The following is a 72,089-nucleotide window of genomic DNA, read 5'->3' on the forward strand; positions in this document are numbered from 1 at the left end:
AGGTGGATTTACCTGTTGCTGATTCTTTCGTGGCCCCTCTTTCTGCACCTGTGGATTTAAACCATTTATGGGGGCATTACCAGCCTGCAAATGTGGACACTCGTCTCTCCAGTGCCCTATCTGCCCGCACCCGTGACAGGGGAACCTTTTCTTGGCCTCTTCTTTACTCAATTTTACTCGAGGTTTCCCTCCCCCCCCAGAGTTAGTGTTTGGAGCATTACTATTTAATTTGCTTAACTGTTTCTCTTGTTGCTCGGCCAATTTTACTTGTGCCCACATCACCTTTTCCTTCAGGGCCTTCTTTTTGTTCTCCATTTCATCCTCACAGTACTTAGCGTACTTGAGGACATCATCTATGGGCTTTCCCTGCCAACAGATTTTATTGTCTCTAATCCACTGGGATATTTCCGGTCTCAAACCCAACACGAATCGATAAATGAAATGAGTCATATCCTTCATTTCAATATTATCGATGCCACTGTAGGTCTTGAATACCTGCAATAGTCTTTCATAATAGGAATGCACCATTTCATTATGATCCCGAGTAGTTCTATCTATTCTGGTCCAATCTGTTTCTTTTGCTGGTACCTTTCCTTTTAAGTATTGTATGACTTGGTCATATTTTCTCATTACCTCTGGGGAAGGAGCTCCAGTTCGTGAGTCCCTTGCATATTCGTCACTGGGCCAATTAATCGCTATCTTGCAATCAGTCCATAAATCTACAGGAACTACAATGTCAAAGAACCCATCCAGGTCCTTTAGGAGACATTTTTGGACTTTCACAAATCGCTCCACCTGCCTATACCACTCCACTGGCTTCTCTCTCAATTTTGGGAAGTCATTGGTAAAAGACACAATGTCTTGCCGGGACCACGGGACATGTACATATTTCCCACCTGGTACTTCTCTCATGGGATACAGCTTTTCTGCTTGGCCTACTTATTTTAGCACGTATTCAGAAGCCTTTGGTTTGACCTTACTATCTTCCTTTTTCTTTGCCCACCTGGCTTTCCATTTATCTAGATCTCCCCATTTCTGCAGTATGTTCAGCAATTTCTTTATCTGTATTTTCTTCCCTGACACATTCATGTTCTCCAGATCTTTATCGGAGAATTCTGCTCTATAGGGTTTCTGCAAGACCTTGGATCGACTTACATCAATTCCCATGTCCCCAGCAGTGTCCATTAATTTTTCATGGAGCACTCTAGTGTTCTGTGTAAGGCTCTTGCTGATAAACAGCAACTCTTCTTCGTTAAGGGTATTCAATCTGTCTAATCCCACATTTCCGGCCATTAGTTCCTCTATTTCTATTCTTAGACTGTAAATATCCAGAGGTTTGGGCGGGGAAGTTTCTCGGTCTATTTCCTTAGTCCATCTGTCTAGTTCCTCTGGAGTCACCACTGTGGCACTCCGGATTCCTGATGTTGTTTCGATTAGGACTTCCCTTGCCTTAGCCTGACTCCCTGCCTGCGATTCACTGTTCCAAGGCTCTCTTATAGGTAAATCCATTAGGGAGATTACAGACTCACATTCACTTGCCTGATCATCAACTATAAGCGGCTCTTTTCTGGGGGGTGCTGGAATGGGAGTAATGACTGGAGTTTTAAGACTAGCCTGCCTATCCCCGTAGAGGGGTACAGCAGGTCCAATAGTTACAGTGATTGTCAGGGCGTCAGGACTGGGATGTATCTGAGCTATAGTCTGGATTAGGTCATTTCGCTACTTAATCAAGGTATCCCTTTCCCGTTCTTGTAATACTCTTTTTGACGAATTATCATGCATTATTTGGGGCACCAAAGGAGGGTATATATTCGGGGCAGTGGGGATGGCTGACCCTGGTCTATCTTCACCAAAAGTTCGGTAATTTGGGACTGCTGTACTAGGTCTGCAAAAGTCATCACTATTACTGGGCCTGCTACCAGTACCAGTTACATCTGTCTCGCTGGCCCTCCTACTTCTGGGATGGTGGAGAAAAGGATTTTTCGAACTTAGAGTTCCTGAAGCTTCAGCATAAGGAGGTGGATTTTTCATCAACAAATCCTCCAGATATTCATCCTCTGAATCCCCCATGGCCATTAGATGTCGAGTTTTCTCTGTCTTTTTCCCTTCTGCTTGTTCGGTTACCCCAAACATCGGAAACAGTCCCTCAACCATCATATTCTGTCTCCACCGCTTCATCTTCTGCTCTTTTGTTTCTCACTGTAATTTTGGATACCATTTGCTCACTCCCTTATCCATTCGGGGTCTGTCTCGCTCTAGAGCCTCAATCTCCCATTCCTCTAAAGCTTCGTACTGCGTTAGTCTGGGTCGGGGGTGTAATTCATTCATTCGGGTTCTCAAGTTAAACAGGATTCTACCATTAAAAGTACCATCAAGGGGAAATACTAGGACTCCGTCGTCTTCAGTGTACTTTACACAATTTTCTAACCACACACAAGTATGATACCCCTTGTCAAACATCATAAAGGATGCGGGAGTATTAGGAGGGGGAATGATCACACCCTCCCTGGTTCTAACGGGTTTGTCTTTCTTGAAATAATTCTTGATCTTTTCTGCAAGAGTCAATTTTCTCTTTCCTCCGTACATATTGTAAGGTCTACCTCTTAGCATCTGCTCCTTATGAAAACCTAGGTATTGCGGATAAGGTAAGAATTCAGGATACCACATACACCTCTCCAAACTATCCTCCAGCTCGGATTGATTAATTTTGTTTACTTCTGGGCTTCCAATGCTAGCGCGTCTCTAAACTCCCTGCAGCCAATCAGCACTGACGCTGCAAAATCTGTCAACCAATGAGTGCGCGGCCCCTTCGTGAGACGCGGTCTCACTCTTCGGTGCTCACCCCTCCCTTAGTCAAGTCAAGTCAAGTCAGATAATTTATATAGCGCACTACATACCCAGAGGGTCTCAAGGCGCTAAGGAGGGGAGGAGGATTACTTGTCAAATATCCACGTTTTGAGTTGCTTTCTGAATGCTAGGTGGTTCTGGGTAAGGCGGAGGTAAGTGGGGAGTGAGTTCCATGTTTTAGCGGCCAGGTATGAGAATGATCTGCCACCCATGGTGGTCTTGTTGATGCGAGGAACAGTGGCGAGGGCTTGGCTGGAAGAACGTAGTTGGCGGGAGGGGGTGTAGAAGGACAGTTGTGAGTTGAGGCATTCTGGTCCGATGTCGTAGAGTGATTTGTGAGCGTGGGTTAGCAGTCGGAAAGTGATTCTCTTATTGACGGGTAGCCAGTGGAGGTCTTTCAGGTGACCAGAGATGTGTTCGTTGCGTGGGATGTCTAATATGATTCTGGCTGAGGCGTTTTGGATTCGTTGGAGTTTCTTCTGGAGTTTAGCGGTAGTACCTGCGTAGAGGCTGTTTCCGTAGTCCAGTAGGCTCGTGACCAGAGCATGGGTGACTGTTTTCCTGGTTTCGGTGGGGATCCAGCGAAATGTTTTTTTGAGCATGCGAAGAATGTTGAAGCAGGATGAGGATACGGCGCTGACTTGTCTGTTCATTGAAAGTGAAGAATCCAGGATAACGCCTAGGTTCCGTGCGTGGTCTGTCGGGATGGGTGCTTTTCCAAGGGCTTCCGGCCACCAAGAGTCGTCCCATGCGGAGGGGGATGTGCCTAGGATGAGGACTTCTGTTTTATCTGAGTTCAGTTTCAGACGACTGTGTTTCATCCATTCAGCAACTTCTTTCATTCCTTACAATTCTAGCTTCGCTACACCCCCGCTGGCTCAACCAATACCAGCGCGGCACGGAGTGACGTCAGTGCAGCCTTGCGACCGACTCCCTCCTTCACACGGTAACGGAAACTTTGAACTTTCCTTAAAGTGCAAATGCGGATTTTAGTTAACAACGTATAACGTTTGCCACTGTGCTTGAGGGTTTTAAAAAGAAAGAGGGTTTTTCTTTTACTGCAAGTAAACCACTTTTGTCTACTTTTCATTCACTACGGTTAGATCTCTCCTGCCTATCCTTTTTCACACAAGCAATAGAGAACCTGCTACTCTTTTGACTAATCCACTTCTTTCCGGGATATATACTAAGTCAATTTTCACCAATGTCCTCCCTTGCTGTCATTCAAGCTCCAAAGAACCTATTACTCCTGCAGCCTGTGACCCTTACTAGGTGATATCACAACGGGAGTTTCACTACGGTATTGGTAGCTAACATTTACACATCAATGAATTTACGAAAGTCCTAATTAGCGCTTCCAGTCCTGCTTAACCATGCACTAATCTCCCTCCTAGCCAGTGACCTCACAGCCAAGTGGATTCTACTCACCACCTGCTATTTCATTTCCCTGGGGATCCCCACAACACGAAAACAATCACTCACAATTGGTTAGTAATTTACTCAATATTTCATGAAATATAATAAACTTTTTCTATGACATTTAAATGAAATAACAATCCTTTTTATAGCAGCAAAAATATTCAGCAGAACATTTTATTTTTCACGGTTCAACAGCAACTATCTTGTTTACCTATCTTAACTAGTCCTAACCATAGCTCTGCTACCAGAAAAATACTGATAGAGCGCGCAGGTCACCCGGGTTCACCAGATTTTCACGCACTCGGGCCCATGACGTGATTAAAATAAAATTTTGTGAGTCGAGTGAGTTTACGCACCACTATCAGTACTTTACATGTGTTTTCTGTAACACTATTACCATGGCACCTGACTTACCACAGGTACTTACTCTTCCTGATGGATCAGGAGCTTATTAGAGGATAGGTGACAAAGATAATTCTAAACATTTATTCTTTCATTAAATAACACTTTGTAAGTCTTCAAAAGACCACAGACACCTGAAGGGTTTTTAAGAGTTTTTATATAAGATGTAAAATTCAAAGTGACAAGAGTATAAGGCAGATGCAAATCAAAACATCTATAATCAGGATTACCAGAATGATATAACTATGGATAAGGGCAAACACCATTGGGTGCGAATAGGACTCTATTGGGTAAGGGTAACAGGGAACATGCTATTCGGTTTCAGGCTTATACTAGGGAGGGTAGATTTAAACACATTAGTCAGTGAATTTTCTAAAACCTATAAGTGATTCAAACCCTAATCTTAGTCTATCTAACTTAGATCCTAAACATCGACAATGGTCATCACACTTTATTTAAGCAAAAACAGTTTCAACGTGCCCTACAGGAAGGGGGAAAAGTGGAACATACTAATAAACAATTTGCATATGCATCATTTGAGAGAACAGAGAGAATATCATGGACATAGAGGCTTTATTAAAGAGCAGGAAGGAAAGGATAGTAGACGGACACCCACGGGTATATTTACCTAGGACAGAAATGAGGACTAACCCTGGCCACGGGTCAGCTTCAGGAATGGACGAGGGCAAGGACCCTCAAGGATTTTGGATGCCAGTAGGTGAGCAGGTACAGCTCACGGAAAACCAGGACAGGATACCTCTCAGGATTTGGGTCAGGACTGGGCTCACCAAAGGGCACGACCAACACCTGCAGCTTCGGATGCAACGCCTGCGCTACCCCCTCACTGCACGAAAATCCGCCAGTAACCCAATTGGGTTCTCGAATCCCCAGCAAAGTGCTCCGCCAGCACTTAAGAATATTTCCACCCCTTGGAGTTTGTGGAAAATTCTGACAGAGGGTTCCGCAGCTCTCTGTATCAATCACCTATAGAGTCGTGGGGTCGGTGACAGGTCAGCTATTCGGACAAGTCGGACAACTTTCCCTAACTAAACTAGGCTAGATATACTCTTTTTGGGTCCCCAGACGACCCACAAATGTTGCAAGTGACAGGGTCCCAACTTTCGATTGGTCAGGAGAGGTGGTTAGGTCATAGTCACCACCTAAAATTCTGTGTTCCCACAATTAATATTTATTTCTCAATACCGACCCCTTACATGCCTGTTCCCAGGCATACGTGTAGAAGAGGACAATAGAGTACACAGTGGAAAGAAACAAATGTATCATATTTAGATGAAATTCAGCATCTTCTCCCGGGGCAGAGGTGATCTTCCCAGGAGCATCTCAGCTTCGGTAGCCAGCTGGCTGAGTTCCACTGATGCAAGGCCCGGTCCTCATATCACGTGATCGGGTCCACATAGACTTCCAAAATGGAGAAGCTCCCCAACTCCCAGGCCCCCAGATACGCGGTACATGAAAAGTAAGCGAAAACAAATTAGAAACACAGGAAAAAATGAATACACTGTATACCATGACAATCTACACTGCACCACTTACTTCATAATAACTATAGCGGTTAAAGGTTAAGCGAAAATAGATAGAAATGCAAAGCAGCATGGGCAAGCAGAAAGCGTGTTTAGAGACAAGCGGCCATTTTAGCTACAATGCGCATGAGCGAACTCTCTCTCCAAAACTGCGAGTGCGTCACATCACATGGGTATGACCGACGCATGCGCAGACTGAATTTCTGCGAAGCGGCCATTCTGTAGTATGCAAGCGGAGTTAGGATTAATAGACACATAGGCAAGCGTATCTGGGACACCCGCGTGTACTGTAAAGGTGTAATATTAATGACAAACAGGATTGGTTAATACTATTACAAGTTAACGAGGTTTATGAGAGAGAGCAAGTCGCTTTATGTGCGAATCCTTACTCCATCAAAGCCACAACAACTGTTCCTCCTAGCAATTTGAAAATCTTGTACCAAAGACTCGAAAAGTTGATGGAGAGAGAAGTCAGAAAATGGTGGGAAGCCACCTCCCTACAATGTTACGTGGACTGCGACCGAATTCCTAGAGGCCTGCGCATCTTTACAGTACCCTCATATGAAAGACCAAACCCAGCTTTATTGAAGGAATGGGCAGAGTATACGGCGGAAAGCACAAAAGGAATGGTAAAGATGCTGAATAAATATGCCTTGATAGACAGAGACGATTGTCTAAAGGAAATAGCAGACTTGGAAAAAACGATCGCAAATGAAAAAGATACGAAAACCAGTGACGATTTAAGATCTACAATGTTAAAAAGAGTAAAAGAATACGAACTAGGAATCAGGAAAAGAAAACAAAATACATTTCAAAGAGATGAACAAGACTATATGTCAGGAAGGATCCTGATGTCTGCTCGCAAATTCGATGCCACGAGAAAACGTTTGGCACAGGGGATTTCCGGACCAAGTAATGGAGAAACCTCAGAATCTGAAGGTGAAATTTCAGATGAAGAATGAGTGGGGGCACAGGTGAATAAAGACAAAACCAAGGATACACAGAAAGAAAATGCTTTTTTCAACGAGTTTCAGGTAATAAAAGACACGAGACAGAGGCCGCAACAACGCAATCACCCCCCAGCACAAAATCAAAGAGGAAAACAAGGAGGGGCAAGAGGGGGAAACGCTGCTACCGCCTCGCCAAGAGTAACGAGGAGCGTCTCCAGATGCACGAAATGGTAAAAGATCAAACCATCATTAACCTCTCCATAAGAATACTAACTAAAGAAGAGGAAAATGTACTCAAGAAAGGCTTAAGCTTCTGTCCCTCTAATGATTTCAATCTAGTCAACACTAAAATCGACCTTTTTAGATAAATTAGAAAGCTGAAATTCCAGAAGATTTTTGCTATGTATCCTAACGCACCCACAACTATGGACAGACGAACTGCAGATGATGATGTAGAAAGTGAAACCTTCACTCAATTATTGGATACAATAAACAAAACAGCATTGACAACTTCAAGTACCCAAAGTGGCAATGCACAAGTTCCACACAGTGCGAGCAAACAGATCAGAGACCCAAGCAATATGAAAAACAAATCAAAGAAACTCCCCAAAACACAATATGATGCGATTGATGTTTTCAGTGATGCAGTCCTCATGGACCTTGAAAAACTGGCAAAAGAAAAAATGAACATTAAAAATTCAAATATAACCCGTAAAGAATGGGAAGCGATAAAATCTTTGCGCAACGATGAGTCCATTGAGATCAAACCCTCTGATAAGGGTGGAAATATTGTGATTTTCACCAAAGAACATTATCAGCAGGAGGCCCTCAGGCAATTGAGAGATACTGATTGTTATATCATAATCAATAGGGCGGAATACACCAAGAGCATTACGGACTTCCATAAATTACTGGCAGTTCGGAAAGATCAAGGAATGCTCAATATGGACGAATTATTACATCTGCAATGTGAATCACCCATTCTCCCTATGTTCTATCACCTGCCAAAGGTCCAAAGGAACCCAAAGAGACCTCCAGGACGACCAATCGTCTCAGCAATTGGCAGCTTATTGGAAAATGCATCCAGATTCATCGACAGATATATTGCACCAATTGTAAAAGAGCTTCCCTCTTATGTGAGGGATACACAGGACTTTCTGCGATTAATTGACAGTATTGCTTGGGAACCTGGTTTCCTACTAATAACTCTTGACGTTGTAAACCTCTATACCTGCATTGCCCATGAGAACGGTCTTGCTGCAGCGAAGTGGTTCCTTGATAAAAAACATGACCAATTTCGGAATCACAATGAAATGTTAATACAAATGATGAGATTCTGTTTGTATAACAATATATTTCTGTTTGCAGGACAGCTGTATAGGCAGGTTAGAGGAACATCTATGGGCTTGTGCTTCTCTTCCAGCTATGCAAACTTGTTCGTTGGCTGGTGGGAGAAGCACGAGGCCGGGGGGGAGGCAAACGACCATTGGACAGATAATATTCTTCTATGGACAAGATACATAGATGATCTGTTTGTGGTTTGGCGCGGTAGTAGAACCTCGGCTGAGGAATATATTGCCGCACTTATTAACAATATGTGGAACCTCAAATTCACGAGTACAATCAGGGACACCAGTGTCTACTACCTAGATCTGGAGGTTTATGTCAATAAGGGGAAGATACAAACCCGACTATATAGAAAACCCACAGCGGGGAATGCTGTTTTACATGCAGCAAGCCAGCACCCCAAATGCCTGATCGGTAGCATCCCGCATGGCGAATTCCTACGCCTGAAAAGAAACTGCTCGGATGAGGTGGAGTACGTTCAAGCAAAGGAAGAAGCTAAAAGAAGATTCCAGGTCAGAGGATATTCTCACAATGCATTGAACATTGCTGAAGAAAAATCCAATAAAATCCTGGGAGAACAACTTCTGGTAGCGAAACAGGTGTCAAAGCAAGAGGAAATTCCCAGAATGATCACAACCTTTAATGTGAAGTCAGGAAGGATCATGCACATATTTAAAAAGAAACTGGCATATCCTTAACACTGACCACATAATCAAAAAAGTCCTCCCAGAGAGACCTGTAATCACATACAAGCGCAGTCAATCTCTGGCGGACCATCTTGTCCATAGTCACTTTACGCCCAAGATAAAATCTGTTCAACTCTCAAAATCAAAAGGATTTTTTCCTTGTCGAGCCTGTAAGGCCTGCAAAACTAGCAAAATAACAAAAACATACCCAGGAAGAACCGATGAGAATGAGCCTGAAAAAAATATCAAAAAATTACTCAACAGTAATTCTGAGTACACTATCTACTGCCTCCTCTGTCCGTGTGGGAAACGCTATATAGGCAGCACAATCAAGCCTACTAAGATGCGAATCCTTGAACACATGCGGGCGATTGCGAACAAAGATAAGTCGTACCCCGTGGCACGACACTTCGCAGAATTCCACAAAAGCGACAGGGACCTGCTCAGCTTTTATTGTATTGATCAAGTGGAACGTACCGAAAGGGGAGGAGATAGAGAAAGATTACTTCGTACTCTTGAGTCAAAATATATCATCGGTCTAAAGATAATGGTCCCCTGGGGACTAAATAATAATGAAGAAATGTGGCTACATCTGTAGACACAATTGGGTCTTAATTCAACAACCATAGCATAAACAACACCTTGGAGTACCCCAATCCCACATGCAGGCACCTGCCTCCAAAGTATATATTTGAGCAATGCCCGACTGTTCTCTATGACTTTGATTGCCCATCCAGGGCTCAATTAAGCTGTCCAAATTAATAGCTTGGCTAGGCCCATTCAGGGCAGTATTCCTATCAGAAACTCGAGGTTACGGTGTAGAAATGGACATATGTTTATAAAATATACTGCTGTGAATACCGTAGCGTTTAAATGAGAAAAATGCTCGAAAAATATCTCTCAGTATGCTCACATTTTGTTATAAAAGAGTAACTTGTTGCTTAATTGTTTTTAATATGCACTATAGCACTTTATTATACACAACGCCTTGTTGAGAAAATGAATTGGTCTGCGTATTTGCACACTAAAAGATGGCCGCTGTAATAGTTTTCTTATTACAATAAGAACCGTCATTTATGTTGTTGATGTGAATAAGGAATGTGGCTTTCAATGGCGCCGTGTAACTTTGCACAGGTGAACACTGACGAAGCCTTCTGGCGAAACGCGTCTATTGTGGGGGTAGGGGCTTGAATTAAAGAAAATCACAATCTATGGTATCGTGTGCTGGTCATCTTTCTAGCCGAATTGGAGTGGATCGTTTTGGAATATATATATATATATATATATATATATATATATATATATATATATATATATATATATATATATATATATATATATATATATATATATATACATATATATATATATATTAGGTAATATATATATATATATATTACCTACTAGCGGTCACCAGTAGGTAGTTATAGTTACAACCTAGTTTCCATAGGAACTAGGCATGGGTGGATTTTGCGGATTCGCAATCCGCAAATTTGCGGATTTGCGAATTTGCGGATTGCGAAAATCCGCAAAATCCGCAAATTCGAGCGGATTGTTTTTTGGTGTTCGCACGCGTTTCTGCAAGTTCGCTAGGGTTTCGTACAATTTCGCAAATTGCGAACTTACTTGTCGGGTCGCCAGTTTTGCGAACTTGTTGTTTCTACGTGCCCAGCCTGTTTGCAAGCCTTTCTTCATCACTGCCACCCTCTGTCACCACTAGCACTCTCTTTGTTCACCCATGCCACCCTCTGGCTCACCCATGTCACCCTCTGTGTCATCACAGCATCCTCTGTCAACACTGGCACTCTGGTTCACCCATGCCACCCTCTGGCTGGCACACCCATGCCACCCTTAGTGTCATCACAGCACCCTCTGGTTGACCAGTGAGTGTACATTATTGTGGCAAAGCAAAGCACACCTGCTAAGTGCTTTAAGTTTTGCAAAATTAAATTACAACATCACCTGCCCTGCCCCAACTGACATTAATGAAGGCTGGCACCTCCTTGTCTGCTCCCTTTACTTTGTGTTGCAATGTAAATTTTTTTTAACAGGATGTTTGTTGGCAATGGCATACTTGTAGCTATTCTGTGACTTAAGTTTTGCAAAATTAAATTACAACAACACCTGCCCTGCCCCAACTGACATTAATGAAGGCTGGTACCTGTTTGTCTGCTCCCTTTACTTTGTGTTGCAATGTAAAAAATTTTTAACAGGATCTTTGTTGGCGATGGCATACTTGTAACTATTCTGTGACTGTCAGAGATGGGTCACACAATAGTTGCAAGTAGGCAACCGAATTCTGGAGGGCCCCTTCAGGAAGCACTACAGGGAATGGTTACAAATGATGAGGTTGAACTTTTGCACCTGCTCATTGCTTTTGCTTTAGCAAAAATCGTTTTTCGGTAATTTCGCGCTATTCGCGAGGCGCGGCGTCGTGCGAAATCGACCGTGGAAGCAGCGAACTCGTGCGAACTACCCCAAGGTCGAGTATGGGCGCCGCCATTTTGTTTGCGTGACGTATTTCCGTTTCCACCCGCTATGTGTAATCTCGCGGAATGAGCGCCTTGCGAATACAAGTTCGCACGAGTTCGCGAGAGAAATCGCGTGTGAACTTACTTACGCGCACGTGATCGGGCCGCCATCTTGTTTTTCATTCATTCCTATGTGTCTGGGCATGGTGTTTCTATCCTCTCTATATCTCTGCCATCCTTTGCTTGTTTTAATATTTTTTGAATCTATTTAAATTATTATCTATCCCTCTAGTTTTCTAGCTATATATTTTTGTGTTTTAGGCTACTTTTGTTCACTTTTCAACTACTTTTTTAAACTTTTATTTTCTTCTTCCCTAGTCTTATTCTTTTTCATTTTTTCTCCTTGTTGCTACCACCTGCCCAGACCATGGTGAAGCCAGCTGTCAAGCTGCCCAAGACGGGCCCCGCAGCCCGTGCCAGGCTCCCGTGTGGCCGTTTGAGGGCAGAAATGGTGGTGCCCAGGGACATCTTCAGCCCTGAGGAGGTGGGCGCACTGGTCTACTATGTACAGCGCCGCCTCCCCAGGACCATCGCGGCAGGCGGCAGGATCGCTGCTGGCTACAACAACCGCCAGGAGCGACGGCAGCGGTGGGAGCAGGTGTGCCGGGCCCTGTTTGACATCTCGGGGGTCCAGTGCACCTACAACCAGGTGACCCACCGCTGGACGGATATCCTGGACAGGGAGCGCGACCTGCTCGACCTGCTGGGAGTGTAGGTCCCCGGGCTTGGTGAGTAGTAGTAGCAATTTTTTCATCACTCACTACTCTGTTTTTTCTCCTGCTCTGTGTGTTATATTGCAAATGTTTGTTTTAACTTTTTGACAAAGAGCAATAATGCTGCCGATTACATTGATAGTAGAGGTAAATTAATATATCAAAATCTTCTGTGCATTTCAGGTGCACTGCTCTCCTTCTCTGTAGCGGTGCCACTGCTTATTTGTTTTCTATTTTGTGTTCATTTAATTGGGCTGAGTAATGTATGAGTGTACTTTACAGAACTGCGTAATGCTAGACACAAAGGGGCAGATTTACAAGCCCCTTGCGCCACGTTTACGCTGCCTTACCTGACGCAACAGCGACGTAAACGTGGCGCATCCCTGCGAGCCATGTACAATGTGATGCATCTAGGGAGATGCGCCACGTTAAGGCCTGGGCCTGTGCCATAATGGGTGCGTTCCCACGCAGGGGGGGGGGGGCGGTCAGGCAGCTGTGCGCCTCACAAAAGTGCCTGCATGAAATCTACAAGATTTAACGCAGGCACTTCCGCGACGCTGCTACGTCAATTCTTTATGCCTGCTTGCTTGAAGCAGGCGTAAGGACTGATGCGGTATGTTGAGTATTGGGCATCCCTGCGCATTGCTAGAGTTGCATCGCGCCTGCGACACGACTCTAGAGATGCGCCCCTCTTTCGTCACAAGATGCGTCACGCATCTGCCTACCCTTGCGCCAGGGTGTGCCGCATTGTAATTGCGGCGCATCTGCCGTGACGCAAGGTTAGTTTTGCGTTACGCATTTGTTCTGGCGCACCTCTGCAGGTGTGCAGGCCAGAACTCGTAAGTATGCCCCTAAGTGTCAGATTTGCAATTACCTGCGCATCCCTGCAAAGTGTACGGCACGCCAGCACCACCCATGGTGCGCCGTATTTACAATGCGGCACACCATGGTCCCAAAACGTCACCGAAGCGTTACGCATCGGTGCCGTAAAGGCGGCTCATTGATGGAGTTACTCCATTATACTACCTCCCATCCAAACGCTTATCTTACCTGTAATTTGTGTTTGAGGGCTGGCTCCACCTGGAATTCACAGTGTCCTAAAGCGTACTGCAGCAGGGCCCCGACTGGAGTTTCCCGGCGTGGATTTGCTGCAAAACAAAAGCAATCAACATTAGAAATGTGGCAGCGGTGCTCGCAGACCCCAAAACCCACACCCAAAAACCTAGAAGCCCCACAGACAGCAACCCTATGACAGGCAAGCAAGCAATAACGCCTAAACGACGTTCACCTCCCATTTCCACCTAACCAATTTCATCCCTTAATAGACCTTGCCAGAAATGGCCCAGCCAAGACCCGTAAACCCAGGCGCAAACAAGTTTGACACCCCCAAACAGCCAAAAAGCAAATCCGGGAAAAAAGCCACACTTAGCAAAATGTATTTAAATGAGGACTCACTACTTCCAGTCCCTCTTTAAGTGACTTGTCAACGTAAGTTTCTTCATTGTGCAGAATCCAGGCATCAGCATTACGGGAAATGGATAGGGTGAGTCTGGAGGAGGAGGATAGACGACCAGGACTGAGTTCTTGTCAACTTGTGAACCTGAGGAATGCTGCGGCATCAAAATCAAGACAGTTCTGCTGATGGGCTTTTTGTTGTGATTGGGTGATTACAGTTTTGTTGTGAATGTGATCAAGCACTTGCTAAACAAAGAAAGACAGACACACAGAAATAAAAGTGAATAAGGACGAAAAATAAAGTTACTGATTCATTGACTCATTTTCAGAACTCGCTGTCAGGGAAGCAGAACTCGTCCTCAAACTCTGCAAATTGAGTCGGTAGTACTTCTGGTAACTGAGGAAAACTTCCCTCAGGTAGGTCGTGTCCTCTTCTTCCTGCGTGCATTCTTGTACTTTGAAATCTGGTGGTATGAAGTGCTGGTTCATCTTTATCATGGTGAGCCGCTCCACATTTGCGGGCAAGAGGCGGGACCTTTTGGAAGTCACAATGCCACCAGCAGAACTAAAAACACGTTCTGAAGACACGCTTGCGAGTGGGCAAGACAAGTAATTGATAGGCAGGTTGGTGAGCTCTCGCCATATGGTTCTTTTCCCATGCCAATACGCCAATGGGTCCTCAGTAATATTGACCGCTGTTGAGTCATCCAGATAGGCCTGCACCATTGAAACAATGTTCTCCCGGATTCCTGTACTTTGCACTTCTGTGTCCTTTCTGGGACAAGGAAACCCTAGCTGACTTAGCCAATCCTCTTCAGACATATCGCCTGGGCCTGGTGCAGATGATACGGTTGCTGGTGTGGTTAACGGCTCAGAGGAAAAGTCACTCACTTCTGCCACAGGCACAGATGCAGGAGTGCTTTTTTGGGACGCCTGATGGCCTGCTGATTCACTAGTAGTACTGTCTTCTCCTACAGTTTCCTTCCGCTCTCTCTCAAAACGAATGGCTGACTGAGCTAGCCAACCTTTGTACTCTGTAACATCTGATGTTTCAAAAGGAATTAATACTTTGCCAAACAATGGCTTTTTGTAACGTGGATCCAGAATAGTAGCACAAATGTAGTGCGGTTGTTTCTTGATATTTACAAGCCGGTCATTGCTAACTAGGCGTTGTAATAATCTCTGCGCCAACTCATATGCTTCATTCGTTCCAGCATCCTTTAATTTTGAAGACACCGCCTTGACTTGGTGCTCGAGCTTTAGCAACAATGGGATAGCTTTTCCCAAATTACAGTCCTCCCTGCTGACTTCACGCGTGAAGACCTCAAAAGGACGAAGGATGTCTGTCAGGCTTTTAACTAGCTGCCATTGCTCCACCGCTAGCATCATTTCTGTCGTAGCACCACCCAGGTTGTAGACATACTCATTGACTACTGGAAACAGCTCATGCAGACGCTCAAGCATGTAGAAGGTTGAGTTCCAACGTGTTGCCACCTCCTGGATAAGTGCTTTCACTGGCATTCTATGTTCATGTTGCTTGCGCCTCAGCTCCATCCGGGCCTTAAAAGAATGGTTGAAATGTGTGCATATTCTTCTGCAGGTGGTCAGTATTTTGTCGACTGCAAGTTCATTTTTCAAGAACTTTTGCACGACCAGGTTTATACAGTGCGCCAAACACGCCACTCTGAAATAGTCACCGTCCTCCATGGCCTTAACTACATTGCTGCCATTATAAGTGGCAACATAACCAACCTTGCATTTTCTTGGGGGCAGCCATTGCGAGACCTTTTTGTTAAAGTCATCCAAAATGTTGTCTGCAGTATGACTTTTCTCCAAGCCAAACATGGCTAATGTTGCATGTTTACGAGCACCCTTAAAAATCTCGACCAAGTCACCACCTGCATTTATCTGTTTTGCAACCCCTGAAAAAGAGACCCAGTGTGCAGTGATGCACATGTAATCATTGGCTGCGCAACTGGTCCAAATGTCTGTTGTCAGGTGTATAGTGTGAACAGCACTCTTCTGCAAAGCTTCCCCACTCAACTCAAGCACCTCTTTATGTAGTGCTGGAACAGCAACCCTGGCAAAATAGAACCGGCTAGGAACCTTCCATTTAAGGGCCAGTGTTGCCACGAGTTCAAGAAAACCCACACCTTCGACAAACGAAAAAGGGAGAAGGTCCACCGCTAGCATTTTAGCCAGCTTAGTGTTATACAGGCGCACAATTGGGTGGTTGCGTTGAAATGGCGCATCTGAGGAGTACATGGCTGTAATGGTGCGCTGGACAAATTTACTGGATGATGCTGATGACTTCTTCGACCCAGTTCTGCTCAGTGTTGACATTTTCCGCATTGGTGTGTCTCACAGACTCTCAGTGTGCCTCCATTGTGTTGCGGAGGGTGTGGTGCTGCCAGGGGTACTGGGTGCGATTTAGAAAAGGGGGTGGTGATGAACAGAGTGTCTGAGTTAAACAGACCACTCTTACCCAGTCCAAAGATCAGGGCTTGATCCATCACCGTTATTTATCTCACTGCCCCATCCCAGCTCAGAACCTGGCTATATGCAAATCAGTCTGTCCCTGGCCCAGTGCATCATGGGAACAGGGCAGACTAAACTACCAAGCCAATTCTTCACCAGAAAGGAGACAAGCTACCGGGGACCGGTTTCTGGCATTTCAGCCTTCTTCGGCCCGGCTTGCTTGAATCCTGATGGAGCAGTGAGAAAGGGACTCATGTCTGAGTATACCCTGCCACACCTATAGTGGCCAAAAACGATTTAGAAAAGGGGGTGGTGATGAACAGAGTGTCTGAGTTAAACAGACCACTCTTACCCAGTCCAAAGATCAGGGCTTGATCCATCACCGTTATTTATCTCACTGCCCCATCCCAGCTCAGAACCTGGCTATATGCAAATCAGTCTGTCCCTGGCCCAGTGCATCATGGGAACAGGGCAGGGGTACTGGGTGCAACCGGACAATTGTCTGACGCTTCTACCTTCCCGTCATCTTCAGATGAAACATCTAGAACGGGTTTATTTTGGCCACTTGCCCTTTGGGATTGCTTTCCCTCGATGTTTGCTAGGTGCGCAAACCATTCGACAGCGTGCCTTCTTTTAAGATGACCTATCTGGCTTCCGGTACCATAGTTGGTACCAGTCTTACCACGGGTAACTCTAGTCTTACAAATGGAACACATGGCTAAGTAATCATGCTTTGCATGGACACTAAAAAAGTTTCAAACTGGGGACTGGAAACTTCTGGTTTTGCCGCACGAGGTGATACTGCCAATGCCAGATGAAGCAGTGGTGGATAAGCCTTGCAGACATCTACTGGGTTGTGCAATTATTGCAGCAACCCTACTTGAGGGAGTCGAGCTGGATGGAGGTCCCCTCTGGGGAGAAAATATGGGAGCTGTAGGTTTTGTTGAACTTGTTGTACTACTTGACTGCGTAGGTGGTGCTACCAGTGCCACGTCGCCAGGGTCACGCTCAGCATGACGTCGGGATAGGGTATAAATGTCTGTCTGCTGCATGGCCGGTGTGGCTGGAATGACGTGTGTGATGACTAGGTCATTGCTGTCATCCTGTTCATCAACATCAGAATGCACCACTTCATCAAGTCCGAAGTTCGGATCCATAAGTATGAGCTTTCCGGGGCCCTTCCTTTTAACATTTGATACCTTTCTCAGCTCATGGTGTGCCTCCCTCTCAGACGTCGGAGATAGTTGCCAATCTGGATCCAGTTCATCTGATGGAGCGGGGCTTGAAGAGGAACTTCTACACACCCTCCTTGATATTTTCCTTGCTGGGGAGCTGGGAGAAAATGAATCATCAGGAGGAGTGGCTTCGTCTTCCTGACATGATACCCCGGCTCCAAAGTCAATTTCCTCCTGTGCCCCTACTTCTGGAAGAACAACCATTGTGGGCACTTGCACCGCTCCATGCGCTGCTACATGGGCCTCTTCACTGACCTCTACTTGCAACTCTCAATGGACCTCTCCTTCTCGGCCCTCTCCTTCTCGGCCTTCTCCTTCTCCTTCTCGGTCTTCTCCTTCTCGGCCTTCTCCTTCTCGGCCTTCTCCTTCTCGGCCTTCTCCTTCTCGGCCAGCTCCTTCTCGGACAGCTCCTTCTCGGACAGCTCCTTCTCGGACAGCTCCTTCTCGGACAGCTCCTTGCGCATGTACTTGTGCTTGTACTAGTAGCCCATGCAGTTGTTGTTGCGTCTTTGGTTGTTGAATAGTACTCGTGAGATGAGTTACAACCTGTGTTGATTGTGTGCTGCTACTTTCTTGCCATGAGCCAACATCACTGGTCGTTGGTGATTGAACCACTAAACAGGCTACCTGTGCAGCACTCATGGTGGACTTTTGTTTTTTCCACAAAAATTTAGTGGTCGAGGCACCAGTCTCCTTGGTAAGTGGTGCCACTTGCTTCTTCTTCTTCTTAGTAGAGACATCTTTCTTGCAAGAGGAGCTACGGGCACCTCTTTTCGGAGCCATCTTCTTCAGATGTCGGAACAGCAGGCCGCAGCAGGACTTCTTCCTGGCACTGATGCTCAACGATGATGCGGAGTTCTTGACTTTGTGCACCTAAAAGCAGACGAAGACAGAGGAACATCAGTTAAATATATGTTGCATATGTAGCGCTTCAATTAATAGTTTGCAAGTAGGCATTTATGAATACACACGTGCACACCACAATATGGAAATATCAAAAATAAGAATTGCTAAATTTTTGGGAAACAGGAATTTAACATTGATCCAAGAGAGCCCACAGAGAGGGTTGTAGTTTCATGTACCACTGACTCCCCCTGGGCACAATGGGTGAAAGCAAGGCAAAATGGGTGCAGGCCTATGTCGCAAAGCTCACTGCCTGGCTTCAAAATGGCCGCTTGACCCCCATCCACATGACCAGGACCATGCCTCAAAATGGCCCCCACCAACATAGCCAGCCCCCAACCCCTACTCCAAAAAGTCAAAAAACACAACACAAATCACCACAATCCAATGCCATCTATCAAGTTTCAGAAGGTTTATGCTGCCTGCTAGTGGTTTTCTGGTGCAGAATTGCAATTTTTGCAATTTCGCGAGTGCGAGATTGTTGCTTCACGACGCGAACGTGGCGAAAGACCCGCAAAATCCGCGAACAGACCGATTCTGGGCCCCCTGGGCACAATGGGTGAAAGCAAGGCAAAATGGGTGCAGGCCTATGTCACAAAGCTCACTGCCTGGCTTCAAGATGGCCGCTTGACCCCCATCCACATGGCCAGGACCATGCCTCAAAATGGCCCCCACCAACATAGCCAGCCCCCAACCCCTACTCCAAAAAGTCAAAAAACACAACACAAATCACCACAATCCAATGCCATCCATCAAGTTTCAGAAGGTTTATGCTGCCTGCTGGTGGTTTTCTGGTGCAGAATTGCAATTTTTGCAATTTTGCGAGTGCGAGATTGTTGCTTCACGACGCGAACGTGGCGAAAGACCCGCAAAATCCGCGAACAGACCGATATTGGGCCCCCTGGGCATAATGAATGAAATCAGAGCACACTGGGTGCAGGCCTATGTCACAAAGCTCACTGCCTGGCTTCAAAATGGCCGATTGACCCCCATCCACATGGCCAGGACCATGCCTCAAAATGGCCCCCACCAACATAGCCAGCCCCCAACCCCTATTCCAAAAAGTCAAAAAACAACACAAATCACCACAATCCAATGCATCCATCAAGTTTCAGAAGGTTTATGCTGCCTGCTGGTGGTTTTCTGGTGCAGAATTGCAATTTTTGCAATTTTGCGAGTGCAAGATTGTTTCTTCACGATGCGAACGTGGCGAAAGACCCGCAAAATACGCGAACAAACCGATTCTGGGCCCCCTGGGCATAACAAATTAAATCAGAGCACACTGGGTGCAGGCCTATGGCACAAAGCACACAACCTGGCTTCAAAATTGCCGCTTGACCCCCATCCACATGGCCAGAACCTGCAGGACCATGCCTCAAAATGGCCCCCCACCAACATAGCCAGCCCCCAACACCACCCCAAAAAGTCGAAAAATACACACAAAAATCACCACAAACAAACAACATCAACTTATCAACTTACTTGTGAAATCACATTTCGAATCTAAAAGTAATCCAAAAGGCCTCAAATCCAAATATCCAGCAGCATCCACAAAAAGTAATCCTTCCCAGTCAAGATCGAAATCAAAGTGGCCAGGAAATGGACTATGCAATAGGAGGAGCTTGCTGGACAGGAACAGGAAGTTGGAGACTGGGGCACCTCCTTCACCCCACCCCAATGGGAGGAGATTGCTGGACAGGAACAGGAAGTTGGAGACTGGGACACTTCCTTCACCCCACCCCAATGGGAGGAGCTTGCTGGACAGGAAGAGGAAGATGGAGACTGGGCCACTTCCTTCACCCCTCCCCAATTGTAATTTTTGTAATTTCGCGAGTGCGAGATTGTTGCTGCCCGCGCCGCGGGCCGCGAGCAGTGCGAACACAAGCAAAAAATCCGCAGCGCGCGGATTTGCGGATTTTGCGGGAAATCCGCGAATCTCGCGGATTGCGGATTTACCGAAAATCCAAAAAATCCGTGAGCGGAACGGATTTTACGCCCATGCCTAATAGGAACAGCATTTTTTAATTTGCTAATAACTTCAGCATCGTTTGATGAATTTTTGCAAAATTCTCTAAAAAAAGTCTATCCAGGTAAGCTCCTATCTGAAAGTTTGGGGGTGATTCGTCAAGCGGGGCCTGAGAAAAAAGGGGGTTGCTAAAACGCATTTTCCCCATGTTAAAATCCATAGAAAATTTTGGAACGAGCTACAGCCCGAACTGCTGAACCGAATTACCCCATATTTGGCAGAAAAGTAGAGCTTGGTTTAGAAAGCGGCCTTTTTTCAAATGGTATAAATCTGGTCATTAGTTTTTGAGAAATTCAAAAAATAAGAGTGAAAAAATCAATTTCCCATAGGAAACTTTTTGCAAGGCTACAGCCGAAACTACTGAACAGAATTACCCCAAATTTGGCAAAAAGGTAGTGCTTGAATCGGAAAGTGACCTTTTTTTAAAATGGTGTAAATCCGTTCAGTAGTTGCTGAGAAATTAAAAAAATAAAGGTTTCAATATCTGGGTGGAGCCTAAGACCTGTGCACGAGCTTCACTGTGATTGGTTGCGAACATGCCAAACCAGGAAGTGTTGACAGCCATCTTGTGGCTCGGTAGAAGCGAGTCACCAGAAAACAGAGCAACAAAGGTATAAAACAAGAGAAGGGGATAAGCTAGAAACACCATCACCCCCAGGCATGCTTAGGGGGTCTCAAAAGGACCCCCAAGGTCAAAAAAAGTATTTTAAAAAAATTTGGAGCAATTCGCGCTTGGGTCGCGAGTTCCTGCATTTTATTTTAATGAGGGCCCTGGGTGGGCTAGGTCCCGGGGGCATTTCTTAAAAAACAATATTTTAATGAGGCCCGTGGGTGGGCCAAATCCTGGGGTCATTCCTTAAAAATTAATAGCGGGGTCTACTGGGGCCCCCACAACCACGGGGCTTTACTCATGTTGGGAGGGGGATTTAGTAGGCTGTAGAAATTATATCGGGAAAACAACAGTGTGCCGTAGTGCGGCCTTCCGTTAATATAATGCGGACAATGTTTACTTATAATGCAGTGTTCACTTTTATCACGGATAGTGTCAGTTTGTTACAGGAAATTCAATAATATGTGGGAGGGCGTGTTCTGTATCTGTGCGTGGATCAAAATGTACGTTTAATTGGCTGAGGTGTTGCAACAACAAGCTTAATGTTCATTGGCGGCAAACCATTGAAAGTAGAAGTGTTTCTAGCCATTCACTTCCCCTCCGCAGAGGAGCAAGGACATCTGATTGGCTCACATGTTCTAAGGAAGACCTTCCAGAGCTTAATGTTCATTGGTTGCGAACCATTGAAAGTAGAAGTGTTGCTAGCTATTCCCTTCTCCTAAGCGGAGTAGGGAGGGCATCAGATTGGCTGACGTGTTCTAAGGAGGAGATTCCAAAGCTTAATGTTGATTGGTGCGAACTATTGAAAGTAGAAGTGTTGCCAGTCATTCACTTCCCCTCCGCCGAGTAGGAGGGACATCTGATTGGCTGATGTGTTTCAAGGAGGACTTTCCCAAGCTTATTGTTGATTGGCTGTAAACCTTTGAAAGTAGAAGTGTTGTCAGCAATTACTTTCCCCTCCGCGGAGTGTTAGGGACAGGTCATTGGGTAACGTGTTCCAAGCGGGACCTTGCCAAGCGTAATGTTCTTTGGCTGTGAAGCATTAAAAGTAGAATTGTTGACTGCCATTCCCTCCCCTTCTGCAGAACATCATGGACATTTTATTGACTAAAGTGTTCCAAGTATAAGTTTGCTCGTTATTAGGTGGGAACGGTTCACTGTTGTCAGCCATTTTGTGATGCACTTCAAAGGAGTACAGGAAAACAAAAAAGTAGAGGGGAGTGTAGGAACACTGTTTACTCTGTATAGTGGCCATAAGGTGGTGGACAGGGACTGTAAAGGTAACTTTTGCGGGACCTTCCCAAGCTTAATGCTCATTGGCTGTGAAGCATTAAAAGTGGAAGTGTTGACAGTCATTCCCTCCCCTTCTGCGGAATACCATGGACATTTTATTGACTAAAGTGTTCCGAGTACACGTTTGATCGTTAGTGGGTGGGAACGGTTCACTGTTGTCAACCATTTTGTGACGCACTTCAAAGGAGTACAGGAAAACAAAGTAGTAGAGGGGAGAATAGGAACACTATTAACTCTGTACATTGGTCACAATGTAGAGGACAGAGACTGTGAAGGTAATTTTAAGGGCCATTTATATAATTTGTATGGGGCCTACAAATCATGTTGAGAAAATAACAGTGTGTTGCGGTCTTCTTTTTATCAAGTCAGTGGGTGGGATACTTCACAGGAGCAGTATTTACTTAGAATGCGGTGGTTACTTTTCTGATGGGGAGTGATACTTCTTTTGAGCTAATATTGTAATATGGAGGAGGGGGTTGAAAAAGAAAGCACACTGTTGCGGTCTTCATTTAAATAAGGTTCTGAGTAACCTACTTCTCAGGAGCAATGTTTACTTATCATGTATAGTTATAGTGTGGTGCTTACTTCTGTCCGGAGTAGTGCTATTTCCTTGCAACAAAATAGTAGGTGTGGTTGTGCTGCAAAAAATTAAGTCTAGGTTTGAAACAGTTTTTCTTAAGCAATCACAAATATACTTTCTTAGGAAAGTGAAGCTGTATATATCAGAGGGCTAAATATTAACAACAGGGGGGAGGTAGAGTATAGAGATAGGATTCTCACTCCACGGGCACTGTTAATTAAACAACAAGAATCCTACTCAGGGTAGACAGGAGGGCCAAATCCACCACAGGCTTAAAATAAAACCTCTTAAAGGTGGAATCCGAGGACCAATCCGCCGCTCGCAGTAGATCCTCCAAGCGAGCACCCACTGAGAACGCCTTAAAGGCCATGGCCCCTCTGGCAGAGTGTGCTCCAAAGAGAGTAGTATTGATGCCTGCTTCTTGCATGACCCACCGCACCCACCGAGCAATAGTGGGGGAGGAGACAGCTTTGTGTGGCTTCCGCAGGGCAATCAACAACTGACGTTCGCCCGGGGGGCGCAAATCCAAGGTCAGATCTTCATATGCTTTGAGGCATTGCACAACACACAACTTAGGAGTGTCAAGAAAAGCTGGATAGGTAATGGATCGCGACAACGTTTTTGTGCGTCGGCCCACGGTAAAAGTGACCCCATCCGGGGAAAAAATGCGTGCAGATATATCCAGCGCGCGCACGTCAGAGACGCGTCTACAAGAAACCAAACATAACAACATGGCCAACTTTGCCGACAGTTCCTTAAGAGACAGATAAGAATTGGCCGGCCAGGACAAGAACAAGTTCAGAACCAAATTGACGTCCCAAAGGACGGAGTACCTGGGTTCAGGAGGCAACGCGAGACGAATAGCCCGCAGAAGCCGGCAAACAAAAGGATGCTCCCCTACTGGGTGGCCATCGATGTTGTCATGGCCTGCCGAAATCGCCGATCGAATAGCATTGATCGTTCTATAGGCCAAGCCCTTGTCGGCTAGGTGAGCCAGGAAATTCAGCACGGGAACGAGGCCCGCGACCAAAGGATCCAAATCCCTTCGTAGACACCAACGCATCCACTTAAGCCAAGCGGATCTGTAGCGCTTCATCGTACTATCGGCCCATGCTTTGGAGAGCAAGTGCTCAGCAGACCCCGAAAGGCCTGGGAGCGACCAGCGTCTCCTGAGAGCCTCCATGCCACGAGGCGGAGAGAGCTCTGCGTGATGAGAGGATGCGGTTCCCGATCCGGATTTGTCAGGAGCAGAGGAAACAGGGGGAGTAGGATTGGAAAATCCCAAGAAAGTTCCAGAAGAACCGGAAACCACACTTGAGACCTCCAGAGCGGTGTAACCAACACCAACTCCGCTCCTTGGCGGCGTATTTGGGCCGCCGCTCGCATTATCATGGAGAACGGGGGAAACGCAAATGGCCGTTCCCGACTCCAATCCTGTAGAAAGGCGTCCGTGGCCTCCGCCAGAGAGTCCGGCCTCCAGCTGAAAAAACGCGGCAGCTGGTGGTCGAGACGGGATGCAAACAGGTCCACCGAGAAAGGACCCCAGAGAGTTTGCAACCACCGGAAGACCTCCGGATCCAGTTTCCACTGACTGGCGTCCCTGAGGTGTCTGGAATGCCAATCCGCTACTTGGTTGGCCTGACCCGGTAGATATTCCGCCGTCACCGCAATGTGACGCGACAGGCAATAGTCCCAGAAGTCCTTCGCCAGATCCGCCAAAGCGCGGGAACGAGGACCCCCTAGATGGTTCACATAACGAACCGCCGAAACATTGTCCATCCGCAAAAGGACACAGGCCTTGACCGATTCCTTGGTCCAACAACGGACTGCGAAGGAGCCCGCCAGGAGCTCCAAACAGTTGATATGCAATCGTTGTTCTTCTGAAGACCAGGCGCCGCCGGTGGAGAAATCCCCGCACCGGGCGCCCCAGCCCGACCTGCTGGCATTGGACTCTATGACTAGGTCCGGGGCCGATCCCAAGATCGACCGTCCATTCCATGCCTCCATGTGAGACAGCCACCAGGACATTTCCTCCTTCACTTCGTCCGTGAGGGGAACCCACTGATCGTAGCTCATCCCACGACGTAGGTGTTGCGCCTTCAGACGCTGAAGCGCCCTGTAATGCAGGGGGCCTGGGAAAATCGCTTGGATGGAGGACGACAGAAGCCCTACCACCTTGGCGATATGGCGCAAGGAAGTGCGATCTTTGGCGATCGTCTGCCGAAGCAGGTGTCGTATTTTCGCGACTTTTCGACCCGGCAGGCTCAAGACCGCCTGCACCGAGTCCACCACGAAACCCAGGAAGATGATCTTCTGAGTGGGAACCAAAACCGATTTGGAGCCGTTGATCACGAACCCCAGTCTCTGGAGAAGGTGCACGGCCTGCCGAAGCTGGCCCGCCAACACCTCCGGGCACTGCCCCATGAGGAGGATGTCGTCTAAGTACACCAACATTCGGACCCCCTGACTTCTGAGAAACTCCACTACCGGGTGGAGAACTTTCGTGAAGCACCAGGGGGCCGACGACAGACCGAACAGCAGTGCGGTGAACTCGAACGCCCTGTCGTTCCATATAAACTGAAGGAAACGACGATGCGGGGGATGGATGGGGACGACCAAATAGGCATCCTTGAGATCCAGTCTCACCATCCAATCCCGAGGGAGGAGTACGTCTCGAAGGAGGTGGATACCCTCCATCTTGAAATGTCGATAGATCAACCACCCGTTGAATTCTTTGAGATTGATCACAGGTCTCTTGCCCCCATCTGTCTTGTCCACTTAGAAGACATTGCTGAGGAAACCGTGTGGGTGGCACGTTGATAGGCGGATGGCCCCCTTGCGGAGCAGTTCCGAGACCTCCCCGTCTATCAACCGCGCGTCGGACTCTGAAAACACCATTGGACGTGGGGGCACCGCTTGCGTGGGCTGGTCGTAGAATTCTATGTGGAACCCACGTACAGTTTGCAAGACCCAAGCGTCGGCAGTGAGCAATTCCCACTCCCCGTAAAAGGTTGCCAACCTCCCCCCAATTGGAACTTGATCCAAACAAAGTACACTTACCGGAGGCATTCCCTTGTCCAAAGTTCTTCCTGAACCCTCTGCCGCCGAAGCGCTGCCCTCTGGTGGGGTAGAAGTTGTTAAAGTTTGCTGAGGTCTGGTATTGGCCTCTACCGGAGCCTTGCCCTTTATTGGTGGCTTGCTGGCCACGGCCGGTCGCGCGGCCCCTACCGCGACCGGCCCCTCCGGAGAAACGCTGGTGAAACACCCGCTTAATGCTGGATTGAGCCTTGTCCAGCGATGTGAACGTGTTCACGAATTTGCCCAGCTCCCTGATAAAGGGCTCGCCAAAGAGGCCTCCCTGGGCAACTGCACCCGCCTCCGACGAGGCCAGGTCCCCCAACTTCGGATCCAATTTAATCAAGAGCGAACGCCGCCGTTCAGTAGACAGGGCGCAGTTGGCGTTTCCTAGGAACACGATCACCCTTTGGGCCCAATTAGAAAGCACCTCCGGTGAAATGACGGTGCCATTTGCCTTCGCCTCCTCCGCCATATCGAGGATCTTCGTGGCAGGCCCTACCGCATCCAACAGCTTGTCCTGGCAGGCCCGCCAGGACCGATCGATGCCCTTCCTGGGATCTTTCATAAATTTTGCCAAGAAGGTGGCCATCTTGGCATCCAACTCCGGGGTCATGGCCACCTTACCCTCCAAAGTTGGTCTAGGGCACTCCCCACGCAGGCAACCCCTTGCATCCTTCTCCAGCGGCTTGCGCAGCCTGCCCGCTACAAACTTCGCCACCGTCTCCCCAGGTGTCCAAGCCGCGGAGCGTGGGTGGACGATCTCGTCCGGGTCCAGCATGCCCGACTCATCTCGTGGCATTTCCTTGGCAGAGGATGACGGAAGCCAAGATCGGGTCGACTCCCCGTCGTCATCGGTGTCTGGAGAGTCGTACACAGGAGAAGCGGGGCGCCGTCGACACGTCCCCTGAAGCACCCGGATTCGCCAACGGAGCAGGGGGCCCTGCCGTTGCCTTCGCCAGGAAGGCGTCCCGGAGACGCTCAAACGCGCCCCTGTCCACTCCTTGGGCCTCCGAGGACGGGCCTTCCCTACAGGGCCACTTCGGTGCGGGCGGCAACCCGCCGGATGTCCCCGGGAGTTCGGGGGTCGGAGTCACATGCACGGACGCCAGCTTTGCGCATTCCTCCACGATGCGGGCGGAGAGGCGGTCCTCCATAGGCCCTACCACCTCCGTCACGCAGCGGTAAATGGAATTATCCACCGCCTGGTAAAATTCGTCGTCCTGCAGGTAGGAGTAGGGTTCTTCCTCGTACTCTCCTTCCATCCTGAAGCGCAGGAGTAATTCCGGGCACCCTGAAGGGCGTTAGTCGAGATAAGTCTCGGATATGGGCAGACCAACTGGCTGCGATCACTTTGTGGGCCAACTGACGTGGCAGGTGGCGCTGCACCAACCCCCCAGCACGCAGACTCTCCTCGCCGGGACCGAGTCTCCGCACCCCTCAAGCGCGCCAAGCCACACACAGTCAAAGAGGTGCACAAAATTCACCCGAAGGTGTTTTTCGCGGTCAGCGCCGCAATACAGACCCCAAAGGGGCATCAGAAAACAGGGAGGTACAGACCCGGTCACCAGGTGTCAGAGGGGTACGCGAGGGTTGGCTCCTGCGCAAGCAGACTCCACGGCGCGGCCCCTGTAACTGCGGAGGCGCGCCGAAGGGTCGGCGAGACGCGAGGGCGCCCCCTGGCGGCTTACTTACTCACCGCACACAAGTGGGAAAGAAAGATCGCGTAGGAACGATAGAACGTTCCCGCGACCGGGGACTCTGCAATGGAAAATAAACCATGGGGGGAGTCCCCAAACGATCGTACATACAATACAACCAGTAAAACTCATAAAGGAAACATGAAAAGCACTTATCTGGCTGCGGGAGCAGCGAAGAAAGAGGAGGAAGAGGAAGAGAAGGCCGGGTTTATAGCGGTGATGGACAGAGTGGAAGGACTATGGACTGTCATTATACAAAGAGACTCTTGGGAGTTGTTGTTTTGATCTGTTGAACGTTCCGTCAAATGCTTTAGGCCTTAAAGCATTTTTTGTTACTATTATATATCTTTTCCTAAGCTGCTGTGGAGTCTTTATGCTAATAAAGCGAAGGAAGATATAGCATAATCTGAAGCCTCCGGTCCTGACATAGAATCCTACTCAGGGTAGACAGGAGGAGTGTAAACCACAAAGATGGGGACACTCAGTATTTTATAAAATAACCCTCACACACCAACAGGCCCCTTGGTGTCATGCTTCATCATAGGGGTCTTCGCACCCCACTAGAGGGATGCGGTTTGCTGCGACCAGCGACTACGCAGGAGCACTGTCAGGGTAGACTATGTGTGGTGTGTGTAAGGTGCAAGAGAAGGGGTATTAGAAAATGTGAGTGGTGGAGTATGGTGAGGGTTAAAAAGTACCTGGCTCGTAGGTTCTAGGAAAAAAACTTTATTCAAAACCTCGGGCTGGTACTAGTAAAAGAAGTGCAATGTGAGGTTAGTTGTCATCATTATGGACATTACCTCTGGTGTGCGTTGACATGTTTCGGAACTGGTGTTCCTTCTTCAGGACGGGGGCACAACTTCCCCACCTTACTCACGTATTTTTATAGAATTTTTTTTTCTCTTGGGTGTAGAATAAAAACTAAAAAAAGTGAAATTATTTACAGTGAAATACTAAGGCTATGGTGTGCCTACAGCGGTATTAGTCTGTGCAGTTGCATGACCTACAAAAGAAAGGAAAAATGAATAAATTTGGTTGCCACAGTGGGCTGGCTCAAACAGAGGGCTGAGGGCAGAGGGCTGATCGCCACCGCCATGCGGGCGGTGGCGATCCGCGCAAGATCCTAATGGGCCCCTATGTTTTTAAATTTAAAAAAAACAGCATTTGTAAAGCGTATAGGTACCCCTGGAAAGGTGTGCCCGCGCTCAGGAGTGTTGGGAAGATTAAGCAAGGTGCTGCCCACAGTGACATAGTGGTAGGCGAATCTGCCACTGGAGCTGGGAATCGAACTGTGAACGCTGTTGTTCGAAATCAGGTATCATAGCTGCTGCGTCACACTTTTTCCACACTTATATGGTAATTATTGCTAATTAAGTTTTAAACATTGTTAAATTATAACTAATAACAGCCTACTGTTAGAGTAAGTTTTTCACAGCAAAAAGTATGCACGTCTTTTCAAAATGTACTTAAAAACAATATAGTTTTCAGGGACATTGTAGTTAGAAATTTGCATTTATATAACCTTTGAAATTCACTGAAAAAAAAAAGGTTTTACGGAAGTTATAGTTAGAAATTAGCATTTAAAAAACCTTCAAAATTCACTGAAAAAAACATAGGTTTCAGGGTCTTTATAGTTAGCTGGACATTTTGCTCGTACAAAACCATAGAAATTCCACTGTCATAGTTAGTTCAGCTAACTATAACTCGCGCCCCCGCAATGCACTGCTCATGATGTCACATATTACATCATTCATGGCATGGTCAGTGACCACACTGATGACCTCACTGATGACATCACAAATTACGCCACTGATGACATCATCCACATGAAAATCTTATGCACCTCCTCACACTCTAATATAAACTTTGATACACCCACTGTAAAATACATACTACAATTTTCGAAACCATTGAGACACCAATACCAGTTACCACATACGCACTCTCTGATTCCTAGGTCTACATACACATCCACTCATTCACCCATACAATCACTTATACATGCAGCTTCTCATGAATACAACACTGTCATATGCACTCATACACCTATTAAGACACTGACACACCACCACTCATCTACGGAGTTATTCACACACCTAGTCAGTTATGTAAAGAATTAATCACATTCCCATTTACTCACCTATACAGTTATATACACACCACCTCACTAATTCATACAGATAGCAATGCATACTTACTCTCTTATATAATCGCTGATACAAGTACACAGTCATCCATACAGCCACTCTTACAATCACTCAATCTTACATATAGTTATTTATATACACCATCATCACTCACAAATACTGCCTTTCACATATGTAGTTACTTGCACATGTACCACTGAGACATCCATTCACTCACCAACACACCCATACACACACTCAACCACACATAGAGCTCTTTCCACATGCACTCTTGAAACCATACACCCAATGAATCAACTATTCACACATCTATGCACAGAGTCACACACCTCCAACCCACCCACACACACACTCAGAAACCCATACAAATACTCAGGCAAACAATAAATAACTCATATAGACACTCATGTAGCTACTGACCAACCCATGTACCAGCTTACACAACAACAAACAGACTGATACAGACATTCACACAGTTTAGTTACTAACCCATATGAAATGAATGAAATGAAATGAAATTAGATTTATAAAGTGCATGGCTGCCCGAAAGCGTCCCAGCGCTAACAGAAAATAGAACAGAAAGCAAACTGAGGAAGAAACCAATAATTAGGGGTCCTTGGGAAAAAGAATAGTTTTAAGTGCCTTTCGAAACTTCAGATGACAAGGTTCTGCACGGATCCAGTTGGGGAGAGAATTCAAATTTTTTGCTGCATTTAAAGAAAAACGGAGACCCCCTGTACGTGCCTTCCTAACTCTGGGGACGCTTGCAAGATTGCCACACTCCGACCGGAGAGCCCGGGATGGTTTATAAGGGCATATCAGGCTCCTGAGAATCGGAGGTCCTTTGCCCCGCAGAGCCCTGTGGGTGACGCATAGCGCTTTAAAGATGACTCTTTCGCGTATTGGCAGCCAATGGAGTGCTCTCAGGGCCGGTCTGGCCGAAGATCTTCTCGATGTGCCTGCAAGCATCCTGGCTGCTGCATTCTGCACCCGTTGAAGAATGTTAAGGGTGGCTTCCGGGGCTGCCAGAAACAGGGCGTTACTATAATCAAGTCTCGATAGTATTAACCCCTGAATCAGAAGTGTCCTAGACTGGGGAGGTAGGAGAGGGAGAACTTTCCGCACTGAACGAAGCAGTCCGAAGCAGGTCCCTGTAACTTTCTGTGCATGGGCCTTAAAAGTCAGATCGGGCTCAAGCCACACCCCTAGGCTTTTGATTTTTCTTTTGGAGTGGGCAGCTCACCTAGGCAGGCGGGCCAGGCGGCTTTAGGGAAAGATGTAAGATGATGACCGAGGAGCATAATCTCAGTTTTTGCTCCATTGAGTTTAAGCCGCGAACTGGACATCCATGAGAATATCTCAACAAGGCAGGCGGAGAGGTTATCCAAAGATCCTTCTTGTTGGGTTAGCGAGACGACTAATTGGGTGTCGTCCGCATAGGTGACTGTTTTAATCCCAAAGGGGGCGACTACTTCCTCCAGTGGGGCCATATAAACGTTGAACAGAGTAGGGCTCAATGAAGAGCCCTGAGGGACACCACACTGGAGGGGGGTGGATTTAGACAGCAGACCACCTTCACAAACTCTGAAAGATCGGTTATTCAGAAAGGATGTGAGCCACTTAAGGGCTATTCCTGCAACGCCCACCTTGGCGAGACGGTGCGTTAGAATTTTATGATTCACCGTATCAAATGCAGCGCTTAGATCCAGGAGGATCATAACAGCGGATCCCCCTGAATCTAAGATGCACCTTGCCTCTTCTGCTACCACTAAAAGGCCTGTGTCTGTCCCTTGCCCCGGTCGAAAGCCAGTTTGAGAATTGTTCAGCAGTTGATTATTTTCCAGGAATCCGGACAGCTGCTGATTTACCATTCTTTCCGCGATCTTACTAAGACCGGGTAGCAGTGAGATCGGGCGGAAGTTGGCCAGGTCCATGGGGTCGAGCCCCGGTTTTTTAAAAAGGGTTTTAACCCTTGCCTGTTTCCAGCTGGGTGGCACGACCCCACAGGAGAAGGAGGCATTTAGAAGCTCTGTTGCCACTGGGGCAATCGTGTCTGCAATCTTCTTAAGTACATACATGGGCGCAGGATCGGCCGGGGTGCCACTTTTCATGGAGGATAGGGCTTTACAAAAATCTTCCCTAGTAATACTGCTCAGAGAATCAAGCTGGGGGCCAGAAACGGCTACCAAATCTGAGTCAACATCCGGCGTAGAGAGATTCTGAGGAAGACTCTCAAGGATGTTAACTATCTTGGAGTCAAAAAAGTCTGCAAGTTGATTGCATCTTTCTTCTGAGCAATCTAGGGTGTTAATAGGGGAAGGTACCTTAAGTAGTTGTTTAACTATCCTAAACGTTTCTCTCGCAGAGTTGGAGGCCGAATTGATTTTAGTCTCAAAAAAAGCCATCTGTGCTTTTTTCAGGGAGGTTTTATATAGTCTTAGAGCAGAGCGATATGCCTCTTTGTTGTTAACTGCCCAATTCAGTAAAACACGTTTAATCAGTCATTTATACAATAAGTAACACACCTCTAAATCCTACATCCAGACACTTATACTCCTACTCATTCTACAATACATCTTGGCATATATATATAAAATATATTTAAACTTTACAGAAACACACAGTCACCAGATGATGTAATCAGTGATGTAATCAGTGATGTCATTTGAGATGTCATCAGTGATGTCACGGACCATGCCATGAATGATGTAATATGTGACGTCATTGCGGGGGCTCGAGTTAGAGTTAGCTGAACTAACTCTAATGGTGGAATTTCTATGGTTTTGTATGAGTGAAATGTCCAGCTAACTATAACGTGCCTGAAACCTATGTTTTTTTCAGTGAATATATATATATATATATATATATATATATATATATATATATATATATATATATATATATGCGTGGTCCGATCATTTCCTGATTTCCTTTTTCCTGGATCTCAGCTCCGCAAAAAATACCTTCCTCCCCAAAAACACTTGGGCCAGGAATTGGAGCAGTGCAGATGTCCCCTCCCTCTGCGCCTCTGTGTCAACCACCTGCCCCGATTTAGCAGGTCTTACTTTACCATCTCAAATAGCCACCCTGGACAGCTGGCTCTTGAAGGCCTGTGACCAAGCAGCCCCTATGAAGCGTGTCACTATGAGAAGGGCCCACCAGGCCAATAAGTGGTTTACCCCTGATCTCAAAGCAAAAAAACTCGAAGTGCGCCAAGCAGAACGTCCTTGGAGGCTTGCCTATTGTCCTACCCTCAAAATCCGTTATACTTCCACCCTTAACAAATACAAAAGAGACATCCTCCTCGCCAAGACCGAATATTTCTCGGGTAGGATTCTCGCAGCCGAGAGCCAGCCAAAAGAAATCTTTGCCACAGTTCACGAGCTGGCGTCCTCTGACAGGACATCTTCCAAAACCCCCCCTCCCAGCTTCTTTTCGACTCTCTCAATGACTTTTTCATAGAGAAAGTTGCACTTATCAAGGCCAACCTACCCCCCCTTCCCCTACCTTTTGTGACTCCCTGCCGTCACCTAACAAGTCCAGCCTGACCCACATACCCCCATTGACCAAAGAAACCCTCCTTACCCTGTTGGCCCGTGTCAAGTCAGGATCCCTGCTGACCCTTGCCCGGCCCACGTTTTACGTAAGGCCTTCTCAGATTGTCATATGCCCCCCCTTACCCTTCTCAACGATTCCCTTAGGCTGGGCATTGTCCCTGCCACTTACAAAGCGGCCACCATCATCCTATCCTAAAAAAGCCTGGTGCCGATCCTTCCTCCCCTTCAAACTATCGCCCTATCTCCCTTCTCCCTTTCTTGGGTAAGGTCCTTGAGTCCTATGTCACCAAGGTGCACAGCTTCTTTGTGGAAGACAGCGGCTACCTCGCACCGTGCCAGGCGAGTTTCCGCCCTCGACACTCCACCGAGAAGGTGGTGGTCTCGGTCATAGACTTAGAGAGGGACTGGACTCCAACACCCCGCAGGCCCTCATTCTTTTAGATCTGTCTACCGCCTTTGACACGGTTGATCATTACATTCTTCTTTCCAGTATCAAAGCGGCAGGCATAGGGGGCCTAGTGCTGGCTTGGCTCAGCTCCTTCTTGAGTGAGCGCACCCAAGCTGTCCACCTTGCCGATTTCTCTGCTTCTCCACGCAAGGTGAAGTGCGGCGTCCCTCAGGGATCATCCCTTTCCCACTTATTGTTTAATCTGTACATTTTCCCCCTTATTTCTGCCTTCAGGAGCCGGAGGTCACGGTGTACAACTATGCTGATGACCTCCAGCTCATCTTCAATCTCTCTCACTCCTCAACTACTGTTCACAATTTTCAATCGGTTATGCTGTTTATCAGGTACTAGATGAACTTTAACTATCTGAAATTAAACCCGGATAAGACAGAGCTAGTTCTTACCGCTGGTAGTCGCAGTCCCTGGTCCCCCATCTTCTGGCCCCCCTCCCTAGGTTCCCCTCCTTCACCGTCGTCCTCTGCTAAAACACTTGGGATCACTCTAGATCAACACCTTACACTTCATGCCCAGATCAGCTCTGTAGTTCCTTCCTGTTTTTTTATCCTCCGCACCATTCGGAAAATCTCCAGATTCTTTTCTCTTTCTGCTTTAAAATTGATTCTAATGGCGATGGTCTTATCGGGACTGGATTATGGGAACATTGTGTATAACGGTGTTCCCGCTTGTGCCCTTCAACGCCTCCAACTAGTGCAAAATCAGGCTGCCCGCCTGCTTTATGGGCTACCCACATCACTCCCATACTCAAATCACTACACTGGCTACCCATTAAAGAACGGACTCTCTTTAAGTTGGGCTGCATGACCTTTCAGGCTCAAGCGGGGTCCGCCCCCACGTTTATTTCTTCTGCTATCACGGCCTACCGCCCTTGCAGAGAGCTATGCTCCTCTACCAAGTCCCTTCTCTCTGTACCCCGCTTCAAGAAAAGCAGGTCGGGAGGCCTGAAATTCTCTGTCCTTGCCCCTACTTTTTGGAACGCACTCCCCTCTGCTATCAGATCTGCTCCTTCCTACATTGAGTTCCGAAAGGCTCTCAAAATGTATCTCTTTCTACAAGCCCTCCCATCCTAGTCCTATGCGCCCCCGCCATTGGGTTCTCAGTTTCCCCCCAGCGCCAAGAAACCGCTTGGTAGATATATATATATATATATATATATATATATATATATATATATATCCTGATTTCGCCTCCAGTACACAGGATTCCGAATCCAAAGAGACGATGCAGACCCAGATTTCGTGCAAGTATTCCTTTATTGCATTAATCGCCCAAACACCACCGCCATGACGCGTTTCGGTCCCTCTCGGACCTTGATCACATGACAAATATATTTACATATAAAAGAAATTAGACACTGATATATCAAGCTTCTGTGTGTATATTCCATATCAAATGAAAATCCTATATAAAAAACCCACACTGCAAATAATGTATGAACCAGTGTAAATTGTTCAAGGTATTATACTGTGATCTCAAAACAAACAATGAATTGGGACACATATGTAATTAATTTTGAAATATGAGCATATGACAAAGAATATAGCTCAACTTCTATATCTATTAAAACATTCATGTTAACCAATGTTTTTGGCACGCTCCTGTCACTTTAAATTTGTCCAGAAGTAAGCTTTCTGTGTCATGTGATCAAGGCTCTCAGGAGCCAAAACGTTATGGCGGCACAGCAATAAACAGATGAAAGAAACTGGTTATTTTGGGTCCGTGTACTTGTTTGAATGCGATTTCTTTGTTACACGCGGAGTGGAGTGATATATATATGTGCATTAAAGGACACCTCCCCTGTGTGGCTTCATCCTCTTTGCTGTTGCAGAAGGGCGTGTTTCACTAATAGCGCGCACGCCAGTATCGCGCTTCATGAGGCCCCTGTACCGAGAAGAGGCTCCTAGCTGCTGGCATCTGCTTCGGTGGAGTTTGTGTTTAACCCAAGGTATTGGGATTCTAGGAGTTCACCACGCGGAGCGACACGAAAACGGCAGTGTTTGGAGTTAATTGGCTTCACGTCGGGCACCGGATCATTGATCCTGCCCCTGCTTGATGGACTGTCGGTTCTACGTGGTTGGTGCAGTTTAGGGGAGAGGAGGTGGACTTTGATTGACACTTCAAAGGTGCAAGTAATCCGTTTGTGGTGCCGGACCAGCGCACTGCATTCTGGGAGTGGCAGTCCAGATGCACCGAATGATGTACCACATGCTTCCTGTGGCCAATGACATTGTGGCTGTTGGGGGCGGACTACTTATTTGCCAGGCAGGTCGGGACCGGATACTTACCGGTCACTTTGTTCTGAGGCTGCTGTGAACCACGTCGCGCTGAGGAAGGCTCGTGTGTGAGCTGAAATGCATTCGCTTGAACTCTGGTTCTTTGTGCATTAAAGGACACCTCCCCTGACTCCCCTGTGTGGCTTCATCCTCTTTGCTGTTGCAGAAGGGCGTGTTTCATATATATATATATATATATATATATATATATATATATATATATATATATATATATATATATATATATATACAGGAGCACTTATGCGCTCCCTGAAGATGGAACTACCATTTTAGTCAACAGTAAAATACTGTCATAAAATTGACATCTATAACAACTATTAAGCAAACAAATCAATAGTAACTTTTAAAAAATGTATTATAAAAATACAATTTAACAACATTACAGAACCACAACCACAATAAGCACAATTACATTAACAAACTATATCAGCAATTATAAAATAAACAAAACAACCAGCTTTTGTAATTTATAATGTCATCACATCATGATGAGCAGCCTGGTGTAGCTGCACCACCCCAGCCTACCAAAGAGTCTTTGGTATGGCAGTTTATTTTGTTTTCAGGCCAGCTATCAAAAAAGTCTCAGCAAAGTTTCTCATGCATACTATTTTTTTAGATGAGTTCACAAATGTTAGCTCATGCAGAGTTAGCTCATGCTGCTGAAATGCAGAGCTCTCCATGTGCTTCTACATCTTTTCAACCTGGATGCACTGTGCCTGTTCAGGTACTCACTGCTGAACAAGATGATAATACTGCTCATCTCAACAAAGCTAATTTTTGCTGCTTATGTAAGAAGAAAACTATTTCATCAGAAACAAGTAGTGTCCCCCTATGCAATATAAACAATATCACTTCTCCAATTAAGTCTCCTCACTTTCTACAGTTGTTTCCTGTTTTTTTCAAAAGTGAACATGACTTTTACTTCTCCTCCATATATTTTCTTATAGGACAGATTTCTTGCTCACAACTTCTGTTTTTCATTTTCCTTCTACAAAAAGAGAAAATAACTAAAAAATATTATAGTCACAAGTTGGTCAATAAATCTTAATAGTCATTATTCATTATATTCTGTAAAGTCTTCTACATCTTTCACCCACAATTACATATGTATAGCTCATACAAAAATTCTACACCCTCACCATGTGTATTTATTTCACAAATAAACTATGACATGGCATCAAATCTAATTTCTTAACAGTTTAATAAAGTAACACATTCCTCTTGAGACACTGTTGCTAACAATTAGCATGTTGCTTCATTTTAGCAATAGCAAATTCACCATTCAAACATCTCATAGGGCTAAGGTATATGCACAGTGATGTTCATAAAACCACTAGGGCTTTTATTAATACATTCCACATTCTTTGTTTTGTTGCTCAAATATGAATTTTCTTTGAAAAAATAAAAGACAAAAGTCATTTGGCGAAACAGAAACAGTTGGTTTAATTAAACGCTTAGGCCGGGAGTACAGTTACTGAAGCGGGTCTGAGGACTGCCTCAAAATACAATCAATCTGAGCAAGCAATTTAACATTTCTTTGGGTATCATAAAGCATTTCTGGAGCTCCTTATTTGGTAAAGAAAGTGAACCTTGTTTTTGCGGTCATAAATAAGGCCCCTGATAACAAATGCGAGTGGGCATTGACCTTGCATGGACACAACGAGGGCTAGAGGGTAACGTGTTCAGCTGTCCACCATGAGGGGTGCGTGATCACTGCGTGCACTGTGTGTGCTGTGTCCTGATTTACTAAGTGTTTTAACTTCATGTGGCATCTGATTTTATTCAGTTTTTCAGGAATGTGATCACCCCTCCAGCAATTAATGCTTTATTTAAGCCAATTTTCTGATCCAGCACTGACGAACATTCAATTATTTCATGCACTGTGGCCCATACACATACACCCAAAAGTCCCTGTTGCGCTGTTCAGTCAAGTTCCCTGTTTCCATATCAAATCAGTTAACCCAATTTCAATAGTTATGGATTTCCACAAATTCACATATAATCACCTCGGATCAATTCTTCTAATACTTGACCAATGGATCAATTAGTTGAATAATTGAAAATAAATAGTAATTTCAAAGTCATAGACAAACGCAAATAACCACAACCTTTTGTAAGTTATAACATTTTTATCTAACACAATGCATTAATTCAGAAAAACACCTCATGAGAGAGAATACAATCTAATAATCATCTAGTAAATACTCAATCTCAACAAATCCATTTGTCATAAGGAGGGGATAGATGAAGAGTCATCAGATAATATAAGCATCAATTTAACTTCTCATTTAAGAAAAAATTGATGGAAAGACAAAACACAAAATAAATTCTCGAGTTATCTAAGATACCAACCCAAAGAAATAAGTACGAGGAAAACTACCACCCTGGCCTAGGTAGCGGCAAGGGACCCTGATCAGAATTTCAGGGATCAAAGGATTAAGATCTGAATAAGTATAGGACTGGATTGATTAAGCCTCTCTGCAACCCGGAAATCAGTAGCTCACCCTCCCTCTCTCCGTCTCAATCAAAAATTCAATGCACATCCTTACTCTCTCATGAGGAAAACGTATCATGTTAAGGACAAAGTTTATACATTTTATATATTCGCAGACTTTCACACAGAGGCACAGAAGTTGGCCATTTGTCAAGTGTTGTGTCCGTCACCGCTTCATACTCTTTCAGCCGGCTCAGCAAATGTATCCACAGTATCACATGGTTTGTGCGCGCTGCAAGTTTCACTCATCACAGTATGGTCAACTTAAAAAAACATATTGACTTTTCCATTTACTATAAGAACTGAAAACAGACGTTTATTAATAAGATGGTAATGAGATATTCACTGTTAACCACCCTCCTTCACCCATATCCGAGTTAGTAGTTATTTTAGTGTCATGATCAACTGTGTCATAGGCAGCTGAAAGTTCTAAGAGAAGTAGTGCAATAACCCCATTGTGATGTATTGTGTTCTTATGGTCAAACTAGTTGGCGAATAGGGCCGATTTGGTGCCTTTTTCAGGATGAAATTATTTTTAGAAGTCTTAAAGTATGGCGTTATCTTGAATTAATTCCGACCTTTTTGCAAAGGCTGCTTTTTCTATTACTTTGGCCATGAATGGCCCATTTGCAATAGGTCTGTAGTTGTTGGGTTTTTGAGGGTCCAGGTTTCTTTTCTTAATTGATGGTCATATGTATTCCTGCTTTCTTTGACATGATCCAAAAATCAAGTTTCGGATAGTTGTTTGAAGGAATGCAGAGGCTGTGCTAAACTACCCTCAGATGGGTTTTTGGAAATGAGCTAATATTTCGAGTGGGGGCGAATCAGCCCAGAAGGACCCCAGTCTATATGTTAACCCAAGAGGGGAAAACCCCTATGTCGCACGTACTGAGCTATCAGGCATTGCCGCGCATAGTTTTGAAGTGTTGGGGTCATCTAGTTGGGGTCATCCATGCTTGAGGTTATGCTAATGTTACAGAAAACATTACAGGGCATTCTAGAGGTTTCAGTGTTAAACAACGAAATCCTAAAAACACAAAGTAACCAATTTTAGAACATAGTAGGGGAGCTGATGCAGATTAAAGGCCTAATACCTACTCTAGTAAGAGCAGTGGAAATTCAGGAGGATATCGAAGAGGATGGGGTGGTTGATGTATTTGGGGAGGATGAAGGGACAGAGGAGGATGGAGTGATAAGGGAAGATGAAGCAGTGAGTAGACATAAAGAAGAGGAACCAAGAGTATATATCTCCCGATGCCCTATGATTATAAAGAGATATGGAGTTAGGAGGAGGTTAAAACAAATTATCCAAAGGCAGTGAGTGGGAAAAAAGGTCCTATATAAACAGCACTTGGCAATGCATCAGGAGGATGGGAAGGGGGCACCCCCAGTTATAAGGGCACAAGACAAGGCAGTGTGGCAAGAAACAAAAAAACTAACTTTTGTAGATACAAGTGAAAGAGCCCATAGCGCTGAAGGCCAACTCAAGAGGGTAGCAGGGAATAGTACAGTAAAGAATACCAAAGTCGCCGTGAGGAACTATCCAGGATGGAGGTAGAACCAAAAGGCGGGATGGAGACGCCGAGATGGGTGGTTGGAAGATCCCAAACCCCTCAGATGGTGGACACCTGGTTATTTCTAGAACCCCTAGGTCAGGAAAAGGGGGGGAAAAGGCAAAGAAACTAAAACCCCTAAATCAGTCCCAGCTCCTTGCTTCATTTGCAGAATGCCCTAGTTTAAAATATGTCAGCACAGATGATCTTAAAGAAGTATGGTTCCTAAATAACACAAGCGGGGATGAAGTAACAAAAGTCCTCCTTCACTCAGCATTAATAAAAGTTGCTATGGAAAATGCAGAGGCTGAGATGTTAAGGGAAGGGATTAGACTTTTGAAGAGAGAGGAGGTGATGAGAGTGAATCAAGGAAAACCATTCCTCAGGAACCATGCGAGGTTGGGTGACCGGCAAATAAGAATGATCACATCAGGTCCGGGCATAAAGGACGCTCTTGAAGTTACGATAATCCCCAAAAACACAGAGTGGGAGGATGGTGATGCTTTGGTGGGAAATAGATACAGAGAATTGGCATACATGGGATACGAGGAAGAGGGGTACCTGAGCAATAATGATTAGGAATCTGGGTCGCCGCACAGCCTATCCATCTTGTCCTGGAATGTAAATGGATTTAAAAGAATAGCGATAGAGGAAGGGTTTAAAAATATCCTTGGGAAGTCCGACATCGTATGTCTACAGGAGACGTGGCTGTGCGCCAATACCCTAGGTACCGAAGGTTTTGCTAACCATGTAAGGCCGGCAAAAAAGAATCAAATAGGTAGGCCATCAGGTGGCCAGATGACTCTAGTATCAATAAGAATAGTGAAAGATCTACAATCCCTTCAACTCAGATGCAGCTTGGCATTAGGCAGTAGAGTACTGTTAACAAATAACAACGTGGGTGGTGGAGGTATCTGCATTATAAATGTGTATATTCAGAAAGGGAAAATAAAGGAGTACAAAGTGGAGTTGAATTGGCTAAAGAAGGATCTGGAGGGATTATATGAGTTATACCCTAAAGACGTGCTCTTAATATTGGGAGATTTTAACCATGGACTAAATCCCCCAAAAATAGATGCAATGCAGAGTGACGTGCTAAAAGCTCATAATATAGAATTTGCGAAATTCCCCCATTGTGCTATCTCCACCCAAGACGTAAAGCTAGGGCAGTTGCTGGGAGCCATGGGCCTGATTTGTATTAACGGAAGGAAAGAACCAAATCGGCCTGCAAAACGTACCTTTAAAACAGGGCAGCAACTGTGCCCTATAGATTATGCATTTGTTCATGTATGGTGCTTTCATCTAATAAAACACTTTGAAGTACTTGAGCTACAGGGTAGCGATCACTCTCCATTGTTGACAGTATTAGAGGTAAACGGGGTCCCCCCAAGACAGAGAGTGTTACAAATGTATGTTGAATACCCTAAGCGGCTTATAACCCGGATCAGTTAGAGAAACTGAGAGCTCTCCAATTAGTAGTTGGGCTAGAAATCCCCCTGACAGGGGAGGCCCTACCCTGGTATGAGGATATAATTAAACGACTGGTGGAGTGTCTTAGGATAAAAATTAAACGGGGAAACCATGGGCGAAAAAGTAAAGCCAGCGCACCTCTAGCCAATAAACCCTGGTTTGATGATGTATGTCGGAATGCTAAGGCCGCTATTAAGAGCTCTTAGGCGTAGCTATAATGACATATCATCACTAGAATTAAAGAAAGCAAGGTTAAAATACAAGTCAATAATTACAGAAAAAAAAGGTCCTTAAAGGAAAGATGTTGGGTTAACTTACTCAAGGCCATTGAAGAAAAAAAAAGGCCAAAGGATTCTGGAAATTGATTAAACCATGCACGGGGAAGTTGTGGGATCCCTGCAGTGCTCCATTCCAGAGGATAAGTGGGCAGCCTATCTGGAGGTACTATATGGCAAATGGCCTAGTAAAGGAGAACTAATACCGACATGCTGGCCTGAAGTTAGAGAGGATATACTATTACATTTCACCCCAGGTCATATTAGGAGACTAGTATCTGGTCTAAACTTAACTCGAGCTGCCAGCCCAGACAACCTACCAGCAATTATTATAAAAACTAATCCCGACTGGTGGGCTGAGTTCTTCTCAAATATGTTTCACGGGATACTAAAGACAGGATTAATACCAGAAAGTTGGAAAGGGGCTATTGTTAGACCTATACACAAAAAAGGTGATGTAAATTCCCCAAAAGATTACTGCCTAATAAATCTCCTGGACATTGGGGAAAAGGTATTCTCCAAAGTAATTCTAGGCCTACTAAAGAACTGGGCAGAGGATAACCAGATAGTACCCCCAGAACAGGGGGGGTTCAAAGAAGGGCACTCGACTGTGGACCACTGTTTTTCTCTTTGGGCCATCACGTGGAAGTCAATAGAACAGAGGGGCAATTTATTCTGCTGTTTTGTGGACTTCCGCACGGCTTTCGATCTTGTGAGCAGGGAACAGCTATGGTCAACTCTGGAAGGACAAAATCTAAATGGAGATCTACTGGCGATTATAAAAGCCTTACACATGGAAAACTGGGTCCAGTTAATCCTGGATGAGGAGGGTGGACTATCTGGGAGGATCCAGATCGGAAATGGCTTGAGGCAGGGGTGCGTACTTGCCCCTCTGCTTTTTTCCCTGTTTTTGGCCGACTTACAAGCAAAACTAAGAGAAGTAAAAGGGGCTAGCCCAAAAGTGGGTGGTAATCATGTCTCGTGTCTACTATATGCAGACGATTTAGTGATTATGGACCTGACGCAGATAGGTCTCCAGAGAAAATTAAACATGTTCAATGAATATTGCCTAAATAAAAAGTTAATAGTGAACATGGAGAAGACCAAAATGTTATGCTCCTGTAAGAATAAATCCCGGTCTCTTGGCGTCTAGGCACATATTTGCTTGAGAGGGTGAACGAATATAGATACCTAGGAATCTGGTTTATGAGTAACCTCAAATGGTATACCCATCTGGAGGCACTTAAAATGAGGGCATCTACCTCAGTGAAGGGACTAAAGAGATGTAACAGTGTTTATGGTGAAAACTCAGATAGGCCGGTCATAAAAGCCTATTTAGCAATGGTCCCCACCCCCAATTTGTGTACGGGGCAGAAGTGCTTTACTTAAGTGAGAAACAAGGCTGGGATAAAAAAGAAGGAAATATTCTAAAAAACGTATTCTCATTGCCCAGATCCTCTATGTTACAAGCTGCAAGACTTGAGTTGTGAATTACCTCTTGGGCGGTAACTGCCTGTATGGCATTAATCCGCTTTGGGCATCGCCTAGGGTCTCAAGAGCACCAAAAAAATTCCCAGTGGTGTAAAAGTGAAATTGTCACTAGTGAACTGTCCTGGGCGAAACAGACAAGAGCCGCACTAAGGGAAGCATATGGAGAATTGGGTTTAAAATTATGTTCACAACTAAGTCACCCAAGCATAGCTAAGAAAGAATTAAGAACACTGGGAGCTGAGACTTCCCGCACAAATGATAGAGAGTACCACTTGCGGAAAGTTTCGGTGTCACATATGACTTTGGCTTGGGAATCTAACAATCAATATCCCTATCTAGATAGATTGCAGAGCTTTCACTTAAGACGGATGGTACTAAAGGTGCAAATGGGGATAAACCCCTGCTATGGGAATACTGAGATGAAAAATTTTATGTTGAATAGCAATGGTACCTGTACATGTGCGTTAGGTAATCATTGCGATATTGTGCATATTTTAGTAGATTGTACGAAGTTTTTAGACTTACGGAAAGAGTTTTTATGTCCGATATTTAAAAAATATATGATTAGAAATAGGATACAAACTGTTAGCCTTCTTTTTGAAATGACGAATCTAGACATTGCTTGTGCTATTGAGAAATTTATGAATAAGGTCAGGGTGTTCCCTAGGTGTACAGAATAAAAATACTGGGAAGGTTTGGAAGGGAGATGAAAGAACTGCCCGACCGAACTATTTGTAGGTGGACATTTGTATCTTGCATGAAGGAAATGTGTATTTTATGATATGTATTATACCATGTTTTTAATATGACCTAGGCTATATTTTAATAGTACTTTTATGTATAAGGTGCACTTTTATGGTTGTAACTAACCAAATAAAGTTTTCTGACTGACTGGTGGTTTTCTTTTTGTTTAAAAAGGAATCCAGGATGTCTGCTTTGGTTGCCCAATGATTTGCCAGTTTTTCACAAAATTCTTAAGAAATTAGATGGATTCCTTCTGTGCATTTAGGTTTTAAAATTCTGTGTGAATTTTATAAAAGTCTTTATTTTCACATTTTGCATTGTGAATTCTATATGAATAGTAGGTTTTTTGTTTTGCTTTTTTGCTTGTTGACTTGTACATTGTGTTACGTGGAAAAGGTGTGGCACAGCAGCCAGAGTACCTGACTTTCGGACCACAGAGTTCCTGGGTAGATCCCAGGCTCCGGCGACAGGTTAGCCCAGCACCATGTGACTCTGGGCAATAGCTTGCTTAATCTTCCCGACGGCCCACAACACCAGGACACCTCTCCGGAGGTAGCTGTGACCTTTACAAATACCAGCATTTATATTTATTTACATTATGTTACGTTTGCAAAGAGATAGTTTGTCTTGAGTGTTGTTTGTTTTGAGGCAGGTGCGTTAAAGTTTTAAGATTTGTTGTTTTATCTTTTTTAGTTCAGCATTCATCCAAGGTGCTTATTTTGTATTACCATTTTTTGTTCGCTTTAGTGGTATTAAGATATCAAACTTTCTCGGAGCCACTCATAACGTTTTTTAACAGAATTTATTGTGTCCAGTTATGTTGTAGATGTTGTTTGTTTTTCTAGGTCCCATTAATTAAGTTTTTTTCGAACGTCGATATGTAGTTACAGGTAATGTGGGCTTAGGTGTGGAGGGCTGTAGTGTCTTTTGTTGGAAGACTACCAAGTGGTGTTAATATCACATGACTGAAGTAACCCCTTAGAAGCTAACTAGGTCTGGGTTGGCAAGAAAATTACATGTAGGATGTGACTGGCAATGTGTGTGGGTTTGGGGATGATCTGATGTTGTTTGAGTGCGCCTAGACTACTGGCGATATTTCTGGGGTGAGGCATATTAGGTTTTTCAAACCATATGCTTAGTTCACCAAAGACGCATAGAGTTGAATATAGTGTAAGAAATTTGTCTAGAAATGTGTCTTGGAATCTTCCATCGCTAGGTAGTAGTCTGTAAAGAAGAAGTTACAGGAAAAAAGTTGGTGAGGGTTGCGTCTGGCAAGGAGGGCCTCATACCCTTGTATGGAACCATCCTCAACTTTGGTGAGATTAGTTTTTTCCATAAATATAATAGTTAGTCCGCCTCCTCTTTTGCCTATATGATTTTGTGTGATAATTTGATAACCTGGAGGAGCAGCTTCATGTAATACTGGAGCCATGTCATCCCCCAACCATGATTCATTTATGAAGAGTCAGCCAAGTTGTGTCTGTGAATGGGCTGGAAATGTAGTCAGTCACGGCCGTCATGAATCGCGGGTAGGGGGGTGGGGATGATCACGGGGGTTAATTTAATAACATTTTTTACAAAACATACCTTCGCCTCCGGCCCTGGACTCCCGTGTCATGTCTGCTGCTCTCTGCTCACAGGAAGCAGAAACACAGCCCACTCCCTCTCTTCCCCTAAGCCAATCACAACGCTGCAATGGCCGAGCTGTGATTGGCTAGGACGCCATCCTGACAGGCATATATGGGGAGGCCGTTTTCTTCTTGCAGGCTGCCCAGCAGCCTACATGAAGAAAAGGAAGCATGCTATAACTGGGTTGGTCAGCCCTGGGGCTAGCCAATCTTCCCTGACCCGCCCACCCTCCTGCCCCCAACCAGGGCCGGCTCTAGGCTCATGGTGGCCCTGTGCAGGGAGCGTAGGTGGGGGCCCCGGGAGATGACGGTAAAGGACATGATGGGCAGTGGCGTCACTAGGGTTGGTGTCACCCAGTGCAAGTAAGTCATGGTGTCACCCCCTCACGACTTTTAGCACCACACAAACTTCTAGATGTCAAGAGGCAAAATATGATTGCCGGAGAATCACCTTGGTGGGACTCTGCCATCATGTGGGCGGTCCAAGAGCCCACATGACATGATCAGCTGACCTGCCCATGTGGTGGGGCCACACACTTGTCAACTGATTCCAGCAGTGTCACACTGTCTTTAAAAGACCAGCGTTTGAAGATCTGACAGACTCCTCTGCAGCCTCCATTGATGACCATAGACTGTCGTCGCAGAGGGCACCAGTCAGTGCACTCTCCCCTGAGCCCCAGGCCAAGTCTTGAGAGGAGCCCCTGCTACCTACTTAGACGCTAGCAGCAGAGCTCCATTAACTGAAGCCTCAAATGGGTACTCCAAGCTCTGCAATGACAACTCAAACTCTAGATAATACTTGCAGTAGCCCAAAACTATCAGAGCCTAGGACCCTACCTACAGTGCAATGCAAGAGCACAGCAAGCATCGCTAAGTCACCACGCAAGTCCTGTCATTTGAGACCTATGCGTTATCAAAAGAGGATACTCCAGCCCTTATGGGAAGTTACTGCCTAATACGTTCATGTCATTTGTAGCACTTTCTGTGGATAACTTTTTATCCTTTAACACGTTTATTGCGATGGGACATGTAGTTTTCTTTTATACGTCATACAGAATGGGCACAATACAAATCCAGAGCAAACACAAGGAGAGGATGGACGGAGAACTGAAACTTTTCAGACACTCACCCCCAGTCACAGATCTGGGTTGAATCCATCATCATTCTTTAGCTCACTTAGCCACCTCAGTTCAGACCCAATTATATGCAAATCAGTCTTGACCCTATGCCTCATGGGAACAATCCAGCCTGAACTGCCGAGCCAGGTCGTCCCTGAACCGGATACAAGCATCCTGGCCGCCACCTGGAAATGCCACTTGTGCTCAGGGTTGCTCTAAGACGTTTTAAAAGACTTGTTTCTTGGTTTATTTTGAGAGAACATTTCATCAGTTCCTAGCATCAGGCGGAACATTTTGAACTGAATACCTTTCCGTAACTTGATTACAAAACATATGATTGTCGACTGTTTTGAATTCCATGTTAATGCAAACCGCTGTAGAAAACCATAAAGGAAACCAATAAAACAAAAGTGCACTTCTTGGTAGATTTACGAAGAAACTGAAAATGTAGGAGTGAAATGACTAAACTAAGGAAAATGCACTCTGGCTGCCCAAGGAGGAGGTGGGAAGAGGCCGAGGATTTAAGACATCTGAGAAAACACACTTTTAATGAACTAAGAACCTGGCACGTGTGTGGGGCTGAATATGAATGTATTGTGCACACCTTGCCTACTAAATTCTACTTTCTATTGTTTTAAAACAGAAGTACACAACTACTGCGCGCGACCCTGACTCGTGTGCTGCCAAACATGCGTACAAGTAATCTCTATAGTGAACCAAATACTAGTTGTAACTTGGATGTAGCGCGCACTGCTGAAGAATTTATCATACAATATAACTCAATTGCTCTATAAAATTGTTCAACACATTAGTCATTTAATCTCTGTTATAAACACCGAGCTATTTTTTCAATGCTATGCACCGGTCTTTATTTGTATAGGGAAGTGTGTGCCCAGTTCAGCTGCATCCCCGATTTGTGTCAGTGGCCCTATATTTTAACATCACCTTGGCCTACAAGGGCAGAGCCTGGTAGCGGATGGGGTGTGAGTGACAGGGGGGGCTCACAGAGCCTTACACCACGGAACCAGGCTGGGCTTCCGTGTGAGTCACTCCTAATGCATGCAATGCATGCAATTACATTTTGAAACCTGAGGCCGCAGCCCCGATCCCAGGCAGGGTCACTCATGCTTTCTGCAGACCGGACAGACCCACGGCCAGACCAACCCACCGGATATTGAGTTATTCAGTGGCCCCCCTCGTCACGGCAGGGTCTGCTCGTGCAGACTGGTCTCTCTTGTTTATTTCATCACGGTCACGGACACGCTTCCAGCTGGTTCTCAAGGAGGCGGGAATCTCGGCGCAGGTATCTCCCTGTCAGTGGCCCTCGGCACACGCCACGAGGAGGAGGCGCTGCCTTCAATTTTGGTAGGCACGGGGAGATTAAAGATTTGCAGAATCACAGGGCGTGGAGTCGCCCCGAGTCTCGAACCTTGGTGTCCCAGCTCCAAAGTCTGCAGTCTAGCCCTGAGACCACATGCATGCACTTGGGGACCCGTATGCATACACATGCACAGAGTGCACGCAGTCTGGATTTCAAGACATGGGGCGGTTTATGCGTACAAGCAGTGTGGAGCCGACTGCATATTCTTGGAGAGCCCCGTTCTCTGTTCATGTGTCCCCCTCCAAATCTTGCACAGAGACCTTTCTACCCCTTTTAACCTGGTCTATTTTTATCGGGAGTGCCTTATGTCACTAAGGGTTCTCTACTAGACTGGGCACTGTTTATGGGGCCTGCTGGGAAAAGTTGGGTTCGGTGTATACTACGCATTGCGGCAAAACTCGTCCCGGGACCCGGCGGCTGCAGTATTGGCTAAACGGAAACCTATCTTCATTAATCGCTTGCTTGCCAATGCCACATGTGACGCGGTGATTACTGTGCCCACAAGCACTGCTGCTGCAGAAAATAAATATCATCATTGAGAGATCACGGACGGAGAATGGATCTGCCCTTACCCGGCAGGTGCGTTCTTCTTCACTTTATTCTCGCTCAGTCACTAGTCTGAGCTCACTCAGGCTCAGCTTTTGTCCGACACTCCGACAGACTCGACGACCACCAAATAATGGCTGGCAGCGGCTGCAGAGAGAGAGTCATACGTCGAGGAGCTGGAGTACTAGTGTACGACATACGCCATGCCACCACAAGTTACGCACGTCGCGGGGAAGCAGGGTTAGGTTGAGTCTGCGCAGCCGCGCAGATCACTCTATCCTGGCTGGCTTCCGGCGTCTGTGAGTGCCAGTTGAGCCAGCCGGGTGACACGTCACTAGTCATGATTTGAAACACCCCGGCGGCCTGCTGCCCAATCAGGAATGTCGAACAGAGGCAGAGCCGCCAGGGAAGTTAAAGGGACTCGTCCTGACTGTCAGGGCTTGAATTGGATTTGGAACTACTCATGTCGTCGTCGGAACTTAGTATTGGTAGCCGGGAGGCCGCCAAATCCTGCCAGGGGGCCGCCAGTGCCACGAGATCATTGATCCTCCTCGTCGTGGATCCGATCCGATCCTCGTCGTGGCGGCCCCTGGGGTTTGGCGGCCCTGTGCAGTTGCACAGTTTGCACATGCCTAGGGCCGGCCCTGCCCCAACCAGGCATACCCTTCTTCTGCTTTCTCGCAGGTTAGTCTTGTGTAATGGAGAAGGAGATGCAAGGTTATGTAGAGTTGTGCATTGTTTACGTCTTTCACATTTGTTGAGGATGGAAGGTGTATGGGTTGGGGTGGAGATGAAGCATGAGGGTCATGTTTCAAGGCTCTAAATGGTGCAATGGATGAAAGGTGGGGGTGCGAGCGTTGTGTATAAGCAGAGTTCGTATTTGGTGTTTTAATTGATGGAAAATTGTGTATTGCATGGTAAAGTTGGTTTAAGGTGTGTATTATTTGTGTTTGCATGAGGGCATGTGTTTGTATTTTGTGAGCGGGTGAAGTAGTTAATTGTGTGTGAATGGGTTTTTAATGTGCTTGTATGTGTTTTGTTTTTGTGGGCAGTGATAGGTGATATAATATTTCCATGCAGGTGTGATGTAAGCATTTAGAAAATTACAACTGCTAATGTGAACCCGGCAATCTCTTCTAGATATTGGAAGTCCCATCGGCCAGAAAAGTTCAAAGGCCTCTTATCTTCGTAAATTTGGGAGGCGACTCACTCCCAGTCCCTGCCCAAATGTGTTCCTGTAAGTGGGATGTGGGTCATTTACTTCCTTTAATAAGATCAACGGGATAGAGGACACGCTGTTCGCATACAGCCAGTAGAACACGTGGCCCATGAGAGTACCCCAAGCTGAAATTAATGGATCATTGTCAGACTAAGGCAACTTTCACAGCCGCCTGTACAGAGCACCGAATCTAGAGCCCAGACATTCCACTCCTGGCACCTCATTGACACTCTGTGTGAACCGTGGCACGCCATTTATCTCCTACACTCCTAGTTGGACTCTGCTGCAGGGAGCCTGAGCTCGAAGCTGGCTCGGCCAGAGTGTGGTGTGCACAGACACCTTAATGGATGAGCTGGGATCTTGCTACAATGTACCAGAGCGGCGGCTGCATTCCAGGCTGTGATGTATTGAGGGATCCCGGCTACAGGGAGTGGCAGTACTCCGGGTGTGCGGTGATGAAAGCACGCTCTGCAGTCGGGAGCTGCAATCAAAGACTTTGTTATATTCTTGGCCCCCAGATGAAAGAAATCAAACGTTTTTGCTTTAACTTCCACTCGCATGAGGGCCTTCAAAGCACAGCATCAAACAAGTATGGCTCCCAGGTCTTTGGCGCCTCCCACAAAGACCATCTGTGTGTTACCAGCTCTTCTAGCAGAGTTTTTGGGTTACCTTGTTTCCGGATCACCCCTCACCACACTGGGATTAGAGAATGAACTGTAGCCAGTTTTGGGGGGTCCTTGGTAGACATAAAGAAACAAGTAAGGTCAGAAAAGGTCACCCCGTTCCTCTAGTCTGAGCCTCCATATATAAAACCGAGCATGGTCACATCTTGGGAAATTAGTTCACATTAAAGCAGACATCAATTGGCTTTATTTTAGCAGGCCCAGTCGAAACATGGAAGAGGCATAGAAGTGGATGCGGTTAGGCAGACTGTAGTGCAGTGTTTTTTCCGGTTCTACATAGAGCATTTGACAAGAATATTAGTAACCATGGGCAGTGGCAAGGAAGGAAATGCCCCCCTGGCCCATGTTTGAACTGTCAAATCCAGCAATAACCATGCTACAGTAGGCCTGTCAAGCGTCTGAGCCCTGGTGCAACTGCCCCTGCTGCTCCCACAGAGCTACTCCCCTAACCTCGGGAAGGGAGCAGGGTTTATAAACTTGGTTCAGAACAGGCTGAGTGGTAGGGAGCTGACAAAAGGGGTTCGTTTTGAGGAAAAGTAGGGGATTTAGGATTGAATCTTGAGTCCTGTACGCATCAACAATCCATTTAGTACCAGTGGTAGAAAGAGACTCCATTGTAAGCTAGATCTGTTGACAGATGGCACCCTGGAATGGCAATATGAGAAGTGAATTAAAAAACATGGAAGAGTGGGCTACAAGAAGGCAGCTTCCTGAATGGTGCCAGTACTTTGGAACCTCTAGAAAAATAGACTGTGCCTGCAGGGTCGCTTCTCAGACATTTACGATAGTCAGTGTAGAATAATTTGATACCAGCACTAGTTTTCCACCCGCATGATGCTGCCTTTTACCATCCCAGACGAGGTTACACTTCATGTAGTCAGGAATTAAATCAAACAAAAAGGGCACATAAATCCGACTGAGTGGTATAAGAGTTGGACAAAAAGGTGTGTGTCCACTAAATAGGGAAGCATTTTGAAGTATTCATGTTAAATGCCCTTAAGGTAACTACACATTGTGAAGAAAAATGAGGGCACCCAGAATATTGTTGCAGTATCAACAGAGAAATATCACTTATGTTCCCAACATACACATCACCAGTGTGGCTTTACCTAGAATATTGTTTTTATTTCTCTAGGATGAAGTCGTTTTGTTGGTAGTCCTTAAATTAATGGCTATAAAGAGAGGCCAGAAACAGTTTCCACCCGGAATATCAAGATGTTAATATTGAACTGTTGAATATTTTGGCTAAAATATCGACTACAACAATATTGTAAAAACAGGTCTATGTAAGTAAGTGTAGATGTACTATTCCTACCTCCGCACCCTTGTACCTTGATGGTATACGTATATATCATCAAGGTTCATGAGTGTCGAGTTAGGAATAATGAATCTGTACTTACCTATATAAACTTAACTTAAATATATATGTACGGTTTGGGCGGGTCAATATTTTTGTAATCAGTGTTCTGACAACATCCAAATGTATGCATCTGTGGAAGGAAAGGAGAAGTGATATTATGGGAACAGCCAAAACAGTAAAAAGAAAAATGGTGCAAAGAGCTTGCAAGTTTTCCTTGGTTCTCCTAATTTTAGAGTTTGCAGTATGAGATAGATAAATACTTATTGTGCAAATGATTAACATCGTTAAAAACAATTTGCTCAATGAAGGTAATACAGCATAGTAATGTTAAAAAGAATGAGACATCAGAATGCACTTTCGTTTCCCATTTCTTTTCAGAATCACTCCTTTGAAATGGCCATACTGTTTTGTACCAGGCTCAATAGGGATGTAAAAATTATTACTGCACCTCATGATTGTTTGGACCTCGCACGTATATGGGATCCACACTTGACTCAGTCCCCTAGTGGCCAATTTTATATATTTTTGAACCCGTGTTGTCAGTTGACTAGATTCTTCTCTGCAGTATTAGTTTTGGCTAATGATCAGCAGTAACAGGATATCTGTCTAACCTAACGGAAAAATTTGATGATCATACTAATTTCCTTTCATTAGTTCAATAATACGTCACTTGGGTTCACTGCAGTCCCCACAATGATACCATACAGTGCCACTATATATATAGATATATATGTATATTACCTACTGGCGGTCGCCAGTAGGTAGTTATAGTTAGGACCTATTATCCATAGGAAAACCGCAACATTCTATTGCCAATAACTTTGGCATTGATTGATGAATCTTCTTGAAATTTTCCAAAGTTTTGGCTAGCTCAGTTCCGCTCCTTCCCTGAAAGTTTGGGGGTGATTGGTGAGAAAAAAGAGGTGTTCCAAAATGCGTTTTCGCCATGCAGTTTCTCATAGGACCTTTAGCCATGGCTCCAGCTCGAACGGCTGAACGGAATTGCACCAAATTTGGCAGAGAGGAAGTCCTCAGTTCCGACTTGTGCCTTTGGTCTATCTGGTGTCAATCTGTTCAGTAGTTTTTGAGAAAATTGAGGTTAGAGTCATTTATATATCTATGGGCGCGGAGGATCCGCGGATTGTGAGAGGATTGGCCTCGTAGGATAAGCGCACCGTTTCGATCACGCGCTAAATTCTAATTGGCTGTCAAGCGGTTGTAAACATTAGAAACCAGGAACTGTTAGCAGCCATTTTGTGCCTCGGTAGAAGCGAGGGCGAAAAAGTCTGTGAAATATGTTGGCAAAACGTGAACAGAGGCAGGTTTGACACACCCTGATCCCCTAGGCCTGCTCAGGGGGTGACATAGGGACCCGAAGGGCAAAAAAAGTAAGAACTTTTTTTACAAAAAAAGTCATGAGATGCGCGTAGGATCAGCTTATGTGTATAGATGTTTGGTGGTTCTAGAAAAAGCCCTTGTGTTTATTGAGAGATTTTAGTAATTACAAGTACGTGCCAATGCAGAGTCTAAGGTTCATGAGGAAGACTCGGTTTCCTTCATCTGTAAAATGTACACTATCTCTTTAATAGATGCCATGCATATTGAAACGCAAATTGTTGTGGTATATGGACAATATTCTATAGTCTTGTAGAAAAGTAGAAAGATTTATTCACATGTTTATTCACTTATCTGCGCAGATCAGGTGTTCCAGTCTTCCCCTATCTCGACGACTGGTTGTTGAAGGCGAGCTCACCCCAGACAGTCGCCTCCCACCTCCAGGCTACAGTCGACCTCTTGCACCTGCTGGAGTTGTCCATCAACATGCCGAAGTCGCTCTCATTGGAGCAGTTCTGGACTCGGCGCAGTTTCGGGTTTTTCACTCCGAACAGCTGGTTCGATATATTCAGGTTGATTCTGATCTTTCAGCTTTTATCCCGGGTCTCGGTCAGGTTAACGCTGCGGCTCCTGGGGCTGAAGGCCTCCTGTATCCTAGTGGTGCATCACGCAAGGTGGCATGTGAATAAATATAAACATAGGCCACGCAATTTGCGTCCGTAATATACAAATTTCAAGGGGTGGTGGTTCCCGGGGGTTTGAGGGGGGTCGTTGAAGCCCACATAGTTGTAATTTGGTTAGTTTGGACGCGAAAGTGGTGCAAGGGAGTTGTAAATCTGGTACAGTGTTTTGTTTTATTTTGCTTTACTTTCTGTGATGTAGAACATCCTGCGTAAATATAACAGTTTTTTTACAGCCAGTAACTTTTAACCCTACCCCCAAACGGCTTTCTGCCTGTTACCATAGTAACAGTTAATGGAACACTTACGTGAGCATAGAGGTTAAAAGTTCACCACACTATGTTGCTAATGAGTTAGCCTCAGAATTATACTTCAAATTATAAATATAATTTCTATTGATGAGTGCTACCCCCACAAAAAAAACAGACATATGTACTTTTTAATTAACTTTTATTGAAACAAAAACTGGAACTATAACTAAAAGATAACAATACAATAAATAATGATAACTATTACTAACAAAACAATATAATAAACAACATGTAATATGGAGTCCAAAAGAAGTATTGTAGTTAATCTGCAAAACAAAATAGAAAATTAGTGTTTAAAATTAGATTGATGTGACTAAATGAGGTCAAACATTACAAGTCAAAATAACACTTGACGATATATATATTTTTTTACATGTTTCCAGTGTGCCTGAAACGCTTCCACTGGCATTGTAAATGCAGACTTTGGTCGACCCTTTTATCAATTTTTGAAGTTTGAGATATAATGTCCTAACTCTGTTATTCATCTCCTACTTTCTCCTTTCAAATTCTTTTGTAAAGACGTTAACAACAATTAAAGGGAACTTTTTCTGCATATTTTTAATAAATCATTTGGCACAAGGCATAGTGACACCGTATTTATTGAATGTTTTGAAATTAATTTTCACAAGTCTTAAAAAAGGTGAATGCAGGAAAAGTTACTTGCCGCATATGCAAGACTGCTTTCAGGAGGAGACCCCAATATAGAGGACTGGTGTGGAACTGCAAGTATGCGGAATCACTTGCAGACTAATAATCAGGTCAACTTTGCAAGGGAAGAGTTAAGGAGATTGAGAGAGGCTCCTTCTGCTTCATGAGGAGGCCCAAGTATCAGTGGAGCAACACTGTCAACCTCTACTGCACAGCCTAATATTAGTCCCCAATTTGGAACCCTTTAAGAAAAAAAGTAAGAAGGTTGGGAGCTCTGTATGCCATCCTAAAACCTAATCCTCCCTTAGTTATACAGAGATCCACCCTGTATCAGACTCATTTGTAGAAGTGTGGATTTGAGATTATCTGCCACCGAAAACCCCTCAAGTACTTATATCCGTTACTTTTCAACTTCGTCGAGTAGTCGTATTGTGAGTATTTACCTTAGTGTTGTCCGTTAAAAATGTGTGAATGTGCATGGCTTCGGACAACTCGTAAATGCCATATTTGAGACATCGGTTTAATCAGCTGGAACAGGAGGGTATAGTTTTCTTCAAACTCGGCAACAAACAATCTGCAAACTGAAAAAAGAGTTAAAAATGTATATGTTGTACATATGTCCAAGATTAATTTAAATGTACATCAAAACATTTGTTCTCAATAGGATTGGGGATGAAAAGCAATTATTAGAGGTTATATTTGACAATCAAAATAGGAAATAGCATTGCATTATACAAATAGGCAGAGATTGGTCACTCACTTTATTTACATTGCAATTTTCGGCTGATAACATATGGAGAGCAGTCAGTGGATCTGGTGTGTCGAGTTGTTCACCACCACATGGTATAGTTTATGGGCAGGACAGCTTGTGGCGACCAGTACGTTTCATGGTTGAAATATCTGTATGAGATAGAACAGGGGGCAAATGAAGTTTAAGGTTATTAAAAAACATGGAGAGCGTGCTAAAATACAACATTGACCAATCAATTACATATGCAGTGCATGGGGAGAAAGGAGCACGTGACGCACTACTTAAAAAAGGATATGCGGCCGGATTAAGTGATTTGCCCAAAAACATCGCCTACCAAGGCAAAATATTTAAGTTATAAGAGCTGGAAACCATGCTAAAATACACTTTTGCCGAAAACATTACTTTTGCAATGCATGGGGCACTTGACGCACTACTTACATGAGAAAAACTACATTGCATTCACTTGATCAGCATGTAGCACACTGCTGTAGGAGCGGCCACGTGGTGCTTGGCAAATTAGACAATCGCACCAGGATTAAGTGATTTACACAAAAACAAAAGTTACGAAGTCAACTTTAACTATATAAAAAAGCAGGAAAGTGTGCTTAAAAACAGCATTGCCAAATTGAACATAAATTTGCATGTACGCGGTATTTAAAGATTGTTCAGATTAATTAATTTAATTACTCTTAAAAAAGTGCTCACTTACGAAGAAGTGGATATGAACACTCTCAATGGCTGTGACTGCGGAAAAAGAAAAGTTCAAGAAGGTTAGCAGCTTATAAATGCTTTGCAGAAGGATGATTGGCTGAGTATGATGTCACTAGGTGTGAGAGCTGTGATTGGGCATGTTGTGATTGAGCATGCACAAATAAACTAAAATACGTTAGGGGTACATAGCCAGACGGTGGGACGTATTGTGCACATGCATAACATTAACACGCATACGCTACCACAAACATGCATGCGCATAATGAAGGCAACTCCTACGGGGTACATACATAGATGGAGTTCGGATGTCCCCGTTGTCTTGAAGTTGCTTCAGGAGGGGGGCTTTGCAGCCCTCCTCCATAAAATAATAATATATAATGCGCGATGCCCCGGATTTGGGCACAGGAGTGGGCCACGCGTCCCACTTCCCATAAAAAAATGTAATACTTATACTCCGCTTATTATCATCGTACCATAAGCGCACCTTTCCGATCACGCACTGAAGGCTAATTGGCTGTCAAGTGGTTGTCAACATTCGAAACTAGAAACTGTTGCCAGCCATTTTATGTCTCCGTACAAGGGAGGCTGAAGAAGCGTGTGAAATGTGTGTTTAAAATGTGAAAAGGGGGAGGGTAGACACTCCCGGATCCTCTAGGTCTCCTCAGGGGATGCCACAAGGTCTCCCAGGGCCCCTATTTTGTTTTTCTTTTTTGGGGAAAAATTGCGGGGTGCACGTATGATCCGCGCATTCCAGCGATATTTTAGAAAAAAAGACGTGGGCTTCTGTGCGTCTTTGGTAATTTGCATTCTTTCAACTGTTTAGAGGAGATGCAGCAGTGCTGTATCCAGGATCCACCACTGAGTAGGAAAAGGTAACAAAAACACTATTTACCTGCTAAGTGAATTTCTACCCATAGGATAACAGTGCGCAACTCCATAAAAAAAAAAACAATACATACAAATAATTTAAGTTTATTATGAACAATATATAATAATGAAAGAAAAAAAAAGTATGTAAAAAAATGTAATAACAAAAAATGTGTAATGTAATTTAAACATCTAAGAATAAAAAGATTTTAAAAATGTAGTTAGAAAATATAAAAAAAAAAATATTTACAAATTAGCATTTAAAAAATCTTTTAAATTCACTGAAAACAACATAGGTTTCAGACACGTTATAGTTGAGAATTAGCATTTAAAAAACCTTTAAAAATTCACTGAAAAAACCATAGGTTTCAGGGGTGTAATAGTTAGCTGGACATTTCACTCGTATAAACCATTGAAATTCCCCCGTTATAGTTAGTTGTGCTAACTATAACTCACGCGCCCGCAATCCACTGCTGATGATGTCACATATTACATCATTCATGACATGGTCAGTGACATCAATGATGACATCACTGATGACATCCCAATGACATCACTTGGAGTTCTGGACTTTTTGGTTCCGTCCAGAGGTGTCAGGGATAACACCCGAAGACCCCGGAGTTCTACCTGTCTCGGTGCACAAATAAACAGAAACACGGGCTTCTCGATGGTGGCGTCAAAGACCAAAGGTTTATTACTGCAGGGACACAGAAGTCACAGAAACTACACACGGGCAGATTCTAGGAGCCTGTTCGATTTGTACAAAGTGGGTTGCTCCTTAAATACTAAATTTTCAGCTTGGGGCAAATTCTTTACTTGCTAGTACATTTCTAAACCTTCATGTCCTAAACAATAAATATTTGGCGTTACACAAGAATCGTCAACAATATCTGATGTCAAAACATTACGAACGAGGGGTTCCCACTGTTCCATCATAATCCCATGTCAACTTTTCATTCAAGAGCCGGACCGCCTCATCGTAAATTTCGTTACCTCCCCCTAATAAAGGCCCAGAAGGAAAGGAGCAGAGCCAGGTGCAGAAGATAGAAAAGCAGGATAAGAGATGTTTGTGGGTCGTAAATGGGCAAGGCTACCAGCTTCGGCTGCCTAATCATGATCAGGCCAACGAATACGAGAACCAGTATAGCAGGACTGGCCTCAGGTTGGGGAGGCAGCTTCTGCCGAGTCATGTAGCCATGGCGCTTTCTGTCCTAAGGTGCACGTGTCACTAGCAAGGTGAATCGCCGGCTAAAGCTTACGTGTCCTTAAGTAAAAAGAGGTCACTGCGTGTCCATTGACTATGTGAGGGCAAGAATACAAAATGGCTGCCGTAATCTAAGATGGATGCCATGGGTAAACCAGAAATGTGTTCACAACAGGAGTGCTCTTGCTCGTAGCATAGCGAAAACACCAGGATATGCTAAATGGACCATTTGCGGTTCACTGATACCAAAATTATGTATTTACGACAATGTTGAAAACACGGGTTCAAATCGTCACAGAACCTTAGACCCTCCTTTTGCCCTTACATAGGCAATTACTCAGTCTATGTCAGAGTCTATCTCGATGCTCATCAGGTCAGTGACATGTTGTTGTATCATCATCCTTTCTCGTACCTTGTCTCCAAACGCAGGTGGTTTTCTAAGACAGGTTGCAGCACAGAGACTACACAGAGCAGGACCACATTGGACAACAAGGCAGCACGAGAACAGGAATACTAGGATGATACCAACGACCATCAGAACCTTCCATCCCCACGCTGAGAGTAACGTCCAGAGCCATTCCATTAAGGACCAGTTTCCTTTGTCTACGTGTATAGAGTCGGAGATCTTGTGTAGCTTAGAGATCGCTTCATACACAGTCGGAGCATTATTGGGAATAAAAACACAGCAGCTCGATTGGATCATTCTGCATACCCCACCTCGATCTGTGGTAAATATTTGATTTACCGTCTTAATTTCTATGCAGGTAAGTACTTTATCAATAATAACTCAATCGGAAAGAAAGACGCAGAGTCCGTGGTGTTAGAGTTCTTAGGGGTTTTATTCCTTAAAAAGGAATGGTTCTTGAACCGGATATCATGTTCCTACCACCACTGGGGTGTAGGAAGGGATAGAGCCATATTTTATTGACAATACATAGCTTATATACTTAAAACGGATTATGGAAACCAATACAGTAGGCGTAACAGCTGAGAGAAACAAGATAAAACATACACGTGGTAGTGATACGTAATTAGAAGGCGTGAACTAGGCGTGAACGTAGAGGTGTGTGCTAGAAACGTCATATGTAAGTGTCATAAGTGGGTGGCAACAAAAAGCAGAATCTTGCAATGTCAGCAGAAATCTGAGGCCTGGATGCGCGCGCAGCTGCATGACGTGTGATTGACGTGAAGCTGGAGGGTGCAGGGGACTTGACATTTACACTGACGGAAAGAGACAGAAGTCTGGCATGTCAGATCAACTTGGGCTTCTATCATATCTGGTATCTGATGTTTAGGAACTACATTATCTGGACGGAAAGGTCTCTGGGGCAGAAGCTATTCTATACTGACTGTGAGTGCGTGTATAAGCGCCTAAGTGTCTGCATGAGGAGCAGGGGGCATGGGCCTACCATGGTAACAGAGGCTATGAATTACTTGCACGTAGACAGTGAGGCCGGGCCCTTGCTCTGCAGCTGGGGGGATGTTTACTTAAACTAGTAGGCAAGAATGTATTTTCGAGGAGCGGAACAGATAATTCGAAGGTTGAATTCAGTCTTGGCAGGCAGCAGGCTGAGCTAAGCGCGGTGAGCCGCGCAGGGAGTAAGGCAGAGGTCACGGGTACAGAGGCCGGCCCAGGCTGAGGCATCTCAGAGTCAGAAGGCAGAAAAGGCTTGATGGCAGAATTCAGGGCCTACTTCGCCTGGGCTGGAAAACGTGTAAAGTATACCACAAAAAGACGTTGGCATGGCATATTTAGAAACTGAATATTCAACCCGTTCATGGCGGGTCTGAAAGAGGACATGTTAACGTTGGACGCAAATGTATTTGCGTCTTCATAGCTGGCACAGGAGGGAAGTTACATGCACTTTAAGCTGGTACATGGAGACGGTGGGGTACACGTTAGGGAACATAACTTGACCATAAAATTTATATTTCCTCATTCCCTCCTTGTTCCCTACGGACCCTTCATGATATATCGATCCTCATGAATCGATCAGTCTGTTCTTGTAACACCATTTGCTCGTCTTTCATCCTTTGGCGGTTTGAGAGAAAACTGGAATGTTCAATGCACGATGTGGCGCACAGTCCACAAATCGCTGGCCCACACTGTAGGCACAGGCAGCAACTGAATACTATGACAAGGGCAATGCCTAGGAAGGATAGGATCTTCCATCCCCAAGCGGTCAACGTTGTCCAGAACCAACCGGACCAAGTCCAGGTGCCTGGATTCTGATGTATCAAACTTGCAATCTTATGAAGACGTGTAATAGCTTTGTATACAGATGGCGCGTTTTCTGGAATGAAAACACAGCAACTTGACCCGATGACCTTACAAGCTCCACCTCTATCTGCCAAGATGACGTCAATAACAAGACGATTTTGAAGGACAACAATCCGCATAGCAGACTGCTCCTCTGTTAAGTTACCTAGGGCGGAGGCAGTTTCATGTACTACTGCTTCAAGTGTTCTAGTTAATCTACGTATTAATTTACTGTTTTGGACGGGACCTGTGAAGAAAAAGAATCCTTTATTGAAATCTGTGTATTGCTCCCATGCCGTTTCCGTATAGTCGACAATCGGGAGGTCTCTTCGGAATCTATCTTTTACTAGATTTGTATTTCTATGATAATCAGGAGGAGCCAGGAAAACAGGGGGCAGAAGGAAGGCAATGTAACAGGTACCATCCCAATCTGGAGGTAAGCGTATGTATGCGGTATGGCCACAAACAAAGTAGGAATGACGTGTAGCTCGAAATGAGGACCTACCCTCATCAGTGAATTCGACCACAGTAGTACATTTACTATGACCTAAGTGTACTGAACCTTTCTTTCTAACACAAAGATGACCAGTGACTGGTAATACTGACATAGCGGGGAGAACGGGTGCAGCTTCGGACTCAATAGTAAGAATCATAAGGTTAACTGTGTAATTACCTAATCCATATACTTCGTTTTCTAGATCAGTTCCTATTCTAACGGATCGTCCATCTCTGTCAGGGTAACAGACGTCGAACAGAACTGAATTCAGGTTTCCCCAAATCCAGCCCCCCCGCGAGGGTAACAGCAATATCAGAATCTAAAGAATTGATCAATCTACTCCATGCACCACAGGAGCCATTGTGAGTGAACGGGTACGGAAAGAGGGGCAGAACTCCCTTGTATTTCTGATAGGGAGGGAGTCGGCCACATATCCAACAGTTTGTAGCATTGCTAGTCTGATGGGAGTGATGTAACATACTAATGAATGTGTTGTTGCGCAGCGCAAGTCTGTAAGACAGTTCGTGAGGCGGTAATGTATTAAAAGAATGTTCAGCAGAAACATTGTAAGCAGATTGTTCACGCTTGAAGATAGGGTAGTATATAGGAAGCAATATACTCGCTACAATAATCAGAAGACTTAGAAAAAACATAATCAATAATGTCACTATACAGTGACTACGGAGTGATTTGCAGTATGCATGTTTCTTGAATTGTCTCTCTCTCTCTCTATCTCGATCTAGGGGATACATGTCAGAAACTATTTAACCGATTCACCTAGGGGAGGACTTAAACAATTAAACTGTCTGACTTGCTAGATCGAAGTTTCGTTCTGTACTCCTCTTGGGGAGTTTTCTCTCGTTCGGGAACTTTAAAGTCACTAGGTTCGATACAGTCTTTGGAGGGGGTGGACGAGTCTGTGTCTGGTTTCAGTTCGTTGCACTTTTTTATATGACTCGTGTGGATCCACCCCTTTCTGCCTTCCACCTTGATCGCGGTCCTCGTAGTAAGAAGGACGGTCTTCGGCTCTTTCCAGCGGGGCTCCAGCGGACTTTTCCTGTCGAAGTTCCTAATTAGGACGGTATCACCTGGTCGGACATCGTGTGGCTTTACATCAGTGTTGTCAGGAAAAGCTGCGGCAACCTGTGAACGACATGATTGGAGTGCAGACATCAAGGAGGCAAGGTAATCTGTCAGCATATTACAATCGACATCAGTAATTTTCTTAGGCATGGGCGTCCCCCACATATTCGGTGGTCTACCAAAGACCACTTCGTACGGGGATAGTCCTGATCTCGAATGGGCAACCATTCTCATGTAGAACAATGCAACTGGCAGGGCGACTATCCAGTCGACCCCTTTCTCTTTACAAACTTTGGCAAGGCGTGTCTTTAGTGTCTGGTTATGCCTTTCTACAAGGCCAGCGGCTTCGGGATGTCGGACACAATGGAATCTCCACTGATATCCTAGCAGAAGGGAAACATGTTTCATGAGTTCGGATGAGAACGGCTGTCCGTTATCTGAGTACACGACACGAGGCAAGCCGTACCGTGGGAAGAATTCTCGAACCAGCTGTCTGGCAGTGGTCTGGGCAGTGTAATCTGAGACTGGATATGCTTCGGTCCAACGGGAAAGTGCACAAACAACTACGAGGACATATTTGAATCCTCGACAACGGTCCATCTGGATATAATCCATCTGGAGGACTTCAAAAGGGTGATCGGGAGGATGAAATCCACCTTGCTCTACAGGGACGCTTTTACCTGGATTGAACTGACAACAGATCATGCAAGTACGCACTTTCTGTTTTGCCGCTGCTCGTAAGTGTTTGTTGTACCAGAGATTCTGTAAACTGTCTAACATGGCTTTCTCTCCTAGATGTGCCGGACTATGTGCTGTATTTATCATGATTTGAACCATTGAGTCAGGGAGAAACCATGTAGATTTTCCCTTCGTGACCCATCCTTGATCTGTCTGAATCCCTCCTAGTTCAGTCCATTTCTTTATTTCATCTGAAGTGGCATGCGTCTGGATATCGATTACATCTAGGGTGGGATCTCTAACTGTCATACACTGTGTTGGTACTATTGTCTTTGTCACATCAGTAGTCTGGGTGTGAGTCAATGCTGTATGTTTTGCTGTCTGGTCTGCCAGGTCGTTACCCTGGGAAACAGAGTCCGTACCTTTAGTATGTGCTTTACACTTCATGACGGATATGCCCGAGGGCAAATGTATTGCTTCTAACAGTGCTTGAATGAGGGGACCGTGTTGGATCTTGGCACCATGAGAGGTCAGAAAACCTCGTTCTTGCCATAACATTCCGAAGTCGTGTACAACTCCGAACGCATAACGGGAATCAGTGTATATGTTAACATTTCTGTTCTTGGCTAGTATACAAGCTCGGGTCAGAGCGATGAGCTCCGCCGCTTGAGCAGACAGTGTGTCAATACGATGTGTTTCTTTGACTTCAGTTTCAGTGGTCACTGCATACGCGGCCACTAATTCTCCTGTACTTGTTCTCATGCATGAACCGTCCACATAAAGTGTCAGGTCTGGATTTGTCAGTGGGACATCTGTTAAGTCTCGTCGAGGCTTTGTTACTGCATTAATGATCTCCATACAATCATGCGGGGCTGGATCTGTCATAATTGTAGGTAACAATGTTGCGGGGTTCAGGATGCTACAGCGTCTGATTTCTATGTGTGGCTGGAATAGCGTCAATTCATAACCTGTCAGTCATGCTATAGTCAAGTGCTGAGTCTGGGTTCTGTTTAAAAGAACCTCTACAGAATGTGGAACTTGAACTGTTAATGGATGTCCTAAAACAATTGAATCGCTCTGTCTGATTGCTAGTGCTGTTGCTGCTACTGACTTCAAGCACGCAGGGAGTGCCTGGGCTACTGAATCCAATGTACTTGAAAAATAAGCGCAAGGCTTATGTGAACCTGCTTGATCTTGAGTGAGGACAGACAATGCTGTACCATCACGTTCTGTAACAAAAAGCGTAAAAGGTTTGCTGTAACATGGTGTCGCTAGAACTGGTGCTTGGCATGAAGCTTTCTTTAATTCTTCAAAAGCCTGTGTATGTTCCTGAGTCCAAGGAAGGACAGTCGAAGTCGCTGCCTCCTGTGTTGTTAACTGGATGAGTGGTTTGGCTAGAAATGCATACTGGGGAATCCATTGTCTGCAGTACGAGGTGAGGCCTATAAAGGCCCGCACTTCCTTTTGTGTCTGGGGTTGTGGCATATTTACAATTAACTGGATGCGATCGGGAGTGAGCTGTCTCCCCACTTTGGACAGCAAGTGACCCAAGTACACAACTTGCTGAACACAGAATTGTAGCTTCGAAGGAGACACCTTGTGTCCCTTGTCGGCCAAAAAATGTAAAACTGTCAGTGATGCTTGCTCACATTCGGGTTCACTTCGTGCGGTGATCAGCAGATCATCGACGTATTGCAGTAAAGCGGTGTTAACTGGCATTTGAATACAATCAAGTTGTCTTTTCAGTGCTTGGCTATAGATGCTGGGGCTTTCTGTGAATCCTTGAGGTGCGCGTGAAAATTTGAAACTTCGTCCATTTAAACTGAATCCGAAGAGATATTGGCTCTCTGGATCAATGGGCACACTGAAGAAGGCGTTCTTGAGGTCAATTACAGTAAAGAACGTTGCTTCTGAATCAATAGCAGTCAATAGGGATGAGATGTCGGGAACCACAGGGTACTGTGGTACAATGCATTTATTCAGCTCTCGCAAATCAATCACCAGCCGATATACTGGCGGTGCATTGGTATCAGTACGTTTAAGAATCGGAATGATGGGTGAATTACAGATATTGGAGTCGGTCTCTACGACCACTCCTTGGGCAATGAGCTCTTCAATGATTTCCAGTAAAGCCACTACAGCATCGGGTGGTAACTTGTATTGTCTGATTCTGGGTAGAACAACACCTGGTTTGAGTGTAACACGGTATGGTGTAATGTGCATACAACCTACGTCAGTTGGGCCTTTTGCCCACAAGTGATCTGGTACATTTTTCAATCTGACATCAAACTCTCGTAACACATAATGACCCTTAAAGTCTCTCAAGAAAAGTCTAACTCCTTCCGGAGAACAACATATCACAGCTCCTAGAGCCTTCAATGTCTTTATTCCTAACAAGTTTTCTGGACATGATTTCGTGAGTAACAGGTCTGTAACACGTGATAATGGACCCACAGCCAGGGGGACGGGTTTCGATACCTCATTTACAATAGGCTGTCCTGAAAAACCAAGGGAAACATTCTGCGAGCCTGAGAGGGGTGCCCCTGGGACTTCATCATGGCTGATTGTTGTGCGACTTGCCCCTGTGTCAATTAAAAACTTTCTGTCTTTTCCCAATACTTGACTGTGTACGTAAGGACCCTCTTGATCTACAGGAATCTCAATAAGAGGCAAGCCACCCTCCCTCTCTAGGCTGTTTCATGTGTATCGCGGATAATCGGGGTAATCAGATTGGGCATACTGGTACATCTGTTGTGAAACTTGCTGAGTCGCGGCAATGGGCTGTGGCTGTGACTGTGACTGTCTCTGTGGTACCGCTACTGTCTGTGCTGCATGTGGTGAAACATGCATAGGCTGTGTATTCTGGGAAGTCTGTTGCTGGACATGGTCTTGTCTAGGCGGATGCGGTCTTTCTTTAGTTTTACCTGTTGCTATATTATGTTTCAGGACCGGGCATTCATGTACGTAGTGACCTGGCTGCTTGCAATAGTTGCATGTCCCTTTAACGGGAGCTGCGGAATTCTGGGTCTGGGTCGTACCCTTTCTCTGGCCGTCGGCTGGAACCGACTGGGCCACTAACATTTTCATTTTCGTGTCTTTTATGCGTTTCTGTTCTTGATCCTGTTCTTCTCTAATTCTGTTCTGATGGTATTGTAACATCTGTAACATCTGGGATGGCGTATTTGCTTGCCAAGTACTTTCAACCTTGTATACGCGGTTCTTAACTAATGGCAGGGAATTCTCGACTAATTTTGATACAAAAAGATGCGGGTACGACTCGCTACTTGGTTTGAGGCCACTATTAATAATGAAACATTTCTCGAATCTTGAATAGAAGTCACTAGTATCTTCATCGTGTTTCTGTTTACAGGCCGAGATTGCGTCCCAGTCTTCCTTTCTAGTTGTCAGTAATCTTGGCAGAACCTGTACTATTAAACCTGGTAATGCTTTAGTTTTCTCCCCAAGGCCTAGCCCTGGGGTACGAAGTTTCTCCTCATCTTCTATTTCTGTCCATACAATCTTTTTTTCTCCCACCTCCCATTCTCTTTCCTTCAGTTTCTCGTAGATGCCGGTGGGCAGCAGTACTTTTAACATGTTCATGATATCTGCATATGTGTAATCTCCCATCAGTAACATGTCTTTAAGTTCTCTGTGAAAACCTGCAGGGTCTTTATCGTGACAGGGTACTAGTTTCTTCATTTCCAATAGTTCTAACTTGGTCAGAGGTGTGTGTACATACACACGTTTCAGGGTATTATCGGTACCCATGACTGGGTGTACTTCTCGTAATGGGTTCTGACTTTCAATGCCATGCAGACGCTCCATATGATACATTTTTCTTTCTGGGGGCGGAGCGGGAACATATTGTGAGCCTAAGAAAGTGTTATATCTGTGCCGTTGTTCTAGTATTATTTGAATTAACTTGGTACTTAGGCCTCTCCATCTATCCATGAGTAGTGCTTCTAAGGTATCGTGTAAGGGACCTGGATCAGAATGTTGATTTCTGTATAACGTGAGGAGGTGCTGAATCATGTATACACCTGCTAATTTCTGCTCGTCTGGGGAAAGGTTCAGAAATGTCTGTGCTACTGTGTCATCATTGTATATATTAGGATTGTCGGCCCATAGTACTGCTGACCGGGCTAGTTCTTGTTCATCCATAGAATTGAGTACATGGTACCCCATTCGTTCTCGAAGCATTTTATCAGTTTCTTGGAACTGATGTTCAGGAGAATTCGGTTTTGATATGCCAGAGAGAAAAACTCTCTTGCTTTCTGGACGAATGCCTTTCCTAAGGTAAGTTCCCTTACCTATATACGCTATCATATCTGTAGTTGTTTCTGGTTCTTCAGATCCTTCCTCCTCCTCAGAGGAAGCTTTTTCTTTCTCTTTTTCGTGTATCTCTATTACTGCTTTTCTTATTCTCTTGTACATACTGGCTATACAACTCCCTTTATCATGTCTTCCTTCGGATATATTTTGACCCCACTTGTTTAGGGCCTCCATTTCATCCTGTTCTGTCTCAGGCCTGTCTCGTTCTCTTATTAAGCAATTTATGAAAAAACGTAGTATATATGCTTGAGTGTCAACTTTCTGATGTGCCATGGCCTCCTTAATACTTTCAGGGTCTTCCCCAGTCTGGACAAAATGATATATTCTATCTAGGTACTCTTTCATTCCTGGGAAATACATTAGGTAATCTGTAGCTTGTCGTAAGCGTAGTGATGCTATAAACATCCTATCGTCTTTACCGGGTACTGGATCGTATCTGCAAACTTGAAGCGGTTCTTTGAGCATGTCGAGACGGGGTGATTGGAGCGTAAAGGGCTTCTGCAAGTGTAATCTGTGTGTTGCTGGCGGGGTCTGGTAACCCCCGCTCGCACCTCCTGAGGCTGAGGCTTGAGCATTATCTCTCTGTGGAGTCTGTATCTGTATTTGAACTTGTCTTTTAGTAGAATCAGACGCAAACGGATTTGGTATATTAATTTTCGGTGTGGGAAGAGGTGGTGGTGGAGGAACAGTCTGTCGGACGGGGGAACGTTGTTGCGGTAATGGCGGGATATGGTCTGGAGGCGGGTTGCCACCTCCGTCACCATTAGTAGGCGGGACGCGGGCAGGTGGATTGGTGTAAGCGGGAGCTACATCCTCTAGATAGGAATTCAGAAATATGTCTTTAGTGGTCCTGTGAGTTACTTTAGTTGGAACCAATGGTGGCGGCAGATTTTTCGGCATTTCTGAAGTGGCTTCAGGCGAACCCTCGGCCACAAGGTACATGCCATTTACGAGGTTGTTTCGTGCGCGGTCTACTTGTTCTGATTTTACTCGAATCCCTTCAGTAACTAATTCATTTTCTCGGGCTTTATCTGACTCTTCTCTATGTCTGTCTTCTCTACGGAGTGCTTTCTCAGTACGTTTATGGGATTCTTTACGCCAAAATTCTATGGCGTCTTTCTGCGATTGTCTGGCTTTCTTTTTCCATAATGCTTCTTCTACCTTCATGATGCACTCGGCATCCCATGTTCCTGTAACGGGCCACCTGCGTCTCTCGTCTAGATGCTTAGTATAATCGGCCCATAAATCTAGATACAATATGGCATCTATGCCATGCTTATGATACATGAAATTTCCAGGCGTGTCCCTAGGGGGGATAGGAATTTCTTCCTCTAGTATCCCTTTCCTAGTTCCTATCTGTTTTAACTTATTGAAAAACGGCATCTTGTTTACTTAGTACTGAGTGCTCAATCCTTGCTGCTTAACTCTAGACACAACTAGTTACACAATAACACAATAATGCACATTAAAAACAGTCACTCATACCACGACATTAATCACATGAAAAGTCATTTGAAACATATATGACTACCCCCTATACTGGATGTACTGCTAAACAGTACAGATACACTGCTAAGAACAGTGCAAGAACTTGAATAATCGGATATACTGCTAAACAGTACAGATACACTGTCTAAAACAGTGCAGACCGAATTTGTGTACCCAAACCCGTCTTTACCGGATACATAATAATTAACCCTGGGCGAAGAACTACGCTCCGTTCGCGGAGTTTGCGGAGTTTCGGCAACTCCGCGCTCCGCGGAGAACGCGAAGTTGTCGAATACTCCGCAAACTGCTGCGTAGCGTAGTTCTCGCGCGCTCAATAGCATGTTCGCGTGCGCGAGGATGCTTGTCGGTAAGATCGAGTTGCCGAACACGCAGAAACTGCAATCTGGCACAGAATAACTCGCGAACACGTTAGTAGTGACCGGAAATAAGGGGACGCGAGCGGGCTGGACAAACCTCATGGGTAACTTTGCGCGCTACACATCCCGAGCATGCAGGCAATCAATCAATCAATCAATCAGGATATTTGTATAGCGCGCTACTCACCCTGAGGGTCTCAAGGCGCTTGGGGGAGGGGGACCGCTACTGCTCGAACAGCCATGTCTTGAGTTGCTTCCTGAAGCAGAGGTGGTCTTGGGTCAGGCGGAGGTGGATGGGGAGGGAGTTTCAAGTCTTGGCTGCCAGGTAGGAGAAGGAACTTCCTCCCATGGTGGATCTTTGGATGCGTGGCACGGAGTGTAGAAGGTCAGGCGGTTGTTGAGGTACCTGGGGCCAAGGTCGTGGAGGGCCTTGTGTGCGTGCGTGAGGAGTTGGAACGTGATTCTCTTGCTGACGGGGAGCCAGTGAAGGTCTCTCAGGTGTCCGGAGATGTGGCTCTGTCGGGGGATGTCCAAGATGAGTCGTGCGGAGGCGTTCTGGATGTGTTAGAGTCTTTTCTGGAGTTTGGCTGTGGTTCCGGTATAGAGGGTGTTTCCGTAGTCCAGTCGGCTGGTGACGAGTGCCTGTGTGACCGTCTTCCTGGTTTCGGTGGCGAGCCATCGGAAGATCTTTCGGAGCATGCGTATGATGTTGAAGCTTGATGATGAGACGGTGTTGACTTGTCTGGTCATCGAGAGGGAGGAGTCCAGGATGAAGCCCAGGTTGCGTGCGTGGTCCGTTGGTTTGGGTACGCTGCCCAGGGCAGGGGGCCACCAGGAGTCGTCCCAGGCGGAGGGTGATGATCCAAGGATGAGGACTTCCATCTTGTCTGAGTTCAGTTTCAGGCGGCTGTTCCTCATCCACTCGACTACGTCTTTCATCCCTACGTGTAGGTTGGTTCTGGCGGTTCCTGGGTCGTTGGTGAGGAAGAGGATCAGCTGGGTGTCGTCGGCGTAGGAGATGATGTTGAGGTTGTGTTGGCGTACGATGGCTGCGAGTGGGCTCATGTAGACGTTGAAGAGGGTGGGGCTGAGTGATGATCCTTGTGGTACGCCGCATATGACTTCGGTGGCCTTGGATCTGTATGGGGGAGGCGGACTCTCTGGGTTCTTCCGGTGAGGAACGAGATAATCCACTCCAGTGCCTTCTCTTGGATTCCGATGTTGCTGAGGCGCTGCACTAGGGTGCGGTGGCAGACCGTATCGAATGCTGCGGAGAGGTCCAGGAGGATGAGGGCCGCTGTTTCCCAGTTGTCGAGCAGGGCTCAGATGTCGTCATTGGCTGCGATGAGGGCGGTCTCGGTGCTGTGGTTGGCGCGGAAGCCGGACTGCGAGTGGTCGAGGCTGGTTGGGCGAGCGCAATTGGTGATCCACTGTGTGAGGTTGTTGGCTGCTTGGTTGGGGTCTGTTGAGCTGGCGGGAGGGTTCTGGCTCAGTGAAGGGGTGAGCTGGTCGGTGGTGATCTTGTTCCAGTTACTGCGGGGAACCTGTTGCGGGTGGTGGTGAGTCGTGGTCTTTCTGAAGCTGAAGTGGACGCAGCTGTGGTCTGTCCAGTGGAGTCCGGTGGAGTGGCTGAAGGAGATGTACTTGCTGGAGGAGAAGACTGGGTCAAGCGTGTGTCCGGCGTAGTGGGTGGGGGTGTTCACCAGTTGCATGAGTCCCAGGTTGGCGAGGTTGTCCAGCAGGGTGGTGGTGGTGTTGTCGTTGTTGTTCTCCAGGTGGAAGTTGATGTCCCCTAGGAGGATGTAGCCAGCGGAGGCGAGGGCGTGTGGGCTGATGAAGTCTGCGATGTCTTCGCTGAATTGTGTGCGAGGTCCTGGGGGTCTGTAGATGAGGGTGCCTCTGAGTGTGGTCTTGGGGTCGGTGTGTATCTGGAAGTGAAGATGTTAAGCGGCTGTGAGGGTGTCGTCTGAGTTGGTCGTGATGCGGATGGTGTTCTTGTGGACGATGGCGATGCCTCCTCCTGTCTCGTTGACGCGGTCTCTCTGGGTGATCTTGTATCCATCCGGGATGGCGACGGCGATGTCGGGCGCTGAGGCGACGTCTGGAGATGTGGTGTCGAGCAGGTTCCAGAGTTCCACGGCGCTCCCGAAGACGAAAAATGGCTCTCGAACGGGTCAAGCAAGCTACTACGCATGCTCGCGGAGCTATGCGTAGTTCGCGGAGTGCAAGTGCATCTTCGCGTAGCTCGCGGAGTGCGGCTACGCGAACTACGCCCAGGCTTAATAATAATGCACCCGTCTAGATACGTCCCAGCAATGGTACTCACCGGGAAGCACGGAAACAGAAGGCCTCGGAAAACTCGACTGGACTGGACCGGACTCGACTCGACTCGACACGTGGATACTTCGGAAACTGGTGGGCCTCTTGACACCTCGGACCTTGCTTCTTTCGGCTAGGCTCTGGTCGGGATCCTCCGCACTCCTTACCGCCTCGTCTGGGTACTGATCGCAGTCTTCGTCACCTCCGTGGGCCAGAGGGAGATACAGGAAATCCTGCCGGTACGCGTAGTTCCCGTCTAACTGATGGCAGGGACCAACCGGTGGGGGAGGGGTCCCTGGTCGGGCGCCATAATAATGTGGTAAATATTTGAT

The sequence above is a fragment of the Lissotriton vulgaris genome, chromosome 7 (genome assembly GCF_964263255.1).
Source record: "Lissotriton vulgaris chromosome 7, aLisVul1.2, whole genome shotgun sequence".
Classification (NCBI taxonomy): Eukaryota; Metazoa; Chordata; class Amphibia; order Caudata; family Salamandridae; genus Lissotriton; species Lissotriton vulgaris.